The sequence below is a fragment of the Alosa pseudoharengus genome, unplaced genomic scaffold (assembly GCF_046254945.1).
Source record: "Alosa pseudoharengus isolate Yale_2024_CS ecotype anadromous, Long Island Sound unplaced genomic scaffold, YU_APseudo_1.1 YU_APseudo_1.1_scf_9, whole genome shotgun sequence".
In the NCBI taxonomy this organism is placed as follows: domain Eukaryota; kingdom Metazoa; phylum Chordata; class Actinopteri; order Clupeiformes; family Clupeidae; genus Alosa; species Alosa pseudoharengus.
Window position 1 is genome coordinate 11,218,446 of NW_027468881.1, and position 71,189 is coordinate 11,289,634.

At 45.9% G+C, this 71,189-nt stretch overlaps 3 protein-coding genes across 3 annotated transcripts; 2 read left to right on the forward strand and 1 right to left on the reverse strand.

Annotated features, from left to right (window-relative positions):
• Nucleotides 1-1,283: 1,283 nt before the first annotated feature.
• On the reverse strand, nt 1,284-33,147 carry bmp7b (bone morphogenetic protein 7b). Its single transcript, XM_076276384.1, has 7 exons — nt 32,423-33,147; nt 12,354-12,546; nt 8,059-8,207; nt 6,300-6,494; nt 3,627-3,703; nt 2,349-2,459; nt 1,284-2,255 (listed from the first exon to the last, which is right to left on the reverse strand). Exons 1-7 carry the CDS (start codon nt 32,820-32,822, stop codon nt 2,106-2,108), a joined length of 1,275 nt encoding a protein of 424 aa, XP_076132499.1. The 5' UTR covers nt 32,823-33,147; the 3' UTR covers nt 1,284-2,105.
• A 6,248-nt stretch (nt 33,148-39,395) lies between these two features.
• On the forward strand, nt 39,396-46,440 carry spo11 (SPO11 initiator of meiotic double stranded breaks). Its single transcript, XM_076275983.1, has 13 exons — nt 39,396-39,517; nt 39,665-39,778; nt 41,127-41,215; nt 41,615-41,681; nt 41,918-42,026; nt 42,610-42,696; nt 43,014-43,050; nt 43,164-43,273; nt 43,516-43,615; nt 44,165-44,202; nt 44,637-44,713; nt 45,545-45,656; nt 46,321-46,440. The coding sequence occupies exons 1-13, from the start codon at nt 39,396-39,398 to the stop codon at nt 46,438-46,440; spliced, it is 1,182 nt and encodes a 393-aa protein (XP_076132098.1).
• A 6,054-nt stretch (nt 46,441-52,494) lies between these two features.
• On the forward strand, nt 52,495-68,174 carry rbm38 (RNA binding motif protein 38). Its single transcript, XM_076277454.1, has 4 exons — nt 52,495-53,234; nt 55,913-56,036; nt 58,046-58,100; nt 65,057-68,174. Exons 1-4 carry the CDS (start codon nt 53,025-53,027, stop codon nt 65,379-65,381), a joined length of 714 nt encoding a protein of 237 aa, XP_076133569.1. The 5' UTR covers nt 52,495-53,024; the 3' UTR covers nt 65,382-68,174.
• Nucleotides 68,175-71,189: the final 3,015 nt, after the last annotated feature.

A 71,189-nucleotide genomic window follows, 5' to 3' on the forward strand; every position in this document is an offset into this window, starting at 1 on the left:
TGTTCCCCTCTCTGTGTCCCTGGCTGAAAACATGATGAGTGTTAGAACTGTGGTCAAATAATGAGTCATGAGATCAGAAACAGTTGCACTGCGCTGCAGAACCACAACTAGGCCCGCTGGCACCCGCCACTGCCCCAGTCAGAACCGTGGCCCAGAAAACATGATGTACAGGCTGTGACTCTCTCTGTGTGTGTGTGTGTGTGTGAAGAGAAAGGATGAGAGAGCAGGGCAGAGAGAAATGTTTGGGTATGTTCTGCTCAAGCATGTGCTTGTGAAGGTGCCTATATGCCTACACGTCCTCTGAAGTGAGAAAGGAGTGTGGAATGTGTGTTTGCCATACCTGGCCCAATCCATGATCTCAAGAGAGGACAACAAGGAGATATTTAGACTGATGTTCTGTAGCAATCTCTTCCCAGATCACATTCTCCCACAAGGTCTCATAAACAACTCCTGCATCCCATCATGAACCATCCATCACGCCATCTCCACTTAGGCCTAATGGTACCTTTCACAACACCAAGACCACTTGCCTCCCATATCTAATGCACAAAGGGATTTCCCATAATGGTCTCAGTGCCTGCAGATGGACTGCGCTGCAAACCAACAACAACAAAAAAAAAAACGTTTTCTTCCAAATGTCTCCCCGGTGCATTGTTATAGCGCATGTGATTTGTGAACAAGTGAATCCTGTTTTGGAGAACTTCAAGTGGCTCCCTCCAAACTTGGCAGCGCTGTGCAGTATTTCAACCTAATGGCGTTGGACAGATAATAATGTAATAAAGAATAAATGCTGTCCAGAATAACAACGGGTTCTTCATGCAGCACATAAAGAAATGTTTTCATTTTGTGTCTCCCCTCAAGCCAGCAGCACTATCAGCAGTGGGCATCCAACTCATCCATAGTCAGAACCAAGGTTTGCTAATCAGTGTTTTTCCACATTCATTCCTATAAAACTGATTTAGGAACCCAATATTGGCTGTAAAGTACACCAGAGTCTTACTGAAACCAAACTCTGAATTTTTACTACAGAATGAGGTGCCGTGGTCATTGCTATGGCATGTGCTTTAATCGGTCTGGCTTGATGACGGGGTTTGGGACGATGGACACAGATAAGGAGGACAAGGGGCTACAGTTTATGCCAGGATGATGGTTTAACGACTGGTATGTGTGTGCAAGCTCGGTCCTGTTTTATTTTTGTTAGTGGGTTCGATAACGGAGGGAGCACCTGATTAAAGACATATAGACACAGAGGCACGGATGAGATAAGACACACAGGGAAAGCATTCAGTCTCTTCATTCAAAGAGCAGGAAATAAATACACTTTTTATTTTTAACTTTCTGTGAAAAAAGAAAACTATTTACACAATTTTGTACAAAAACAGTTCATAAGTTGTTCTCTCACTCGTGTAGCCCAGCCTTTTTAATCATCGAGACAAGCAAAATCATTTTTGGGAATAGGAAACATTTTGATGTAAAAAAAATCATAAAAAGACTGTCTTCTGTGTATTTCAATACAATCACTTCTTAAAATGTCTCCTCATAATACACAGTAGAAAGCACAGGGACCGGACAAGTGTGTGTGGACACATGGTTGCACCCATCTGTGAGTGTATGTGTGAGAGAGAAATGGTTTGTGAAAGATGAAGATGCTGTGTGTGTGTGTGTGTGTGTGTGTGTGTGTGTGTGTGTGTGTGTGTGTGTGTGTGTGTGTGTGTGTGTGTGTGTGTGTGTGTGTGTGTGAGTAAGACAGAGAGAGAGAGGTCCATTGTTTTTTTGCAAAATGTTTCACTCTTCTGAAGCCTCTACATTGTGTTTGTGTGTGTATGTGCCTATGTAGTGAGAACAGCCATTGATTAGGCTGGCGGACTGATAGTGCCTGCCACACCTGCACTTCTCTCATGTCCAGATCCAGCAGTCCCATCTCTATGGTCCGACAATACCAGCAGTCCTTCTGACCACAACACACTCACTGCCATGAAGACGTGTATGTGTGGGAGTCTGTATTTCAGTGTGTGTTTGTGTGTGTGTGTGTGTATGTGTGTGTAAGCGACTGTGTGTGTGTGTGTGTGTGCTCCGAGCTGATCTCTGAGGCATTGGGAGAGGGTCTAGTGACATCCACAGGCTCTCACCACCATGTTGCGATACTTCTTGAGGATGACATTGGAGCTGTCGTCAAAGTAGAGGACGGAGATGGCATTGAGTTGCGTGGGCGCACAGCACGGCTTGGGCACCATATCTGGGTTGATGAAATGGACCTTGGGAGAGAGAGTGGTGAAAGTTCAGAGGTCAAGAGGTCATAAATTAACATACATGGGGGAGTGGTGAAATGGCCCATGGCCGTCACCTACCAGTGTCTGCACGATGGCGTGGTTGGTGGCATTCATGTAGGAGTTGAGAGGAAAGGCGCACTCTCCCTCACAGTAGTATGCAGCGTAGCCCTCAGGAGCGATGATCCAGTCCTGACCACCGGGGGGAGGGAGGGAGGGAGATTTTGGAAAGAGAAGAGGAATTAGAGAGGGACGTGCCATAAAGAGCAAAAATCTGCTAAACAGCCCATGCTTTTGTGGATATCAATTATGGAACAGTGGAATGGGTGCCTGTAGACCAGGGGCAAAAGGTCACTCTTGTGTGGTGTCACTGTAGGTTATGGTGAGATAATAAGAATGTCAATTCTGTCAATGTGTGAGAGTGTAAAAGGAATTCTAAGATCTAAGCTCCTATGTTCCTGAGGAAAATAGGGTAAGCTCCTAAGGGAAAAAATGTAAGACAAAGAGGAGAGAGAGAGAGACAGAGACAGACAGAGGAGAGTCCAAAGAGGAAGAGGAAGAGTAAAGGAGTGGGAGTGAGAGCCAGAGAGACAGAGTGACATCTGGCATGTGACTGCCGTGTGACTTGTGGCCACCAGGCTGATTAGGTAATAAGAGGCCTGTCCACTCTGGTGTGATATCCACTTCTATCCATTCTTTGAGTTAAGATGGCAACACCTCATGACACATTTAAGACTTATTGGTGTTGAGACATGTCTCTAGGAACTAGGACTAGGAAATGGTTCAGATTGCACAATGTCTTTCAGATGATTCTAATCACAAGATGTGTGCATAATGTGGGATGTAATGTGGACGAGATATAAAGAGACTGGGAATGAGACGGAGAGAGACTAGGAATGAGACGGAGAGAGACTAGGAATGAGACAGAAAGAGACTGGGAATGAGATATAAAGAGACTGGGAATGAGACAGAAAGAGACTGGGAATGAGACAGTACAGTATGTGGGGCTGAGACAGAGGAGTGAGAGAAGAGAGAAATACAGACAGAGAAAGGTTAGATGGCCCAGAAAGAAATATGTGTGTGTGTGTGTGTGTGTGTGTGTGTGTGTGTGTGTGTGTGTGTGTGTGTGTGTGTGTGTGTGTGTGTGTGTGTGTGTGTGTGTGTGTTGTACAGAAGAGAGAGATAGAAGAGGATGAAGACAGAGGTAATGTATATAATTTGGTTTGAATGTGTGTGTGTGTGTGTGTGTGTGTGTGTGTGTGTGTGTGTGTGTGTGTGTGTGTGTGTGTGTGTGTGTGTGTGGTACAGAGAGGAAGAGGAGGATGAAGAGAGAGGTAATGTACAGGCACAGTGCCCTACCTGCCACCCCAGGTCCCTGAAGCTCACATAGAGCTCATGCTTCTTACAAGCCTGCTTCTGATCCGCACTGCTGTTCTCTGTGAGGCCAGTGTCAAACAAAACACACACACATACATAGACACACACACATACACACACATACACACACACACACACACACACATACACACACACACACACACACATACATACATACATACACACACATACACACACACACACACACACACACACACATACATACACACACACACACATACACACACAAACACACACATACACACACACACACACACATACATACACACACACACATACATACACACACACACACACCATGGAGAAAGACAGGGTGTTAGAGACACTAAAAACCTGATGGAGAGAGGGAAGTCTCTCACACACTCAACAGAGCAGATATGTATAGAATGAGAGAACGAGGGAGTGAGAGAGAGAGAGAGAGAGAGAGAGGAAAGAGAGAGGGTGATTGTTTACTGTGCAGCTACATGAAAAGAGCAGCAGATAGTGATGTTAAGACAGGCCACTGTGTTTAACACATGATACATCACCCAGCCCAAAGGAATACAACGTCAAGAATAACCACATCCCAGGAGCCCAGTATAGTGGGGAAGGCATAAGGGGCCCTCCCTTCACAGTCTAAAGGAGACTAAATATCACACTAGCACAAAAAGATGGCCTGTAGGGTTTAGCGCTGCAGCACTGGGGTCACTTTTAAAGGGGGTCTCTTATTAGTAAGTCATAACTGAGCGCCCAAAAAGTTAAGGCGACAGCGATATATTTTATCAGTCTCCTCACACAAAGGTCCACCTGCAGACAGTCATTTGATCTGGTTGGCTTGGTCATGCTGACTGAATGTCCTCAGAGTTTCTGGTTGTTTTCTCTGGAGCTCTCGGGGTCCTTTAATGACTTGCTCTGGTCACCACTCTGAAGTGAGAATCCTTAAACTCCTCTATACAGCTATACAGCCTCTACAGCTTTTCTCTGCTCTTTCTCTCCAGTGTTTCCCTCTCTTTCTCGGTCTGATGTCTCATCTTCTCGTCTTCTCGTCTGTCCTTCCTGGTCTAGTGCCAGTGCCGGAGCTCTTCCCATCTGGGAGATGTTATGCCCCAGAACAGCCGTAGTCAGAGGCCCGCTCAAATGGCAGTCCTACCAAACAAGCACAAAAAGTAGTTCCAAACTCACTTACTCACTCACTCGATCACGCCAACCCCTATTGTATGCCAACAGGGTATGCAGAGTATGCCAACCCCTGGTGGCTTAACGTATTTTAATGAGCCGGGCCCATGTGCCCACAAAGGGCAGAAGGGAAAAAATGGCTCATGGCTCAGGAGTTTGAGGCTGACCTTAACCACTGCTTCCTCCTCACACACTACAGCTAGTCATATTAGTCATATACGAACCCATGATATTAGTGTGTGCGTGTGTGTGTGTGTGTGTGCATTTGACGTTGCACAGACAGAAGTGGTTCTGGTTTAAGAGGGTCTCTCTACCTAAGTGTGAAGAGAAACAAGAAGAGATTCAAACGAGACAGATTGTAATCTGCAGCAAAAATAAAATAATAAAGCGACGTTCGCAGATGTTTTGGAACGCGGGGGAAAAAATCCAGGGCCCCTTACCCCCCTCCAACCCCCCTGTCCTCATCTGTCTTTGATTTCTCCCGAGACCCACATTACCCCGCGTGGCGCGAGGCAAGCTCTCCAGGCTCAGACCGACGCGCCTGCCACGCTGCTCAGACACAGCCGCACACCTCGGGCTCAGGAATTTCACCTCTGGACAACCTCCGCCGCTCTACTAAACTGCTGTTGACAGCCACATGTATTATGCTCAGACACGATGAAAAGGATCATTCTTCATTGAAAAACACGCCGGATCAGATGTTGCCGTGCTCCCCTCCGACGCTCTGCTCACCAGTTAAAGACTGACCCCCCCCCCCCCCCCCGCGCTGACCTCCCCTCCCCCAAAACCCACGTCCATCTTCCATGCTATGTCAGCATGATCAGCATTTTGAAGATGTTTTTTTATTCTCATGTCATGTGTTGTCTAAGCTTGTGTAAGCCTATGGCCTTAGCGCCAGCATCTCGCTCTTCCAACTGAGCTCCAGCCAAGCAGACATTACTCCCACAAACCCATTGTCATAGCTTCTGTAGTATTCAATGTATACAGTAATCTTAAAGTATTTTTCTTGTAGTATATTCTTGTCATCTAGTGGTAAAAGTGGCAAAACCAAGGTCAAACAAAGTCTAGCTGCATCATCTTAAATGGAAGAAGTGTGATATGTCAAAACAATATATTTTGCATTAAAAGTAAAAGTGGCACATATAAAAAGAGGAACTGAAACTGAAAAAGGAGGAAGGAAACTGAGCTGCTATGCTCCCCACATTCTGTGCCCCCTGTGGAAAGGAGCCCCCCCCCCCCCCCCCATAGCCAACACATGTATGCACTTCCATAAACTGCACACGTCCACATTTATATCCCTGCTTGAGTTTGAGGTCTATATGTGCAGACCACACTCATGTCTGCATCTCTGGCCCTACATCTCCCAGCCTGCTGTCCTGAGTTAGCGCCACCAGACTGACTCTCTCTCTCTCTCTTTCTCTCTCTCTCTCTCTCTCTCTCCACTGCCCCCAACCCCCCCCGGCCGGTCGGGCTGCTTACCTGCGATGTTGGCCACTCGTAGTGCCTCCTGGCCCTTGGGCCCCTTGGCCTTGCGCGACTTGGAGCTGCCCTGGGTGGAGCGCACACTACGGATGTGCACCTCCGTGGCCTTGAAGAAAGCCACCATGAAGGGCTGCTTGCTCTGGGGCCCGTTGCGCCCGATCAGGCCCGCCGTCCGTGGGTTCACGCTCTGGCCTGCAGGGGGAGACAGAGAGCACCGGCTCACTCATATGCACACAGATCTACACACACACACACACACACTCACTAAGGCTCAGACTGGAAGGGGACAGTGGAAGGTGTATTTGTGGATTTGGCCGGAGGAAATTATATTGTCATTTCTGTCCTCCTCTCAACAGTAGTTTACAGATGGAATGGATTTAATTATATAACGGAGGGAAGAACTTGATGAGCGCATATGAATAGTATGAATTGTGTTTATGATGTGTGTTTAAATCTTTTAGCTTTGTGACCATTTTGGAGTTTTGAATTTGTGCATGTTTTTGCTTTTCGTGGAGGCATATTTATGTAATGTGTGTATGTGTGCCAACTCGTGAATGTGTGTGTGTGTGTGTGTGTGTGTGTGTGTGTGTGTGTGTGTGTGTGTGTGTGTGTGTGTGTGGTCCGCACTGTTTCTTTTCTTTTGTCTGAGTAATTCTCAGAGCTGGGGTTTGTGAACGTGTCTGTTTTCTCTCCAAATTCCTTGGATGTTGTTTTGCTGCTTTTTGAAATTCATGACTTCTGTCAAGCACACACATGCTGCCTGACGTTAAAGAGACAGCCTTAAAAAGCCTGTGTCTGAATTTGCATGTGTGTGTTCTTTTTTCACACACACACACACACACACACACACACACACACACACACATACACACACACACACACACAAACAGTATGTGTAAGTGCCAGTGATAACATATCCTGCATGCATGTGCACCTCCATGCATTCTCCCACACGTAAATACACACATAAACACACACACACACACACACACACACACACACACACACACACACACACAAGCTGGAATGTATCTCAGTCTCTGTTCTGACGTGAGGCTGAAGCCAGGCTTGCTGGTTGTCAGCAGCGATGGGACGACCTGGCGAGCCTGCACAGACATGCCCCCTCACCTCTTCCACCGCCACCCCCCCACCCCCCGCCCCACACACACACACACACATACAAACACACACACACACACACATACAAACACACACACACACGCACACACACAACCCTTCACATGAAAGCAGAATCCATCTGTTTTCCTACACTGTTACACTCCTGACGTGTAGCATCCTGCCCCCCAGAGCTGTGGGCTGGGAGTCCGCTCCTCTCTGATGCTCAGGGACTCAGGGACGAGCCTCTTACTACCACTGCTGAAGATGACAGGCACTGATCTCAGATCAGACTACTGTAGTGCACACTATAGGAATAGTGGTGTGTGTCTACGCATCTGTGTGTGTCTGTGTGCATATGTGTGTGAGCATCTGTGTGTGTGCGCGTGCATGCGTGTGTGTGTGTGTTTGCGTGTGTGTGTGTGTGTGAGCGTGTGTGTGCATGTGTCGGTGAGTGCATGTCCATTATGTGCGTTGGATAATTAGGTGAGGACAGTTGAGCTTGTCAATGTTGGACTTGTGAAGCTTGACTGACACTGATTGAGTTGGTCCCTGTAAATGGCCCCGGTCAATCTGCGCTAGCGAGTAAGTGACCGAGGAGATGGGACTGGAGGGGTTACTGCTGGAGTGGGTCACTCACCGTCCACTCCCTCCAAGGACAGCTGCAGACCCAGGTTGCGGCCGGGGTTCAGGACCCAGTGGTTGCTGGTGGCGGTGATGTCAAACACCAGCCAGCCCTCTTCGGCTGCCCAGATGACCCGCGAGTCCAGCAGGAAGAGGTCCGACTCCCTGTGACAGAAATAGAGAAAGAGAGAGAGACAGAGAGATAGAGAGAGAGAGAGTGGGAGAGGAATGGAAAGATACAAGTTAAAGCCAAGAGATACAACCTGTGGGTTCACGAAGGTGAGACTGGAGGGGAAAGAAGAAAGGAGACAGAAATAGAAAGAAGGAAAGGGAGGATGAAAGGAAGGGAGGGAGAGACAGCGAGGAGAGGAAAGAAGCGAGTGAAAAAGGGAGTGACAGGCAAAGATGAAAGCAGGGGAGTCTCCGTGATCTGCGTATGCATTCAGGCACTCGTAACATTTGAAGGACTTTTATTCTTCCGTCATGCAAATGTGCAGATGAGTGTGTTTGTGTGTGTGAGTATGTGTGTGTGTGTGTGTGTTTGTGTGTGCATGCATGCATGTGTTATGTGAGGGCATATGTGTGTGTGTGTGTGTGTTTGTGTGGTTTTTCTGTGAGTGCATGTGTGTGTGTATGAGTATGTGCATAATTACTAGTGTGAGTGTGTGTGTGTGTGTGTGTGTGTGTGTGTACGTTTGTGTGTATATGTGTGTGTGTGTGTGTGTGTGTATGTGTGTGTGTGTGTGTGTGTGTGTGTACGTTTGTGTGTATATGTGTGTGTGTGTGTGTGTGTGTGTGTGTGTGTGTGTGTGTGTGTGTGTGTGTGTGTGTGTGTGTGTGTCTGTGCGTGCGTACGTGCATGCGTGTGTGTAAGAGATTGTTTGGATGCAGCGGAGGCCTGCCTGGGCAGGGCCACGCTGGGCTGAGCATCCGGAGTGCCCGCTGCCAGCCTGCCCGTCCGCCTGCCAACACCCAGAAGGGAAGAGGCTGCAGAGCAAGTGGCGGAACAGCGGGATTAACCACAAGAGCGTCCCGACCACAAGAGGCCTGCAAAGCCAAAATGTTTGATTACTCCAAAGGCAAACAATGGAGCGCGAGTCACGGATAGAGAGAAGCCGGGGAGGGAGAGAGGGAGAGAGAGAGAGAGTGAAAGAGAGAGGGAGAGGGGGGGGGAGAGAGGAAGAGAGAGAGAGGGAGAGATGGAGAGGGAGAGAGAGAGAGGGAGAGAGAGAGGGAGAGATGGAGTGGGAGAGAGAGAGAGACAGAGACAGAGAGAGAGAGAGAGAGAGAGAGAGAGAGAGAGAGAGAGAGAGAGAGAGAGAGAGAGGGATATTTTGGATTGTGGTCGGCCTGAGGCCACTGGGACACTGTCAAGGGGGGAAGCAAAACAACGAGGACAACTGCATGGGAAAAACCCCACAGTGTTGTGCACTGACCTACATCAGGGGGGGCCGAGGCTGGACACTTAGATACAATTACAGCAAGGAATCATGCAAACAAAACACAAACACACCGAGGAGCGGAGAGAGAGAGAGGGAAAGAAGGATAGAGTAAAAAGGAGAAGGAGGACAAGGAGAAGCAGGATGGCAGAAAAAAGGAAGTGGACATCAAAGAAAAGAGGAAGTGGGGAAAATCAGCCAACAGATTGGAAAAAGAGAGAGAGACAGACAGACAGAGAGACAGTGAGAGAGAGAGAGAGAGAGAGAGAGAGAGAAAGAGACAGAGAGAGAGTGAGAGTGAAAGAGAGTAGAGGTGGCAGGAGGAGAGAGGACTCCAGATGGTGAGGCCCAGGGGAGCACTTCATTTCCTTAATTGATCATAATGGCTTTATAAACGGCTGCTGCTCTCCCAGAGAACAAGCGGCCCCGCCGTAAATCACCAGCCGGAATTTAGCACCAGAGAGGAAGGGGTGGGGGGGGGGGGGGGAGAGTGAATATGCGATGGAGAGGGGAAAATAGAATTATAATGTGGGTGAGTTAATCAACTGACAGTGGCCATGAGAGAGGGAAGAATGGGGGAAAAACCCAGGAAGAGAGTGAGACCACTTCAGCCAGAAAAAAAGAAAAGAAGAGAAGAGATGCTAGGAAGAGGGGATGAAAAGAAAAGACAGATGAGAGAAAGAGAGCATAAGAAAGAGTCTGAGGAAGCCCTTGAGGGATGAGAGGGAGAGTCTTTCCATCAGTGCAATCCATCCTGGAGCTTCCCCAAAGCCCTGAGCATCAGTAGACTGGCCAGGCTCACTCTGGACCACAGCCCCCAACCCCCACACCAAACCCCCCCCCCCACACACACACACACACACACACACACACACATCCTCAGCACACACCAGAAGCTGCTGCCCAGAAACCCAAGGCCTCCCTGGGTCACCTTTACTGAAGCTACCCCACACACACCTGGGACACAGGAAAGGACTCGAGAAGGAGGCTGTGTTTTCTCTTTTTGCCTTGTATTACACTCAATCCCTTTCGTTAGATTATGTATTCATTTAACTAAGCTCTCTCTCTCTCTCTCTGGCTCGAGAAGGAGACTCTGTTTTCTCCTTTTGCCTTGTATTACACTAAATCCCTTTCGTTAGTTTATGTATTCATTTAACTAAGCTCTCTCTCTCCCTCCCTCTCTCTCTCTCCCTTTCTCTGGGGAGAGGACAAAAGCATGTGTTGTTCCTCTGCTCCTCCAGGGGCAACAGTAGCCTCCATGAGGGGTCTGGCGGAACAGAGGCAGGGAGGAAAAAGGGGGTATTGGCGGGGAGGGGTGGACAGTCTCCCCTGGTGTGAGTTACACACGCCCCCTCTGGAAGGTTCCGACAGGGCAGCTGGGGGAGTTAGACGTCTGCGGCACACAAGCAGCTCTTTGAGAGCCGGACCGACATCGCCTGGAAAAAGGAAAACACAGGGCGGCTGAAAGAGCCGGGGTCTGGAGTGAGTCCCCTAAGCTTCCGACATGCTGACCAACACTTCGCCACAACCTGTCTGATGAGTTTACCCTGACAGAACAAACTGAATTTGAGATACTCATCCCACACCGCCCCGACCACCCTTCCCATAACCCTACCCCTACTCCCAAGTTCCACTGGAAGCCTGCACAGGGAAGAAGTGGTATTCTCTACAGGGGAACAGTGGTATACTCAATAAAAAGTGCTTAAACAGTGCCATTTAGGTACCGGACGGCTTGGGGGAAGAAACTCTTCCTGAGTCTATTAGTCCTTGCAGCCAGTGTACAATATCTGCTTCCTGAGCGAAGCAGAGAGAACCGACCATAGACTGGGTGGCTGGAGTCTTTAAGTATTTTGGTGGTCTTGGTTTTGGTGGTACCGTTGTAGACCTAAAAAGCGTTGCATATTGACACCAAGGGGCATAGATATCAATCCTTCCATGGTGTTGCTTTAAGCCTGAAGCAGTTCCAAAGGGAAAGGTACGCACATCCAAGGTAGATTACAACAGGTGCCATGTCTAAAGTGTCAGCAGTAAAAAGAAGGATAGAGACATGCACACTGTTGCAGAAGCTCACAGGCAACTTTTTATTATCGCTTTTTATTATATTATATCTTATTATATTATTTTTTGCTGCTTCAAGCCTGCACATACCACCACAAGGCCCTGAGTGGTGCCAGTGGCTGGACAGTGGCTGGGAGTCTCTCTGCAGACGGGTCCCTTCCCTTCCGTCTCCCTGTGCCCTGTGCTCTAGAGCGACAGTGGGGGTGGACAGGGTTACACCAATGGACCTGAACATGAGAAGATGGCGGCATGGAAATATGGAGTAGGAGGGCTGCTGAGGTTATGGCCTTCCCAGCCTAGCCATGTGCTGTGGGGTTCTCAGCTCTGTTCAATTCACATTCTTACATACGAGCACAGATGGCCCATTCATGGGGGAGGCAGCAGAAACATACAGTTTTTTTTATCAAAATCAACAGTCCAACAAGGCAATTAAGGACATTAAGGAGAAACAGGTGTACGTTTTCACAGGCAATACAGGCCTGATGAATCCATCCCCTGAGTTCCAACTCTCTGGAAGCCCAAATCATCCCACTGCCAAAGTTGTCCATCTTTACATTATCTGATATGTCGTAACATTTGAAGGACATTTATTCTTCCAGGCAAATGTGCAAATGAGTGTGCTTGCGTGTGTGTGAGTATGTGTGTGCATGCATGTATGGGTGTGTATGCATATGAATGTGTGTGTGTGTGTGTGTGTGAGTACCTCCACTTGTTTGTGTGTGTGTGTGTGTGTGTGTGTGTGTGTGTGTGTGTGTGTGTGTGTGTGCGTGTGTGTGTGTGTGCATGAGTGTGTGTGCCTCTGTGTGAATCTCACCTGTCTGAGTGTTCCTCCAGCACCTGGTAGACGCTGATGCGAAAGGTCTCGTTGTCAAATCGCTCCTGGACGAAGTCCTTGTAGATGCGGAACTCGGCAGCAGTGACCGCCTCCCCCTCTGGAATCCTGGACAAGTCGAAGCGGAATTCCCGGTGGTGCCGTCGCACGGGCAGGAACTCTTTATCATGTTCCACTGAGGGGGAGGCAAGACAGACACGCTTTCACTACAGGGATGACCACAAACAAACTGCTATGTTCATCTGCTGGACACTGCATGAGAAAACATCAACAGATTCCTTAGGTTGGACTCTGTTAAGTTCTCTTGTGATTCTGACAAAGCAAGAACACACACACACACACACACACACACACACACACACACACACACACACAAACTAAAAGACAGTCAGACTTGTTCCAAAGGATAAAGAAGTTTGCCGTGATAAATTGAGAACACCCCCCAAGAGAGACCGTATGAAAAATGAAAAATGGAAAAATGTAAATTGATTTAGACATGGATACACAGACAGCTTTATGGCTTGCTCTCACACTCGAGCTGCTTTATGCTCGTTCTCGGAGAACCGGAGAGAATTGACGTCTCAGTCTCTCATCTGGACCACATGAGGTGAAGCCTGCACCCTAGGCCCAGCGCAACTTCCCCTGTGTCCATCACATACACAAACACACACACACACACACACACACACACACACAGAACAACCTAATCCTGTTATATTTCTCAAAAAAACGTGAACCTACACAATACAACGCTTGCTTAATCCATACAAACCCACACACACACACACACACACACACACACACACACACACACACACACACACACACAGGCTCACAGATCCATACTACACACAGCACAGTTCACACATTCCTCCCTGCCTCCCCAGCACACAGCAGGGATTGCTGTCTCATCTCACATCGTCCTTTCAGACCGGATCTGTTTTTGCCTTTCGTTCGGTAGCCGTCATGCCCGTCACCACTAATACCCTCCGTTGACCCCTGACCCCCAGTTTGGTTAACTTAACCCCCGGTGTTTGTCATATCCTGCCCCGAGCCCTCTATTCCGCAGGACGCCTCGGCCTCCTGTGGTGCTTCAGGGCCGTGAGCTCACTGGCCCTCAAGAGCAAAAGCCTTCACCTTCCCACAAACATGCAGTCGTGCAGGAGGTCCTAGCTGGGAGAGTTATTCCCTGACTATGACACAGAGGCCACAGGAAGTACCAGGAGAATTACTAAAGCCATTTTCGATGAAAGGCTTCGACAGATTAAATTGAGTTGACCACGTCAAAAACATATTTTTGGTCTTCCCGAAGCTGCCGTAGCTCTGAAACTGAATTCAGCATGACAGATTCCTACCAGCATCTTGTGATCCTGTGGGTGCCATGGAAACACGGCCCCATTCCGTGCTGCGGGTCAGTTCTGGAGTGCTGACCTCTGCAGCCGAGCCCATCGCTGCGGTCCAGAGGCCAGCAGCACATCCTGCAGCCACACCCAAGTCCTCCGCTCACTGCCCGGCTACTCTATCTCATGCTGAGGTCCTCCCCTGTCTCTCTCTCTGGCCTATCCTTCCGTCCACTTCTAAGGGCTATTATTGGCCCAGCTGGCCATATGAAGGGCTGCTTTCTCCCTGATGTCTCTTTCCCTGGACCTCTCTGGATGCTTTCCCTGTGGTTTTATGGGCGTGGTGGTGCAGCGGACAATCGGTCGGCCCGGGTTCGATTTCTGAACCTGCCGTTGTGAGTTTATGTCGATTTGGATAAGTGTCTGCTAAATACGAGTCAACTTTTAACTTTTTTTTTTCCGCCTTTTTTCAGTGTGCTGTGCCATTTTAGGAAAATCTCTGTGTTGTTTCTCATCAGACACTCATGCCTCATTCATCCCTCACTCTCTCTCTCTCTCTCTCTCTCTCTCTCTCCTGTCTTTCGATGGTGAGCTGATTGGCCAGTGAGCGCCTGCACCGGAGGCCTCGTCATCATCATCACGTGGCCGGTGAACTCTGCGCAGCTTTGGCTCGTCTGCCAGCTCTTTATCACGGCCAAGGCCTCGCAGTCGGACACAGACACAGAGACAAAGAGCGCCTTGTTGACACTTCCACTCCTGCGCTGCACAGTCAGAGCACCGAGTGGCCAGCTGTCCCCCCAGTCCACCACGCCGCTGAATGACTGACCATGATTGAGTGGCGGAAGATTGTAAATAGAAAGTAGATGGACATTAACTGCTTAACTCAGACCCATGGCTCTCTGCCGTGCTGTAACTTGTCTCATCGTCAACTCCCTCTCTCCCCTTTGCTCATTTTCCTAATGACTTTCTTCCCCTCCTCTGCTCATTCACTCTTTCCTTTTCCCTGTCCATCTGTGATGCTGTAGATCTCTTTTTTTTTCTCTCACTCACTTCTTTTATCCACCCTTTCCCCTTCATTCGCTCATGTCCCTCTCTCTCCACCACACACACACACACACACAAACACACACACACACACACACACACTGTGGCTGTGTGCAGCACACACAATGGCCTCACTGTCCGTGCAAGTGTGTGTGCACTCAGGGAAAGAGCATGGATCTAATTACTCTTCAGTGCAGGCCGGGTTTCTGTTGGTGATTACAGGAGGCCCATTCCAGTGCTCATTGTCCGGAGCTTCCCAGACCGTTTGCATTGTTTACATACCGCTTTCACTGAGGAGCACCCTCACAGTAGAGCTCTGCGACTCATCCTAACCTCAACCCCCCCCCCCCCCCCCCCCCAAACCACCACCACCACCATCACCCTCCCCAGCATCTCAAGCCCAGAGCACCTGTGCCTGTGCTCCCCCCTTCTTCTCCCCTCTCCTCTGTAGAATGGGACCTTTCAGAACACCAGCCTCTGGCCTCTGCACTGGGACACTGCCTCTACTTTATCTCCCTGACAAGCTCTTCTCTCTCTCCCTCTCTCTCTCTCTCTCTCTCTGTCTCTGCGGTCAGGGGCCCCCAGGGGAGTGATTGTTTGCCTGTCTCGGAACAACACCTGCGGACCTCATAGCCCCTCTAAGCACTGGATACAGGTGAGACGGTAATTCTGGAGCCCATTCATCTGTGCCCTTGCTTCCTGACCGGAACAACTGCAGTCTTTGATGGCTGGCTGTGCTGGATAGCAGCTGATGGTACCTGTTAAGAGTTTATTAAGGTGGGGAGTGGGGAGTGGGGGGGGGGGGGGGTGAATATGGGATCTGCTTAAGAGGTTTGCTTAGCAGTGGTTGAATTTCATAGTGGTATGTTGCGTGTTAGCTCTTTCCTTCTCATACCATATCGTACTATATGCCTCCTCTTATCTCTCTGTCGCCCGCCCCCTGCCTTTTCTCCCCTCACTCCCGGAACCATCACTCCATCCTGGAACATGCATTTCCCCACAGCATCAAAGGAGACACAGCTGACTTTTACTAGACTCCCTCTTTCCCTCCTCTCTCTCTCTCCTCCCTTCCTCCCTCTCTCTCCCTCTCTCTCTCTCTCTCTCTCTTTGTCTGTCGGGAGGGAAGATCAAACGCGGCGTTCCGGGGTGGTGTAAGTGCTTTTCCATTTCTCCACGGTGGTGTTTAATGGCCGCCGGGGCACCACGTGGTCAGAGCCTTCGCCGCTGCTCTCGCCGCTCAGACATGTGCCCCTGGAACGGCTTTAAAAGCTCTCCTGACAGACGGCCCTCCACGCCTCCCACTCCGAGGAGATCCCATCCAAGGTCCGAGTCCAGGCTTTTATGGCGGCTCTGGTATGTTGTTCCGGACCGGCTGCTCGAGCCTGCTCTTGTGGCTGTATTTCAGGAAGGTTATCTGAAGCGTTAAATCCAAAATTTCCCACCTGTTCTTGGAAAGACCTGGTACACAGCTCCAGAACTGATTTGGAGCCAAACAAATTGTGGAATAGGGCCTGTTTTGTGTGTATCTGAATATGTGTGAGTTTGTCTCTGTGTGTGTGTGTGTGTGTGTGTGTGTGTGTATAAATGCATCTGTGTGTTCGCGACCTTGTGTGTGCATGTTTGTGTGTGCACTGTGTGAGCAAATGTGCACATCTGTGTGTGTGAGTGTGTGTGTTTGTTAGTGCACAGCTGAGCTGGCAGACTTGCAACTGGCTTGGAGTCCTCCTGGCCTTGTACTTTAAGTGCACGCGTGAGGTCACCACACGACTATGTGCATATTGAGTAGATGACATAAAAAGTCAGCCAGCTACACTAATACACACATGAACACACAAACATAAACACACACTTACACATACACACACAGACACACACACACACACACACACACACAACGAAAAGCAAAAAATACAACCACGCACAGTAAGGCAAAATTGCTTCTACTAGGGGACACATTAGATGATAAAACAGAAACACAACTACACACACACATACACACTCATTGTGCAAACTCTATGGGTATGAGTGAACACCAAGATGTACAACTGCATAACATGTCTAAACACACACACACGTACACACACACACACACACACACACACACACACACACACACACACACACACACACACATACACACACACACACACACACACATGCACCTCCACACTGAAAGCTGGTAAGCAGATTGCTGGAGCAGGACTTCCCTCTCCTCCCCTCGCCGCGCCGTTGGCTCATAAATAAAGCGGCGGAATCAGAGTGCAGAGGCGTCGATGACATGGGGAAGCCTGCACCACCTCCCCACACATCAGCCTGCAGACCCTCCCCTGGGCCCCCTAACACCCCCCCCCCCCCCCTCCCTCCATCTCCCCCTCGCACCTCGGGCCCTCGCGCCCCCCCCCCCCCCCACACCAGGCCCAGCACAGGTGCACACTGCACAGGCCCCGGCGATGGCCATCTCCCACCCCATGCCGCTAAGAGAACCACCAGGCCCTTAATCTTGCCGTCCGCCCCTCTGCACTCCAAGGCCTTTATCTAGTGGACTGTGAACAGCTGGCTGCACACTGCACACATCTCCAGCTAACCCTTTCCAGTCTCTTTTTTTCCTCTGCTTTGTTCTTTTTTTCCATGTTCTGCACTTCTCCCCCTCTTTCCTCATGGACATTTGCTTCTGACCGTGGATGTAACAGCATATTTCAAAGGAACCGTACAGTCCATTAGACACAGGGGCAGGGTAAAAGAAAATAGAGTTGACTGAAGTAAATGGAATAGCTTTCTTTGAATGGGATGAGAACCCAAGGCCCACAACAATAATAGGATTCTGAAACAGAGTGTCTGTTAGTGACTCTCTCTTGCAATCAAGGAAGCCAGAGAAACTGAACGTTCTAATCCGAAGCTGCATGTGAGGAGGTGACGACAGATGAAACTGACAAACATTGGGCCTACTTCCAGCAAATAAGTATATAAATCTCGACGTTTTAAAAGGCTTAACAATAAACATTCCTTGCCTCAATCATGAAATAGGCTAAGGATGCAGTGCACGATTTTGAGTTGGGTTTCGCAAAAGGTTGTTGATATTTTGCCGTCAACAACCAATTAAAAAACACCCCCACCTTCCAAGTTTGTGAAGCACATGGTTGGGTGATGGGTTTATGATTCAGTCTGACTCACTATCTTTGGTTCCCATTTCCAGAGTCAGGATTGTGCGCAAACACTCAAAGAACAGTTAGACAACCATGTGGAGCAATTCTCTGAACTTGACCAAAGGTTTAGGAATGGGATGGGATTAGAATCAGAGACTTTGTACAAAGCTGAGGGTTCTTATTTTCTGAGTGACCACGAGTTGAAACAAGAGGAGCGTTAGTTTATCACGTCACCACAGCAAATGAGTGAACCAAGCGAGTAAATGCATTGTCTTTCTCTCTTTCACTATTCCTTATGTTTCTGTCTCTCTCTCTCTCTCTCACAGCCTCCTTCTCTTTCCCTCTTTTACTCATTCAACTTTTCCCCTCTCTCTCTCTCTCTCTGGCAGTAATTAGAAGTGGGCTAGGGTGCAGTTAAATGAAAGCGGGCACATTTATGACTTCCTCTGGGAGGAAGCGAGTGGCCGGCGGAGTGGTGGCCCTACCTGTGTTAAACAAACAGAGGACACGCCGGGAGGGGAGCAGCAGTGGGCATTAAAAGGGGCAGCCGGGGAAACTCTATCCACAGGCATCTGAAACGCTGCCCGTTTCCAACCCTGCTTGCTTTTTCCTCTCTGTTGCTGGCCCAGCCCCGGATACAAACACACACACACACACACACACACACACACACACACACACACACACACACACACAGATCTTGATGCAAATATACACATGTGTATGCGCGCACACTAAAATAGACACAAAATGCAATACACACATGCAAACATTGAAATTCAAAACAAAACCACTGACTCGCTTTCTCTCTCTTAGACACTGACACACACACACACACACACACACACACACACACACACACACACACACACATACACATACACACACACAAACATACAAACACACAGGCTCTTACACACTGGCATTTCTACACACCAGAAGTGGTGTATTTCAGAAACTCTCTGTATGCTCCAGTCTCACATGGCAGCGCCCACAAGGTCAGTAAAGGTTACAGCTTTACACACACACACACACACACACACACACACACACACACACACACACACACACCTGATGTGGCTTTGGTCCTTTTTTCATGTAGCGGATATACACATATTCGCATCAGACTTCAAAAAATACAAAAATTAAAAAGACATCAATGTACATAAGGAATCAGTTCCTTTCAGATGTGTGTTATAACTATAAAGGGAAGAGGAAATGGAGGCCCAATCAAAAAGACACCTGCTCCTATGATGTGCAGGATGGTTCCCCCGTGGGGATTTTTCAATTAACAGTCAGAATAAGATAAAACATCTGCTAGCACATGTGCATGCAAGCGTTTTACGTTTGACTGTGTGTGTATGTGTCTGTCTGTCCACAGGCATATGTATGACGGAATTTTATAATGTCCTGTGTCGCTGGGTGTGTGTTTATGTGTGTGTGTTTATTCGTGTGAGTGAGTGTTCAGAAATCAAATGTGCTCCTTGCTGAAAACATTTCAATGTCAACATGACCAAAGCCATATTCTCGGACGCGGACAACAGAGACTGATTGAAAACGTCCCAGCCACACAACTACTGTATCACAAATATCCGGCAGCCTAATCAATCTTCAAAGCCCGCGACCTCGTGGGAGGGCGCATACCCAAACCGCTCAATCTGGCTCCAGATTTATCATGCACACGTGCATCGGCCACAATAAAGGTACTCTCCGGCTCCAAAGCAGCACGCCATCTGGGCTTCCTCCCCACAAGTGCACAGCGAGGCTGGGATCGAGACCGCTCCCTGACCACTCGTGTCCCCAGTCCAAAACCTCGTTGGCCAATCCCAGACAGAGCCCAGGGCCTGGGAGGGGATGACGTAGTGCCGCACCGGGCGCTGACCGACAGCTGCATGCCGGCCGGGGCCTGTCGGCGTTTCAAGACGACCTCAGAGCCTCAGAGCCACAGGCAGACATCAGTGACACCTCTCTCTCTCTCTCTCTCTCTCTCTCCTTCACCCTTTTTTCCTCTCTCCCCCTCTCTCTCTTTCTTTCTCTCCCTTTCTTTCTTTCCCTCTCTCCATGTTGGGTCCGTCTGTGTAGCAGGCCAGGGTTGAATAGAGGGCAGCCGCGGGGTTTACGCCCGGCAGGATGGAGTGACAGAAAATGAGAGAGGGAGGGGGAGAGAGAGAGAGAGAGAGAGAGTAGCAGAGGCAGGGAGAGCTGAAGAGGCGGGATCTCAGGCACCTCCCCAACACCTCCGTCAGCGCGGGTCGAGAAACAGGCCGGGGTGACACGGCAGATTAGTGCATGTGTCTGTCCTGTGCGTTTGCACCGCGCGGGCCCCCGCCTCGGCCCACCTGCCGGCTTCCGCCCACCCGCAGGGGGGCACGTCACCCCTGCCCCCACCCCGACTCCGAGAGGCCCACCTTCCCCTCGCTCCTGAGAACCAGGAGGCTTTCTGGCCACCCTCACCAGGTGAAAAAGCACACGACAGAAGCAAATGCATTATTGCATGTGTTAACACGCGTGCACATGTGCCGCCCCTAAACACTCTCCAATCCAGACTATTCTCATTTGCTGTTCCCCGTTGATGGAACCAGAGCAGAGGCGTCCCTCTCTGTCTTCAAGAAGCTCTTGAAAACCCAGCTGTTCCGAGAGTACCTCCTTTCCAAACACATGTAACAACCCGACACACCTAACATGCACTTCTACCACCACCTCCACCAACTACATGCTAAAACGTAAACGTCTGTGCTTTCATCTTCTGGTAGAAGTATTTATGGTTGCATTTATTGTTATCTAAGGTCTCCTTAACCATGAAGCTTGAATGTTATTCTTCATTTTGTAAGTCACTTTGGACAAAAGCGTCTGCTAAATGAATACACACTAATGTGCTGTAAATGTATGAGTCTCCTTGCTTTCTGTTGGAGTGAATCTATGCACATGGCAAAACATTTGAGTAAGAGAGAAAGAATGGTGGTGAGTAAGAATGAGAGGGAGGAGAGGAGGAGAAGAGGAGAAAGAAAGAGAAGAAGAGGAGAAAGAATGGTGGTGAGTAAGAATGAGAGGGAGGAGAGGAGGAGAGGAGAAAGAATGGTGGTGGTGAGTAAGAATGAGAGGGAGGAGAGGAGGAGAAGAGGAGAAAGAAAGAGAAGAAGAGGAGAAAGAATGGTGGTGATGAGTAAGAATGAGAAGGAGGAGAGGAGAAGAGAAGAAAGAATGGTGGTGAGTAAGAATGAAAAGGAGGAGAGGAGGAGAAGAGGAGAAAGAAAGAGAAGAAGAGGAGAAAGAATGGTGGTGGTGAGTAAGAATGAGAGGGAGGAGAGGAGGAGAAGAGGAGAAAGAAAGAGAAGAAGAGGAGAAAGAATGGTGGTGGTGAGTAAGAATGAGAGGGAGGAGAGGAGGAGAAGAGGAGAAAGAAAGAGAAGAAGAGGAGAAAGAATGGTGGTGGTGAGTAAGAATGAGAGGGAGGAGAGGAGGAGAAGAGGAGAAAGAAAGAGAAGAAGAGGAGAAAGAATGGTGGTGAGTAAGAATGAGAGGGAGGAGAGGAGGAGAGGAGAAAGAATGGTGGTGAGTAAGAATGAGAGGGAGGAGAGGAGGAGAAAGACGGACGCGGGAGGAGGCCCATCTGGAGCTGCACAACACTGTTTGCTGCACTGACTCTCATGACATGTGACAGTTGTCCGATTACCAAGGCGACAGTTTCAAACAGCGAATCCTCCAAACAGCCCTCTCCTGCGCCGTGTGGCCAGCAGATCCCCCACCAGCAGGACGCACGCAACAAAGCTCACCAAAATAACAACACGCCTCACTCTTTCCCCACTCCTGCTCCCTCACCAGACAACAGAAAAAGAAGAAGGCTGAGCAGAACGAGTATGATGTTTGTGCACGTGTGCATGAAAGAGTGAGAGAGAAAGAGAGAATGTAGTATGTGTGTGTGTGTATGCATGCATGTGCATGTGTGTGTGTATGTATGTGTGTGTGTGTGTGTATGTGTGTGTGTGTGTGTGTGTGTGCCTGCAGTTTTGTAAGTGGGAGTATGGTTGAACAAGACAGATAAAGAAACTAAAAAAAAGATTCTTCTAATTCCTTCATGGGATTTAAACATCATACATAGTCCAGCCTTACATCAAATCATCATCCAAAAATGTATAAGCAAATAAGATGGTTGAAAGAGCCGCAGAGAAAGACAGAAAAAGAGAAAGAAAATGAGACGGACAGAAAAAGAAGAGACGGGCCTGATTGCTCAATGTTTGTCTATGGTCTGTGCTAAGGAACGGCTAACTGCCCGCTGCAGAGTGATAACCACGTTAGAACACTTCCTGCCCAGTGGCGACATGATGATGACATCAGCGCTAAGTGATGTATTTGTATTGTTTGAACGCCTCACAGTTCTCATTGGCTCTGGAGGCATAGAGGAGGCAGCACAGAAATGGCAGGGCAATTAAGTTCTGGAAAACAACCGCTAAATATGTCTCTCTCTCTCTGTGTGTGTGTGTGTGTATGTGTGGTGTGCGTGCGTGTGTGTGTTGGTGTTTGTGTGAGTGCTTATTCATTTATGTCTTTCTGTGTGTGTGTGTGTGTGTGTGTGTGCGTGTGTGTGTGTGTGTGTGTGTGTGTGTGTGTGTGTGTGTGTGTGTGCTGTGCGCATACAAAAATGGTAATTGCTGGTAAGGGCATTGAGTGTTTGCACTTGAGGCTGTTAATCTTGGAGATTCAGTGCGTGTCTGGCCCTTCCGACACCCTCTTTCACTCCTACCTCCTCCACCATTGGGGCGGCTTCCGGCCGTAAAGAGGCTTGGGCTTCGGGCTGCGCTCCACCACACGCCTGAGCGACTCTTATGAAAGTCAAATTGACATGGCGCTGAATGGTGGAGATGATTGAATGTGGGATACAATCTGAGCAAACACTCAGACCTCTAGTGAGTTAATGTACGCCCCCCCCCCCACCCCCTCGCTCTCTGTGGACAGTGCTGGACGTGTAACTCAAGCCACGATGCTGATCTGAAATCAGTCTGGGGCTTTTTTGATGAGCCTAACGAGTGAGTCTGGAGGCCGGAGCGAAGCCCAACCGGGGTCAGTATTTCTGTGCTGAGAGGCTTTATGACCACGGGCAGATGTCTGTTAGTCTCGTCTGGCTGCCTGGCTCTGCTCTCTCTCTCGTCCCCTTTTCTGATTCTGCCATCTCTAATTTAGCAGTCGGGCCGGCCGCCCTGGCCCCGCCTACTGCACCCAGCCAAGCCAGCTCTTATTATAGGCCTCAGGAGACTTCACGCAGTCTACGCAAATGTTTTCATAATTTATCCCCCTCTCCCAACACACACACACACACACACACACACACACACACACACACACACACACAGTGAACTCACACATCCACATGCACAAGCATAACTTTTAAGTATACATCATTACACAAACAGAAATACTCACAAACTCACACAAACACCTGTGTGACTACCCACTCTCTCACACATACTCAGACGCACACACACACACACACACACATGCACACACACACATAAACATGTGTGCCAACACTGATGGTAACACATTAAGTGTGCCCTCTGTTTTAAGAGCTTGTTGTTTATTTAGTTTAATTAGATCCAGCCCCTTTAAAAATAAATGAAATTTCAGCGTGGAATTCCGATGCCACTCCAAGCCTGCGGCTGGAGTCTTTCCCAAATAAACTGAAAATAAAAATTGCCACATCAAATCCATATTTCACACTAAATTGGCGTCATTTTTCAGCTCTTGTCATAAAAACCTGTACGCGTACAGTTGTGGCTGAACTTTAACAAGCTTTGATTTGGCTCTCCCTGACCCTCCTGAAATCTGTTAGACATTACAGCACTGCCTCATTGCCACTTCATGTTGGTCTGACCAGAGCTACTGAGGTGATAGCTGTCATATAACTGAAGCCCATAGGTTACATTAAATATGTTGATATTGATTATATAAACGAACACATATGTTATTGTAGATGTCTGGCAATGTTTATCTATTCATATCCATCCATTTGAGATGAGAGGTCACAGAGAGTGTTGAAGGAAAGCAGGGGTACTACAGAGATCTACTTAGGAACACTGTGTGTGTGTGTGTGTGTGTGTGTGTGTGTGTGTGTGTGTGTGTGTGTGTGTGTGTGTGTGTGTGTGTGTGTGTGTGTGTGTGTGTGTGTGTGTATGGGGATGGGGATCTGGTTTCTCTCCATCTCCATTTCTCCAATCCTTCTCCATTTGGTTCTGAAGCCCCCACAACCACCACCACCCCCCCCCAGGCCCAACCTGGTGTCCTCCGCAGGTCTGTCAGCACTCAGTGCCAGCCTGTAGCTGATGGGCCGGCTGGCCAGCAGCTGGGTGGTGCGCTGGGTCTCTGGTCCCCCTCACTCAGCAGCCCAGCGGCCCGAGAGAGAGCCCAGGGGGTTCGGCTCTAAATGGGGGATGTTGTGTTTATTTTAACAATGCGCCGGCGGGTCACTGGGTTGCTGCCTTTGCTCTGGCCCGCATCTGGGCTGTCTCATAATGGAGAGTTCACGCTACGCCACCTCAGAGGAGAGATGTGTGACTGTGGATGTGTGGATGTGTATGATGGTGTATCAGTACGTGTGTGTGTAAACATTAAATACATATAGAATGCATGCACACACAAAATAAATCTGACTTGACTTGACTTGACTCTACAAACACCTAAGTACAAACACAGGAACTTGCATTGAGGCTCCTTTGTGTATACTGTTGCCATGGCAACAATTACTATCACCATGGCAGCAGAGTGATACAACATTCCCTATGGTTCTGGGCTCTTACCTGCCTCTTGCCGCAGCAGCCCACCTGCACAGAGACCCACAGCGCAGAGCCAATGGGAGTCCAGCCATCCCTTAGGCAATGCATGTGTACGAGACTCCCTGTCTAGACAAAACTCTCTTCTGCTCTTCTCTCGTGTTTTCTCTTCCTCAGCTTTTTTTTCCAAAGACCTTCATCCATGTCATCTCATGTCATTGTTTGATCTGTTGTTTGTATGAAGTTTATTACATTTGGCTGGCACTTTCTTCATACATTTTTCAAAGCGCTTTAGATATATTTTTGAATAAAACTCTGAAAATTGGCAAAGGGTTACATCAATATTGACTCTACAAAATTCTTCTCTTTTGTGCCTGGGGGAAAAGAAACTCTCCTGTTTCCCCTCAGACTTCTCACTCTCCCAGAAAGACTGTGTTGGTAAACCTGAGTTAGGTGCCTGCCAAACTGCGACTTCTTCCCATTCCTCACACAAGTGGGTTACAATGTATGTCCCAGTACACTGTACAAAACTTCACAGGGGCACGGGGGCCAGAGGATGACTTTTTTAGCAACACTTCTAAGTTCACTTCCTCCACATAAATGAGAGGAGGCAGGTTCAAATGCCTCTCTGGCACACAGGACCTGCAGAATGTTATTTTCTCCTTTAGAAAAGCGAGGGAGTTGACTCCAGGGAGCCCATTTTAGCACGTGAAGTACTGATCGTGCAATTCCAGAGCATGAAAAACAAAAACCCAAAAGGAGAGGGGAAAGATATCGCTTTGAAAGTGTCAAGGCCAGGGGAAACAATCAGACTCAACAAAGGGAAACAAATGCCGTCAAACACTTCCTCTCCGCTCAACTGCCCTTGTAGTTACATGCAAACAGAGCTGCTTCTCTCCAATGCTGATAACTAAATGACACAAGGCTCCTTTTATCTCTGCACACATTTATGTCTCCTGAATTTGCTTTCATCGCTTGGAGTTTACTCCGTGACGTTGGACTTAAAGACCTTTGGCACTCTGCCTTGGCTGCTGGTAGGAGAATGAAGCATGCAAACTGGAATACCACAATGACTGGGAAAACCTCACTACTGGCCCAGAGCAGAGCAGTGCAACTTCAGAGGGCAATTACGCAAAGCATATGAGGGAAAGATGATGGAAGTGGAACAGATTGCTTTGGAATGGCTCTCGAATCTCATTACAAGGGGATCAGAGGAGCACACTGCAGGAAGAGTGCAGAGAGCATGGAGGGAGAATGGGAGAAGAGTGCGGTTGTTCTGGGCTGGATTGTAGAGGGGGGATTGTTGAGGACACTGGATTCTAATGAGATGGGGGGGGGGGCAAAATGCTGGGGATGTGGGCGAGCAGGGGGTCGATGTAAGCATAGTAGGGTGAGAACAGGAGGGACAGGGAGCGGGGAGACCTCCGAGAGCAGGGCAGGGTGGGGGTGGGGGGCACAGGGTGGAGGGCTGATGTGAACAGGGCAGAGAGAGAGGGTGAGAGGGAAGGAGGAGAGAGAGAGGGGGGGTTGCTGAGATCTGTGGACTTTGAGGAGATAAAGTTTCCCCACACAGCTGCTTTGGCCCGCAGATGTAGAGAAACATCTGTATTAACCTCTGGCTGTGTCCCAGGGGCGGCCTGCTGAGGGCTGGAATGTAAGGAAGGCCCTTCGACAGGGCTAGGAACGAGAGGAAAAAGACAGAGGGAGAGACAGACAGAGGAGGGGGGGCAAACAGAGAGAAATTAAATAAAACAGGAGGAGAGCTCTTCAGAAACAAGAAGCAATTTGCTTGAGGGCATGTAAGAGGAAAGTGGAATGGATTATGGACAATTAATGTGTTACAAACCAGTGATGCAAACATGATGATGATGCCTGCGTCAACAGACGTCAACGTGACATGACATAGTGCTTTACTTGTCTCCAAACTTCCCACTATCACTGTCAACTGTTCCATGACCAGCCTGATACTTACTCACTAAAACAAAACAAAAAGTTAACACATTTACAACTGGCATCATCACCACTCTTCAAATCACCACCATGACCAACACTAGCTGTGCAATCGGCCCAAATCATAGCCACCCATGATGCCCCTTTCCTGTAGGCGCATGAGTAAGGACACCGTGGCACAGCTCTCGACCGCAGCCGAAGATTAACATCTCCGAGCGCCATGACTGAGCCATGATGTAAACACTCTGGAGCGCCAATGTGTGTGTGACACAATGCTGCCTCGATGCCAACCCCTCCCCCCCCCCCCCCTCATAAAAATCCAAACAAATTTTGCAATTACACTGTTTTCCTTCCTCTCAACCATTCCCCCCCCCCCCATACACACACACACACACACACACACACACACACACCACCACCTCCACCCGCCTTAACCTGCCACTTAACACACAGGACCACAAAACACACAAAGCTACAAACAGTCTCACTACAGTGGCTGCCACTGGTGGTATCTCCGCAAGTTTCTCTGTGGAGATGTTTTGGGGTTCAGGGGAAAGAGGAAAGGGGGCAGACAATGCCTCGCAGCGCCACAATAGCTGCACAACATCCACCGCAATTAGCAACGTGACTCACTCAGTGTGTACTCAGCCCTGTGGTGCAGTGGTTCAGGTGCATGAGGAGTGGAGGATAACCTCAAACCTCTTTCTCCCTTTCCTTTTTCTTCATGTCTTGTTTCATTTCTTGCTCCCTCCGTAAATAATACAATGTACAGTGGGAAAGAGCCACAGGAGAGGCAAAGGAGCAATGGTTGGCAGAGTAAACAGGAGGGGGGCTGACTGCTTCAATTGTTTCATTTTGTTTTCCAATTATGTTTATTACAGTCTCTCCCACATCTGGCTGAAATCATTAGGGAACACAACTGCAACCAACATGAAGATTTTTTTTTTTTTTTAATCGTTTAAATTTAAAAAAGTTAAAACATTTTTGTTCATAATGCATGTGCACAGCTGTGCCAAAAGCAGCGCTTTATTTTACAATGGCTTCCCCCTGAGACTGCAGTGGAAGGCAGCTGATTCAAATCAGCAGTATTACCGACCCCGGGACCCATTAGGTTTTCTTTAATAACTCAAATGCCTTGAAGCAAGAGCTGTTGTTCCATCTCCCCCTCTTGCTCCCTCCCTCTCTCTCTCTCTCTCTCTCTCTCTCTCTCTCTCTCTCTGTCTCTCTCACTCACTCACTCTCTCTCATTCCCTTGCTCTCTATCTCTCTTTCCCTTCATCCTATCCGTCTCTGTTGCCTATATATACACAATGGACACGGGCATCCCCCATTAAACATTGCATGAGACCAGGGCACAGGATGAAACTGTGACTAACACTCTTGATAACACAGAGGAGGAAGGGAGACAACAGACAGCAAACAGCCTCATAAATGTCTGCATTGCGATGTGCTGACTGATGCCATGAAAGGTGAGGGCACGACAGGAGAGGCAGGGCATGCCAACCGACAAGCGCCATCCATTCACTCCCAGATCCTCCCACTGCGTGACCTGCTGGCAGTGGGCTGGGAAGTGTGTGTGTGTGTGTGTGTGTGTGTGTGTGGAGGGGGGAGAGGGGGTATGGGAAATACAAGTGACCTCACCGCTACTGAGTCAGTGGCTTGGACCGGGTAAGCTAAGACCGTGAGCCAAATCAGCCAGCTCTGAAACGGTGAGCGCTAGGCTAAGTGGCTACTGTAGGATGTAGTAGTAGCATTGCTGGATAGCAGGTATGTATGCTAAATCCTGGGGGGGGGGGGGGGGGGGGGTTCATGCCCCCCCACACAACAGTAGCTAACATGGAGGCCTAGCTAATTGAGCAGCTATGATTCTCTTGTTCTGACCCACTTTCCCTCTTCACTGGTGACTGTCTTCTGTCTCTCTCTCTCTCTCTCTCTTTCCCCCTCTGGATTTCAATTTCCCTCCTTGTTACTCTGTCTTCCCTGTAATTCATCTTTCCTGACGGCCTTCTTATCAATTTGACCTTATTTAACAGAAGCATACTATGTCACACATCACACAAGCAGGGCCTGGCGGCCACATTGCAGATAAAAGCTAGTGACTTAATGTCCTTAAATGTTACTCTGGGCAGAGTAAATAACTTTGCTATGCCCACCACCCTCATCCTATAATTCCTGTACCACCCCCTTTCCGACCTCTCCCCTTCCCAGACCCGTCCCGACACGCTCGGCTGAAGAGCGGGTGTGAGTGAGTGTGAGTTAGTGTGTGCGTGCGTGCGTGGGGGAGCAAATATCACAAAAGCTAAACAATAACTAATACTGCAGTGGACTCTAATGACCTAAGGTGTCATAAAACATAACAGACACGACTAATTCATGTGTATGGGTAGCTGAATTATTTGTTTGACAAAAAACAGCAGTTTTTTTGTTAGCTAGAAATAGAAAAAAATTCAATGTAAAACCGGCTCGCTCGTTGAGAACACATCCCATCAGCTGCTGTCAACCACAAATCAATATTTTTCAGAGTGCCAGCTAAACCAGATATGGCGAGAGAGAGAGAGAGAGATTTGCTACTCAGCATGTTCTTTGTCTTTGTAGGTCTGCTGTAGATCTTTCCAAAAAGTCTAGAAGTTGTCCAAGAGAGGCTGTTCTTGCACCCTGGAGCGCTGGGTGCACGCCCTCAGTGGCAGCGCGTGTTAGCGTGCTGCATGTGCCGTTTACATTCTAAATGTATGCCGTAAGCCATTTGCACAGCTGGGCTTTTTACTGAGGTGACTCAGAGACAGAGCGTCCCTTGCCCAAGGGTCCCAAAAACAGAGACCCACCCCTCAGCACACAAAAAAAACACCACCAAAACCCGCTCCGAGAGGAACTCTTAACACCACACTAAGCACAGTCTCAACCCTCGTCTGCACAGTAAAACTGACACGGAGACACACAAGGCTCATTGCTCAATACACAAAGTGCACAGTTGCTGTGTGACACTAAAAAAAGACCAATAAAATGACAATTCACAGGCCTGCAAATTCACAGCCCAGCAAAAGCCCAGATAACATTAATCATAAACTGGGCTGCGTAAACTGACTTTGTTTTTTTCTTTTGTCAGGTCAGGGAAGATCTTTTGATAATACCCAACCATCTCGTGGTAAAACCTGGATTCTGGGAGCTCAAAACCCTTCACCTCTTCGTCTTTTTCGCTTGCGAAACACTTGTCGAAAATTCCTGTCTTGCAAAACAAAGCCTCTTTAAGGCCCGTCTCTCACCCTCTTTCTGCAGCTTTTTAACAGGAGTATCTGTGAAATCAGATACTGAGCTGTTGTCATAATATTTAAAAGAGGGAATGCCACCCAGATTCATTCAGAAAAAAAGAGGCAGCTGTGGAGCATAACAGACACACACACACACACACACACACACACACACACACACACACACACACACACACACACTTTCCACATACCATTCATAAAGCTGCTGAGAGAGAGAAAAAAATCCACTCTATAATTGTGTGATTAAAATAAATGACAAACGTCCCAGCCTGTAATTTCAGAACAGAGATCTCAAATTAGACCCCAAAAAACCAATGAATAAGATAATCGGAGGAATAAACATTGCCGTCTGGGATTAGGAGTTTTTGCTGTCTTGACCATAGCGTTTTATAAATCAGCGCGTCTTCTGCCAGATTCAATGAGACCTCAGATCAGATCGCATCACGAGTTTCGGACAGGAGCGCCACAAAGCTTCCATTCTCTTTGGGGGAACACGCTACAGCTGGCTGTGACATCACAAAGACAAACGTCCATTTAAGTCTGGCGTGTGACATGGATAATTTGATATGTTGGGAATATGAGGGAGCATGGGGCCTGTTGGAGTGGACCTTTACTGAGAGAACCATGGTGTTAGAAGCAAGCTTGGCTTAGGCTTATCAAACATAGAAAAGTGACCAAATTACATAAATATTATTATGGAGTTAAGAAGCTAAAAGGGGCCTTGAAAGCACTTGATGGTCTCCCTGAGTCTCTGTTCTGAGTGTTCTTCAGTCTGTTTTAAATTTTTGTCTCTAACTGATATGAAACATCTTTGTTATGATTGACTGTCAGGCTTATGGGTCACAGATTTGAGAGGAACGAAAACATTGGTATCATATGCCTTATTTCACCGACCTCAGAATCTTTCTCTCTTTCTCTGCACAAAGTGCACTGGCCTGGGAGAGAAGAGAGGCCCTTGACTTTGTGAGCCGTTGTGGTCAAATCCATCTGTGTCAGTGAATGTTCAAAATAGGCACAATGCAGCAGTTGCCTCAGTAATTACACATTTCAGAATAGGAAACGCTGTCACCTCCCTTTCAGTTGCCAAAACACACCAACAATCATCTTTCCAGGATTAATCAGCTGCAGCTCTGAAGTCATCTTTTGGTCTGCCCTATCATTCAGATGTCTTGTGTTCAAACTTTTTTGGCTTAACTTCCCACATCAATGTTACCTCTTACAGGTCAAATAAACCTTATTCTCTTGTCAGTTGTGCTACAGACAACCTTTATACCACATATTTGTCACGCTGAGATATCACACACTGCAGAGCAATGTTTTCATTTAAAGTTGTTAAAGTATATGATATGACAGGTGAGGATGGTGTTTATTTAGTCTAAGACATCCAAAAAGAGCAGTGGATAAGATAAGACAGATGGTTAAGAAACGCTCACTTGCCAACTACAAGTGATTTAAAACAACTGTGGACTTCAGACTCACTAAGATAGGGTAATTTTATCTGCCCTTTAACGGAGGTTTCTTACGGAGATAAGAAAGAGTTCGGGGAGACTGCAAGTGTCATTCTTACAAAGACCGAACACCTGAAAACTGGCGACTGACACAGCTGTCGAAGAGACAAGAGACGGCACGGAATGTGACTCTGCTGGAATGGACTAAATTGCTACACTGGGCAAATATAAGTGTTTACCAAAGCAGGAGACTGAGAATCACGCCAAGGTTACTGCGTTAGGGTACTCAGATAAGTGGCCTAATAAAATCACTCATCAAATAGGCCAACGGAAAAAGTATTTCGGAGATGAAATATGCGAGCTATTTGGCACAAGACCACACAGAAATGAGAAAGAATCTCAAGCTCCTAGTAACCTGTGATGTTTCAATAACCTTTTCTAATTCGGGAAAAGTGTCAACCATTTCTGGCTTAGTAAAACAATTATCTTTGCCACTAAAATCAACAAAAACAGAGCACAAAATTGCTTTGCCTGTGACCACAGATGTATGGAAACACAATAGACTGTTATAGCGATTGTTATTGTGCTTTTTTTACTCTGCGTAAAAGTCACTTCTCTTTCCATTTTAAGAGGCATTATGCAACGATTTCCCACTACTTGAAGCAGGTTTATATGTAACTACTGGTATAATATTCGAATTAATTCGCAGGATATATGGCCATGTGAAGGACAGATAAACACACCTGTCGTTCCAAATAACCGCCAATACACTATTCATTTCTGTGGTCCGGGCCGCCATATAATGTAAAATCGCTTTCCCAATACTAGCCTACATTGCCAAAATACATGCGTTAGCGTTATAGCAAGACTATTATCATTTCCCAATTTTAATGTTGTTGTTTGTAAGGTTTTTGCATGGATTTTCAGTGGGATGTTTAAATTGCTACAATTCTATCCAAACTCCTCACTGCTGCTTCAAGACACAATACTTACGCACGCCAAAAATACACTTTTTTGTATTTTTGTCAGTTCAGTCAAAAGTAACGGCGTTCATTAGTTATTTAAAACAGGATCGCTAGACATGCAGGTGACCTACCTAAATTAACAAAGCTCATAACCATATCGGCGTCGTTAAGAAAGTTGTTGTCTTGCAGAGTCGCAATTGGCGGCCCTTGCGTCGTGAAGACAGGCTTGAATGGATACGGGTGTCCATCCTCATCTCCCTCCGTGGACATGGCATTGTAAAGGTCCAGCATGAACATCGGTGCGGCGTTGTGCTTCCCGTGGAGGTGCGGCCGTGGTCGATGCGGCAACCCAAGTATAGACAGAATCTCCCGCTGCATCTCTCGCCGCTCCTGACTCTTCAGTCGCCGGTGGATGAAACTCGAATGGACTTCATTGTCCAGGGTAAAGTTCGTGAATACTGTATCAGCCAATACACAGTATGCCCATACAAGTAAAAGTGCTGGAGTACTTTTATCCAGCAATACAGCCATGTTTTATCTAATCTAATAGGCTACTTAGCTGCAATGATAATGAGTTTAAAATATTTACCTTTGTATGTGCTTAACTACCCGAATCAACTCCTCATCCTCATTTTCATTTCATACTGAGGGACGAGTTCCCTCGCTGAAAAAAAGCCACAATACTCTCCACTCCACCACGTTATTGGTTAATCCCTGAACATCAAACACCGCGGTCACCTATAGACTGTTCGGGTTGTATATTGGATGATAGCATCCACTCTCGCCCTCAAGAGTATCTTCGCGTAGTCTAGTCGGTGCTGTCTCTCCTCTAGCTCACGCGTACCTCGGGAGTTTAGATGAGTTGCAGGGAGTATGATGCCTGTTCGGGGTTCACAGAAACTCCGAGGAGGCGCTATCTGCTGGGAGGGGCAGATGAGAAAAGCGATTAGCGTTCGTCTAAAGCGCGCTACCGAAGAACTGCGTGAACGAGCATGATAAGGGTGAAGTCAAAGGCGACACTTAAGGTTATCTTCATAGACGTTTATGTTTCACTCATGTCAAAAATCTATCGCATATCTTACAGTCAGCTGGTTTCTCACCCACACCTGTGCATTTTATTGATGTGTGATTAGGTGAATACCTTTTCTTCTCTGGCCTCTAATACGGTTTAACCATAAACAATCTGGATAGCTCGCATATCTTCGTGAGTGATAAAGGCTACAACTTCATAAAACAAAGACAATATTAATTTCGGTGAAGCACTAGGCTACTATATTTTCACAGAACACCATTCAAAACTGTTACAAATTACCAGAACAACGTTAACAGATTATTTTTCCTGGTAGGACAAGCATTTAGCCACAGCAACCTTCCCTCACATGCAGATAAACAAATAAACAACAATATGAAGAAATTACTCCACATGCACTAAACATATGCTATGAGCATCAAGGTCACAGCTGAACCCACAATGGTGTGGGCAATAATGACAGCAGTGGAGGGACAAGTCTCCTGGCAGGGGTATAGGGGGGGGGGGGGTGCAGATGTTTGGCAGCTGCCTGGTCCGCCCTCCTCAGTGACCCTTTGGCCTCAGCACCTCTTAAACACTCCATTTTAATGTAATGCTTTTGACCTTCTCCAGTGCTCCTCAATCACCCCAACTGGGCACACTGGTTCTGGGGGCCAGTCCTGACAGTTAATGGCCATATTTGGTTCAAACAGCTCTTTTTTTTCCTCTTCCTCCTCTTCCTTGCAATGGGATTCTTTTTATGACCTTGCCGCAGACATTTTTTGGGAGATACGACTAAATGGGTTTTTTTATGAGACCCATATTAAACACAGGCTCTAGTACAGGAACCGGACAGCCCCATATCACTGCAGCAGTCAGACCGCCCGAGCTGGAGAAGAAGATGGGGAGTGATGAATGGCTTGGGAATTATTTGTGTGTGTGTGTGTGTGTGTGTGTGGGGGGGGGGGGGGTCCCCCGATCTTCACTTCCCACTTGTGGTTGGTCTCCATTTCCAAATGGTTTATCTTGAGGCAAGCTCTGCCGTTACTCATTCACGTATATCCGTTTGTTACTCCATCACTTTCAGTGGTAGCCTGTACCATGTAAACACTGCTTTCCGGGTCCTCAGATAGAATCAGTGCAGGGCCGCAGGTGTTTACATGGAGGCGGTTTCTGATTGAGGACATGAAAGGGAAGGACATGGTTTCAGTTAAAGCTGTCCTCTCTGCTGGATGTGGAACCTCAAGCCCCCAACCCACCCCCACACCCCTGACTACCCCCGACCCTCCTCCTCTCCTCCCCCTCTGTTCTCCCATGTGCTCTAGTGAGTGCCCAGTGTAGAGCTGTCATTCTGGGGAAGGACAATAGGAACAGACCCCCCTTTGTTTGGATTCTGGGGGCCCTGGTGACCGGCACAGTAAACAGTGGGCACAGGCGAAATCTGGGCCTGGACGGCCACACTGAGAGCCTTTGACCAAGGGAAGTAAAGCAGAACAGGAGCCCAGTGGACAAACACCGGCTCACACCCCCTCTCACTTTCCCACCTCTCTTTTTGGTACACACACACACAGTACATAAACCAGAACACCTGCCATCCACAGACTTACAGTCAATGCACAGATGTCTTTACACACACAGACACACACACACACACACACACACATACATACATACATACACACACACACACACACACACACACACACACACACACACACACGTGTAAATGCGTGCACGCGCGCGCGTGCACACACACGCACACACACACACACACACACACACACATACACACACACACACACACACACAACCACACACACACACACACACACACACACACACACACACACACACACACACAGAAGAATCAATGAACGTTCACAAACATATACCTACTTGTTTTTTCGAAGTGTCCATTACACCTAAAATGGTTCAAGAGCTGGCAAACAGACAAACCTACATTTCATAATCCTCCATGAAGAGGCCCGTGCTTGTCTAAGCATCACTCCGGCGCGAGACTTCACACTGGCACTCGCTCATCCCATACCAGCAGAGACACCTCCGTCAGAGGGGCCCCGTCCTGACCGTCCTGACCGCGAGGGCAGCCAGCAGACAGCGGAAATGAGTAGTGTGACCCTATTGCCATTAACACTGAGGTTGGACTGAGCAGTTTTCGTGCCCTCAGGAGCAATGTGTTTGTCCCTATGTGTTAATCTGTCCACACAAATTCAAACCACACAAATTTGATTATCATGACAAGGTACATGCTCAGAGGTCCTCTTGACTATGTGGTTGCTTAATGGCAGCCATCCACTGCAGCTGTCCGTCCAGCGTGGCTTTCTTAAAAGAATTACTCTAATCCGTCCCTCCAGGACCTTGCAAGGGTTTGCTGTAATTGTTGTGGAGGAGAATTTGCAGTTAGAATTTTGCAGTTAGAATTGTGAATAGTGAATTCAGTTCAGTTTTTTTTAAATTATTATTATTTCCTGCAAATGGAAAAAATGTTCCTTCGATTTGGGGTTTGTTGGGATTATTGCGGCTATATGTAACTGGATTTTCGGAGGGAATTCTTAGAAAATGTGGTTAAAATTGTGATGATTTTTAATGGAAAATAAAGCAAATTGTCAATGACTTTGTGTATTAATATTGCCATAATAATACAGCATAATAACAATTCCTGGAAATCTTGAATGTGAGTTCCAGGCACTCTTCTCAACCCCACCCCAGCACAGCACTCTGATCTCGCCTGTGTATGTGTCTGAACACACACACACACACACACACACACACACACACACACAAGACTCCTGCAGGTTTGAGCATGACTCAGGATTTAAAAAGGTGCAGTTCTGGCAGAAGACGACTCGCGTGCCTCACCTCCCTCTCTCACAAGCTGTGAACCAACCTCTCCCCTTCTCTTTTCCGGTCTCCCATTGCATCCCCTTTCCACTCTGTCCACACTTGCTTTCTTCCCAACTCTTCCCCCTTTTTAGTTTTATAGCTCTGTGTTTTCGAATCTCGTTGGATTACGATGGCCACATGAAGGTCAGATTAATATTTATTTCACGAGATTGCCTCATGAGTCTCTGCAGGCAGCTCTCTTTGAAGGCCACAGGGTGCAGAGCAGTGGGATAGCACCGTGGAGGATACAGTTAAACTCCTCAAGGTAAACTGACCCCCCAAATGAAGCAGTGTGGGGTCAAGGGGTCAGAAGAAAGAGTGGAGATGGGGGGAGGGGATGGGGGTGGGGTCACAATAACCAACACCCCCACCCCTGTTCGGTTCAACCCGTCCGTACCATCCAGTCTGCATACTCGAGATGGGCCTCACTGTGCACTCCCCACGACATGGCGGCTTGTTCAAACAGGGCCGGCCAGGTGGGGCTGAGCAAAAGCAAATGTTGCCCTGCTCGTGTCTGACACTTTCGCAGCCTGCCGCGGGAACATATGAAACACAGCTGTGAGCCTGGGCAACGGGGAGGATAGAAATATGGCTTAGAACCTGTGTCTTTTATCATTTTGTGTGTGTGTGCAATGTGTTCTCAGACTTCCCTTTCCTTCTGTTTTCTTTTTCAGTGTGTTTTCAGCAGGTTTTTCCATGTGACAAACATAGCGTGTGTGGGACTTAATAATAAGACTGTATTTGTAACCTGCATGTTGTCTGTCTTAGCTATTTACAAATACATGCTTGTTTCAGGAAGGAAATATCTGGCTGAGGCATGGTGTCCATTAGCACAATAATTCTCCTTTCAAAGGCATGCTCTCTGACAACAGCCTGGTCTGCAGGTTTTCTCAATGGGCAGGCAGCCCGCTTAACGGGGCTCCTTAATGGGACTCTGGAGGTTAATTGGTCCAGCACCCATTGAGGGAGGGGTGGGGTGGGTGTTTGGGGGGGGGTGTCACAGTTTAGCTCTGTCTCTTAATACCACTCCCCTCTGAGCCCTTGATCTCATCACTCGATGAGGCTGTACGGATCTGTCAATCACAGCCCTCTGCAATCAGTCACTGCCTCCTTAGGGATGCTTCTTTGGGCCCCATTAGCGTCCGAGCGAGAGCTGCGTTTGGCAGAGGGCAGATGGAAAACAGCAAGGAGGGGCTGGGCGCAGGGGCCACAGAGCGGAGGGAGGGAGCTGGGGCAAAGTGGCTCTGTTTTCTATTTGTGGGGATTAAGTTGACAGATCTGTATTTGGTTTCTTAGGGGCCCCTTGGCCGAGGCTAATCCCCCTCACCTGCAGCGGTCGCCCACTAGCCCCCACCCCAAACCTTTCCCTTCCTTCCAGTGACCCCACAACCCTTCTCTCTCACCCAGCACAAACACTCATCTCGAGACAAGCGCATGACTGGCTGCACTCTGTCTCCACAGGTTAAAGCCTTACACTCCACACGGGTCGGTCGCTGTCCAAGAGCACAGGAGGAGTCCTTGGCTTACTCATAAGCAAACTCAAAGAGAGAGAGAGAGAGAGAGAGAGAGAGAGAGAGAGAGAGGAAGTTATGGCAGGAGAAGGAGAAGACGAACAGCTCTCACCCAGTGCAACCTTTCACGGACCACAGGGTAAGGTTGGGGTCTCTTAAAGATAGCAATTATCTAGTGATTAAGCTCAAGTGCCACGGAAGCAGCTTGTCACTGTCACTCAGTCAGCAGCCACAGAGAAAACTGCACTGCAAGTCTGAATGAGAGGCACCTTCAGGTCAAGCTGGACACAAAGCCCTGCCCTTTACAGACCACAGTGCTGTTCAGACACACACTCACACCCAGTAACACAAAAACTACACATGCAAGCACAGTCTGTCTGCTGGTTTTACAGTCCCAAAAGATCTATCTAAAATACCTCATATTTACCGACCGCAGATGCCCTCTGTTGCGCAACACCAATGCAATGTTAAACAAAGTAATGCAGCGACATCTCAAGGATCTTCAAAGCTTCTAATTGTCAGATCAGTGAGAGAACGGCCTGAGGGAGTCTTTAACTCACACATCTTGCCTTTTCGCTCCCTCTTTTCTCTTTCTGTCTCAGCGCTTTGGGCTGTCTGTGTCTGCGAGAGTGAGAGCGCGAGGCTGGTGTTTTTTTGGCGGGATGAAAGCCTTTGCTTGCGCTGCCCCGTGGTGTTGTCAGGCAGGCTGGAATTCGAGGGGCTCAGGGGTGGTTTAGCTGCAGGGGTCACAGAGGAGATGGAAAATGTTTGAAGGGTCTCGGGTCGAGAGCACACTGCAGCTGGCTCGGTGAGGTGTATTGGCCACACCCCTAATTAGAGCCAGTTATGACATATTTCAGAAAATTACAACCATTTCCTCATGTGTGGGACAACATCCATGTCAGTTTTTCGTTTACGCTAAGAAAGTATGTTTGTTCATAGGAAAAGAATGGCAGCAGATGTTGGAACAAGTGGAATGTGGCAGAGTGTGCGTGCGTCTATTCGTGTGAGAGAGCCTGTGTGTAAGAGACCTTTACCCAGGAGGGAAGGCCAGATGAAACAGAGCCCCCCAAAATAGATTGCACAACTGATAACCGCAGAGTTTATACAGACTAAGGATATTATGCTCTCAAGAATGTGTGTGTTCTCTTTTAGAGCATTTAAAAGATATTGAGGTTGCCTTTTGGATAATTAATATCTAAGTTGTCGTATAAATAATGTCTGGGAATCCAGACACTTGTCTCATGAAATGATAATAGTGCTCAAGGAGCGTTTGAATTCTTTGCCTGTATGATTAGAATAATAACCCAAACAGAACGCTGGAGGGCGCGCGCCGGAATAGAGAACCAGAGGACATTCAAGCAATAATTCTGTTTTCAGCCATATCAGTAGTTGAGACACGGTAGTTCGGATAAAATATAACTTTATAAAGGGTTTCAGTACATCCCCTGCTGTTAAGTGACATGAGTTCTGATGGTAGATGGTAGTTTTGCAGTTTATCTGACTGACTTACACCTTCAGGAGACCAAAGAACTTCCTAGCCTAAACCATCAACGTTAGCTAGCTAATGTCCATGCTTGATGTCGACTAGCTAAACACCTGACTAGCTTTGAATGTTGTAGCCAGAGAGAAGTTTGCAGCCAGTAAATTAAATTATCCAGTGATATTGCTTTACCTACCTGTATGTCGAATTTGAACATGTCTGAGCAGTTCCTTGAGGTAGATAGGTTACGCTCTGAACTGTTACAAAACATTGAAGAAGTTGACAGTGCATCCACAACTGTCAATGAAGAATCCTTTTCTAGGTAGGCCAATGTTAGCTAACGTTACTAGTTTGATGATTTGAACCATGTCAGGATTGCGGGAGCTGTCATTCTCTGCATGTTGTCGAACCTCAGCTTTGTACCAGTATGCTACAAAGTAACATAATGTATTTGTATCTCATTTCCAAGCCAGGATATTTTGACGCGAATCGAGGGTGTAATCCTTGACATTATAAAAAGTTTATCCAAAGGGGAAGCACCAGTGCTGGTCCTGCAAAATCGTAATACTTGGTCTAATGTAAGGTAAGACATTTCTGTCGTTTTTCCGGATCTTACAACATCTTACGTTTTCATCAGATGGTTATTTATAATCACTATTATTGATAGATATATTAGATATAGGTTTATGTGGTTAACTGCAGCAGCTTTGTCAAAGCCATAAGCGAATAAGCTAATGTTACAGGTTGTAAAATGTGATTTACTAGTCTTAATGGATAGGACCATACTGTCCAAAGAGCTTTACAATCTTACCTGTCTTACATGGTATCAGTCAGCACCTTACATTTGGGTGTTAGGAAAGACACAAAAGAAATAGAAAAAAACACATTTATGGAGCCACCTTCAGTCCTGAACCTTGATCCCTGAAGCTTAATAACTTCCTGAGTCTAAATAGGTGTCATTTCTACAAAGGATTAGCAACACACACTGCACATGCTCTAACTTTCCCTCTCTCTCTCTTGTCTCTACACACTCAGGCACACACACACACATAAACACACACTCACAAATCTGGTGTTCTGCAGAGGCTTTTAATGTGCACAGTGCGGAGACCTCATGCATAGAACAAAGCAACTTGTCAAGTTGAATTTGCATCAAACCCCGTAAAGGCTTAGAGCACATTTCAGCCAGGCCCTTTCAAAGTCCCAAATCTGACAGCCTGGAAAGCAAAAGTTTCTCAAAGGAAATGCCAGGATGTTTAAGCCCAGTAACACCCAACCGCAACCCCACTGCCACCCCTTCACTCTCACACAGGTTACATTACATTCCATTTCTATTTAGCAGGTTTGTTTATTCAAAGTGACTTATAGGACACATGACAGCATATATTTTTACGTGTTTCCTGGAAATGAATCCCATGACCTTTCTATTGCTACTGGTTAGCAAACTAGCACTAAACTAGCCACAGATAGGAAAGCGTATTATTATTTAAACTAAACATACTTGAAGTTATGGGAGTAAATTCATCTGCTGCTTTGGCTGTATGTTTTTCCTTTCTGTTTTATACAGCTTTGCACAAATTTGAACGATTTGTGTTTTAAGTATGCTGCAGAAATAAACAGGATTGTGCTCAATTTATTATCTCAGTAACAAGAATAATAGTTTTGTAGATTTAAATTGCCTGGCACATAGGCAGCCTACTGAATAAAACTGTTCCCATCTGATAGCTAAATGGATCTAGATAACACCTCAGTATCACTTAAGAGCTCCACTTAAAACACTTCCGAGTAAAAGCATGTTGTAAAGAAAAAGTTATCCCTCTGGAACGAGAAAGACCTTTTTGAGAAAGAGTTTAGTCAGGTCATTTCAGCAGATTGATGATTATTTGTTCTTGTCTTGTTATTGTTTGCCTTCTGAACACTCCCGGTTGAAGCTTTGACAGTGCCGTGGGCCTTCACATGAGCTCAGAAGCCTCCGTCAGCACCATCCGCAGTGACTGCGCCTCCTCCGTCAACAGGTTTGGTGAGAAAACCCTGAAATGAGCCAATTATGCCAACAATTCTCCAAGCGAAGCAAAAGCTCTCTAGCTGCTGTCTGCCGTTTTCCAGCACTGGATTCGATTAATAGGTCCATTTTACCACTCTAATCCATTTCCTCAGTGGTAAGTGATTTGAGATTAATGAAGACACATTACGATGAGGCGGTTACAAAATAGTGTATTCAGGCATGCGTTCCTGGGGTGTGCCGCAAATCAAGCTAATTCATTCCTTATTGTTATCATGGCAAAAAAAGTCACGCTGAAATGTATTAAGACATCACATCAAAATCCTGTGAGAGATTGTGAGGATGTGAAGTTTGAGTACTTACAGCATGCATTGGTTAAAATGAGTCTAATTTATTGCATATCGTCTGTGTTTGCAGCATTAATTCTGAAAGTCCTCTCAGCTATTTACAAACTCGTCCAGAGTAACTCCTACGCGACGAAAAGGTTGGTTGAACCAGACATTTCAGTAGTAGCCTATTTTTGTTCCGTTTGTGCTGCGTTGATGGAGTGTTTTCAGTTTAAAGAAGACTCCTCGCTGTATTGATAGATCACCTTTAGAGATCAAACGCAAAAAGCGATGCCAAAAGTAGCAGATAAAACCTGAGGTTGAAACATTGGATGTCTCTGCAGTGATTTATCGCCCTCTCCTACATGAAAGAGGTGTTCTTTGCGCTTTACAGGGACATTTATTATAACGACACACAGCTGTTCCGCTCCCAGAAGACGGTGGACGCCATTGTGGATGACATCTCATGTATGCTCAAGGTCCCGCGCAGAAACCTCCATGTGGTGTGTGTGTGTGAATACTTGATATGTTTTATAGAGTGTGTTTGTGTTAGGAAGGAGAGATGGGATATGGCAGAAAGTATGTTTACTGCGAGTGTACATTGATACATACATCACATTTTTTAATTATTGCTGTATTGTTTATGTTCTCTCTCACACATGCACACAGATCCACATGTTCTCTGTCAGAATCCTCTGGCACACAGAATCACATACGTTCAGCCTGTTTCAGTTTCACATCTCTCGCGTGCGCACACACACACACACACACAAAAAGGGGAGAGAACACATTTATGTTTCCTTATATTAAGTAGAACCATTCTTGTCCGGGGTAAAGTGTGGTTTGATCTTTCTTGTTATGATTATTTCAGCTTTTCGACGGTTTAGTTTTGGCATTCATGAAGAAACACCTGTGTGCTGGGGTTCTTTTGTTTTATTGACACCATGGAGTTTTGATGATCAAGTTCCAAAGAATGTTAACCTTTGTGAGAAAGTATGTGTTTGAGACTGTTTGTGAAATTCTTTATCTGTGTCCATGTGAATGTAATTGTGTGTGTGTGTCTGTGTGTGTGTGTGTGTGAAACAGCTTTCCACATCAAAAGGGTTCATCTCTGGTGATCTGTGCTATTTGGAAGAAGATGGTACCAAAGTTGACTGCAGCTCCAGTTCCACTGTACGTTGAAGACTTATCTATGAGTTTTTACTGAAGAAGTAATTCAGTATTCAATTGCCTTGCTCTCTCTCCTCTCGCTGCTCAATGAAAGGAAAGCCATGCTCTTAGCCAAAAAGTATGACATCACTTGCTCATACTCTCTGGCCACAATCCCCAAGTTCAACCCACATACAAATCACTAGCTTAAACAGCTCAGTCATCCACAGGGAGAGATTACATTGTTGTCTAGGTGACATGGTTCAGAGATTGATTAATGAGGATATTTTGATTTGGAGGAACGTTTAGACTAATTTAACCAATTTCACTCTCATTTGCAGGCCATTCCTGTTTCATCTAACGTCTGTGGAATAAGGAGTATCCTTTGTCACATTATCCATTGGTATTGATCCCTGGTTGAATATTCACAAGGGAAAGCCACCATTGCACACCTGTGAAAACAAGCCATTTGTCTCCTCAACCCGTGTCAGATATTGCATCATCTGCTAAGTTTGTTCTGATTGTGGAGAAGGACGCAACATTCCAGAGGCTGCTGGATGACGACTTCTGCACTAAGCTGTCTCCATGCATCATGATAACCGTAAGAGCAGAGGCACTTCCATATCTGAGCTATGAGCTGTGGAAGTCTTCACCACCTGTTGTTCCTGCACCGTCCCTGTTGTTAGTCAGGTTCCTCCCTGATGTGATTGAAAAATGTTTTGTAATTAATGGGTTGCCTCTTCTCGATGTTTTTCTCTTCCTCTTTCCTCGCTCTCTTGTAATCTGTCTCTCTGTCTATCTTTTCGTCTCTCTTCTGTCGCTCTGTGCCCCCGGGGTCATCAGGGAAAGGGTGTCCCTGATGTGAACAGCAGGCTGATGGTGCGCAAGCTGTGGGACACTCTGCACGTCCCCATCTTTGCACTGGTGGACGCAGACCCACATGGTAAGCAAATGCACTCACTCGTTACATAGACTTGTTTCACATATGCCATGAGCATGTTTCCTTGTTAACACTCAAGTCCATATACATGCACAAACACATACGCACAAACACATACACACATACATACACTCACACACACAAACAAAGAGTGAAGAAGGCAATGCTTATGATAAAACCTCAGAAGACATTCACGTTTTTTTCACGTGCATGTTTTTAAGCAGGCACACACACACACACACACACATACACACACACACACACACAAGGGCCTTTGCGTGTCCACTGGGCTGACACACCAGACCCTTGAGAGCTCTCTGTACTCATCATCGGCTGATCTGGGGATAGTTAGAGGTTCGGCGTGATCTAACACCGCCAAATGCCTGAGGCCCCAGGACTCCCTCTGACGCTGCCACTCTCAGTGACACCCACTTCCTGACCCCTGCGTGTAGAAGGGCCCTGCCGCATGTTCACTACCAATTAGGCGCTCCCGTGGGAACACAGCCTGAGCATGGCACTGATTGCTCAGAGTCTGCCTTTCTCTGTTCCCAGGAATCGAAATAATGTGCATCTACAAGTATGGATCAGTGGTGAGTGCTCCGCCTGCTCTTTAAGTGCATTATCCAGTGAACCCTGTGCAATGTCTGTTTAAGAGGGATATGTAATTACTCTCCCCTCTTTGTGGAAAAAATACAGAAATTGCCTGTGTGTGTGTGTGTGTATGTGTGTGTGTGTGTGTGTGTGTGTATGTGTGTGTTTTCAAAAACATATGAAGTTACCATGTGGAAAAGTAAAGTATTTCTGCATGTGTGTGCACATACAGGCAAACTCCCAGGACATGTTGGGGTGTGTGTCTGCATGCACATTGGTACATGGATGTACATGTATTCTCATCTGTGTGTATGCCTGTGTGCATGTGAGTGTATGTCCATATTCAAGTCATTGCATGAATGTGTGTGTGTGTGTGTGTGTGTGTGTGTGTGTGTGTGTGTGTGTGTGTGAGTGTGTGTGTTTCTCTCCTCAGTCTATGTCGTTTGAGGCGCACAACCTGACCGTTCCCAGTGTGCTGTGGTTGGGGCTCCTGCCGTCCGACATTGAGAGGTTGGGAAAGAGGGCTCATTACTCCGCTCTGTGGCTTCCACTAGACTAGGCCTCTTAGCTCTTTGTTTTGGTTTGTTTTTTTTCGTCGCTGTTGCCTACTGCTCTTTCCTTTTAACCGGCTATTTTTAAGCATGTATGCCAATGTTCATACGCTTAAAATGGGCTTTGGGGGAAAGAGGGGGATCTGTGCATAAAATGAAGCAGTGGAACCACTTCCTATGTTGTGGTCATGGTAGTTTGAGCCATGCACTGCAGGTGCACAGAGCAAGGAGCTACCCAAGTTGGTGTGGTCAGAGAATATTTTTTATCAAAGAGCACAGATTTCAGCACACTTTCAGTCAAAAAGGAGAAAGTGTGTCATGTCGAAATAGGCATCACAATATGAGCAAGTAATAGTGATTAGTCATTCATGTGCATCACAAACTCATTTAATAGTATTTTACCATCCCATGTAAAGTTAAGCAAAATGTTATGTCCGCCCTATACATATTTTTTTAAGAACTTAAGGGCCGTTCACACCAAGAACAATAACTGTAACGATAAAGGCAAATGAATATGAAAAACGATATCGTTGGGGATCACTTTCAGACCAATTTTGAGATCAATAAAAAGCTGACAGACAATCAAAATCAATCAAGTTTCAGACATCACATTCATCAACATGAAGAGAAACTTTTCTTATGGCTGGTCAGTGTGGACACATATCGCCATAGTTACAGTCTTATCTTTATAGTTATTGTTCCTGGTGTAAACGGCTCCTTTACCATTGAAGTGTGTATGTATGATGTCTGAGGGGCTCAAAGTGACTGTGAGGATGTTGCTGGTCCCCAGACTCCGGGTGCCACAGGAAGCTCTGATCCCGCTGAGTCGAAGCGATGAGAGCAAGCTGCGGAGCCTAAGGAGGAGGCCGTACCTCAGCTGCCAGCCCCAATGGGACAAAGAGGTGAGGGGGACAAGAGGGAGGGGGGCATATGGGGTAAAATATGAGGGGATGACACCCCCCCCCCCCCCCCCCCCCCCAATAATCAAAACTGTCCAATGCAACCCTTCCGCCACCACCACCACCAATAATCTTATCATCATAATGAATGAAACTGTTAAAGAGCATGATGAAGTGTGGAGCTCAAGCCACCCCCAGTGGGGAATGGAGAGATTGAACCAAAAGAGAGAGAGGAAGAGGGTAAATACCCACTTACTGTACACTGTAAACAACCTGGTGTAAATACCCAGTTACAGCAGACTGTAAACAACCTCATGAGAGCATGGTGTTTACCTGTAACCCATGCATTATCCTCTACCAGCATATAGAGTTTGGAGTGAAAAAGCAACAGTAGTTTTGTTTTAGCGGAAGGAGGTGGGTCACGGCACATATTTTCCCTCTCCAAATATGTGTGGGGACATCTCAGGTGTTACACATCACAGAAAAATGTTGGACTAATACTAGAGTGTGCCTTGGTATGCTCAAGGAATAGTCTGCTTTCCTACGTAGCTAAAGAACGTACAGTAAACAAAACATATGTACACAAGTCATATGTGATCCAAAGTCATTAATGCAGCTGTGGGTTGTTTTCTGTGTGTGTGTGTGTGTGTGTGTGTGTTTGTTTCAGATGCAGATCATGGAGAGACTCAAGCATAAAGCTGAGATCCAGTCTCTGGCCTCCATAGCCTCTGATTACCTGACACGCGTCTACCTGCCAAACAAGCTGCGATATGGGGGTTGGGTGTAAGCTTACCACCTCCTGCTGGAGAAACTACATAACTAACCTCTAACAATACCAATCAGTCGTTTTTCTGCATGTTGCATTGCTATTGGGACTAATATGTAATAACCTTCATTTGTGTGACAGTATTGAAGTATAGTATGTTACTGGAATTGTTCTTTTCCTGATCGAATACATTTGAATTTAGTAAATAAGACCAAAACTGGTCAAAACCAATGCCTTTCTCTATTGACAAGTATTTCACCATTTGTTTGTTACTGGAATTGTTCTTTTCCTGATCAAATACATTTAAATTTGGTAAATAAGACCAAAACTGGTCAAAACCAATGCCTTTCTTTATTGACAAGTATTTCACCATTTGTTTGTTACTGGAATTGTTCTTTTCCTGATTAAATAAATTTGAATTTAGTAAATAAGACCAAAACTGGTGCTTTTCTTTATTGACAATAAAATATCATACACTCAAACAAATGAGTCATTATTAGACCAACATATAAATTAAAACAACATCAGATCCAGGGTTCAGGAGTAAAATGTAATGTGGAAACAGTGGAAATATAACCTTGTTATCATTTTGTTGGGCAATGGGGGGCATTGAAAATGCCGCTGCCTTAAATACATGTGTAGCATGCAGTCTGCACCAAGCAGGTAATAAAGTACTGTAACATGCTGTAAGCGGGGCAACAACTGTCCAGCTAAGATGGGAAAACCCTAAAACATTGGCTGTTACTTGATATCCAGGTGCTGGGCAAATGTTGTCTATTTGACACATCCTTGGTCTCTTACTTTTACAGCACGGTAATCACTTTGTTATAAATCCTGTTTTACCTGATTAAGAAAACAAGTACATGAACAGAACAGTTAATACATTTCTAATTTGACAAAGCTGTAAACCAGTTTCAAGATTTGCTGGTTAAGATCAACGTTGCTATTTCAGTGCATGTTACAATTGATCGGATCAACAAATGTGTACTTATGTGATCAATATCCCTTTAACACTAGAAACGCCATCATTTCATAATTACTAACTGCCATATAAGCAGTCATTTTGACCCTTCGGTTTTAAACTCTATATTCAACCAGCTGGACTGTATTCTTTTTTCTTAAACAGTAATTTTACATGCAACTTTTCAAACAGTCAAAATGACCATGTAATGTGGAAACCATCAATTCCAAACAGTCAAAATGACCATCACGGCAGTTGTAGTGTTAAGGTAGTGCTAGGTTAGACCATGAATAATCCTTATGAAAGTGTTTTTCAGAGATAAACCAGAGCGCAAAAAATGCTGTGGATGTTAAAATCAAGTCCCAATATCTGTTTTAAGAGAGATGTCATCCTGCATCCTCCACCATGTCTCTCTGAAGTGCTCTAATACTGTAGGCTCTCCAGTGCTCCTACAAATGGATCTGTGCAGAGAGAGAGCTTTTTCCTATTTTACAGTAAATGTTTCAGTGTCAGATTTGTTTGTTTATATATACATCTCAATGATATAGGATGGCCCCGCCAGGCTATCTCTCAGTAGTATAATATGTATACAGGCAAAACATACATTTGCATACTTTCCATAATGTCTACATTCTGATTACCTTCATTCATTTGTAAATGATTGTTCCTGATTGTTTGCTTGTGGGTTGGTTTGCCATAGCCTACAGTATCATGCCACCATCAGAGCATAATTAAGGTCACTATTTCACCCTTTAAATGAATTCATTCATCATATATGAATATAATGAATTATAATAAATGGCCACTCAAAAAGCACAAATGTTTAGAAACTAACCTTTGCTTTTCTGTCATAGGCATGAAATGAATATCAAGGAAGCTGTTTGGTCTACACTATACTGAGGTTCATTTTTTTTTCTCATTCAAGTCCATAAACATTGCACCTTATATTGAATGGAACATTGTACATTTTTAACATATATCCAAATATTCATTCTTCAGTCGGGTGTACTGTATATCACCTTAGAAAGGATCACCTCTTAAATAACACTTACTTTCATTTGCCTCTTCATCAACAGGGGAATGATGAAGCCATTATTGCAATAAAGCTCTGCTCTATATAATATTGCAGTAAAGCTGTTTTAGGGGAGTGTTTTTCGATAATCTTATTGTGCCCCCTTGTGTATGATTGTTGTAACACAAGTACCGTAACCATAGCAACAATTACATTTTTCTTCAGAATTGCAGAGAAGAAGAGAAGAAAAGGTCATAAAGTGATGACATTGACTATGGACCTTTGTGTCTTGAATAAAGTTGAAATAAATAAATATGGACATTTAGTGTGTAAAGTATCAATATTGTACCAAGTCCCATTCACAGAATAAATGCATGTAGTTACAGGTGTTTTGGGAACACCAAAAGAAACATTTACAATAAACAATAGGTTCAAAAGTCAAAGTCAAAGTCTGCTTTATTGTCAATTTCTTCACATGCCCAGACACAAAGAGATTGAAATTACGTTTCTCACTATCCCACGGTGAAGACAAGACATATTTTACCAATTAAGTCCACAGACAAACATAACATTCAAGTAAACAATAAATGAGTTAATAAGAAGGCACATACAATGAAGAAATAAGAGCAGCAAAATTGGGTTGAAATTGTGCATAGACAGTCAATAAATGGCTGAGGTAGTTCTGTTTGACCTAAGTAAGCAAGTGGCATAGTGGTGCAAGTTATGTAAGAGCAGCAGAAGTGTTGTGTTTTCAGGACAACAGGACAACAACAACAAGTTGAAAAGTGCAAGTGTACAAGTGGAGTAGTGCAAGGCAGCCATTGTGGGTCCAAAGTCCAGGATGTTATGTAGCTGAGGGTGGAGGGGGGAGAGGGGGGAGAGAGTTCAGCATCCTAACAGCCTGGTGTATGAAGCTGTTGGTGAGTCTGGTGGTGCGGGAGCGCAGGCTTCTGTACCTCTTCCCAGGTTTTACTGCTCCTCAGGTTAAACACAGCATAGCATTTTGCTCCTTTTATAACAGTGTTATATTCCCAAAACACATTACCGGTAAATATCCATATACTTAGCTATTTCCACATAAATGTTTATGGTCCTACTAGCTACCCCACATGCCATTGAAGAATCAGGAACAGAGTTTATTTACAATGATGCGCATCAAGGGAAAGACAGCATGACTTTACCTAAAGATCCATAAGCTGCTCTAACTAGACAAGGAACTAGTTAGAGTTTAAGTATCCTTCCAGGCTGACTGGAGATGGCGTTGGTCATCCCATCTCACGTGGACTACACTGAATCAGGCTCTGATTAGTGGTAACCTGGCAATCCGGAGCAGATAGCTACTGACGCAGCCATGTAGAACAGTGAAACACTGCAAAGTCATAATATTCCCACTTATCTCTAAATACAGTCACACACAGATATACACAGGGACAGTACAGATATCATACAGTCATTACATAGAATCATACTTTTAGTTTCAAAGTGACCCACTAATGAGAAAAGCAGAACATTAAACCACATATTGGAATATTGGACATAATGTTCTATTCCACTTTCTCTCAAGACCCATTGATGATATAGACAAGGTTTGAACAAAATCTGAGACAGTGCAGCAACAACCTTGTCTGATTTGACATGGAATGATCCATTTAGCTGCTCAACTGCTCAACCATCCTGAGCAGAGGTGTCCTGAGGTATCATTTGAGAGAGAAGGGGGTAAAAGTGCAGTGTGTCTAAGTACAGTATGCAAGTCCATGATATGTATTTTAATGTGTTCAGGATGTGGATGGCTTGTCTTTCTGTTTTAGCCAGTGGTTTGAACAGTCTGTGGGTGTGAAATGCCCTATTTTGTGTTGTCCTTGTTTGTGCTCTTTTTAAGACATACAATCTAAGTCAGAACATTTTAGGAGGCTAAAAGGCCCGTTTCATTTATTCTTATTCACATTCTAGCAGTTGATATTCACCAAAAAAAAAAAAATTTTAACTGTTCAATTTGAAACATGCTATGAAATAAATAGGCTGTTTTAGACCTTGTGTTGGGCTTACTGTGACAGATGGAGAAATGGGTGTATCCTGAGTGAATCCTTGCCATGACAAGCAAACTGCACAGCAGGGTTGTGCAAAATTCGAATTGCAATTCTGCTTCCTGCTTGGTACCTCAATTGAAATGCAAGAATTAGATTGGAATTTAAGAGCCAGTTTCAATTCAATTCTGGAATTTTGCACAACCCTGCTGCACAGGGCTATCAGTGGTTGAGAAGACCAGTCACTGATTGACCTCAGAACACAATTCCAATTCAGCTGTTGCATGTTATAATTCAGAATAATTGACCACGGTTTACTTGTTTGTTTGTTTTGATATGATTTTATGAGGCAATGTTTTCATCATTTAGCGGTCACTTGGATTGAGTATATTGGTTGAGCAAGGAAAGACAGAATCCTCAATGAACTGAATGAGGATGCATTGACTCTACCTATCCACCAGGGGGAGTGTTGTCTTTTTTATATAGCCATGTCACAAATGAGTGAAATTGGCCAGAAATGGGTGAAATGTTTCAGATCATAGACCTATTTACTACTGAGAAAATGCATACATTTTGACTGTGGATAGTGGTTTTATGCAAGAGGAGTTTAGAAGTTCATATATGAAGTCAGATGGGATTTTTCAGGTGAGAGATATGGGGCAGGCACTTGACACTGGGGTATGAGTGAAGCCCTGAAAAAATGAGTCTGTCATCAGAGAAGACCACCAAGAGAGGAGCATAGGGCATTTAGTCTGGTTGGAACTACTTTCCCAACCTATTTATAGTGTCTATGGTCCAGGCACAATCCCATTTGTCTCTAATGGCTACAGTAGTCCAACACTAGATCATTTAAGGTCAAGTTACCAGTTTTCAATCTGTTTGAGGTGTTCTCGCTTATAAACCTGGCTGGCTTGACACCGCAGAGGACTAAGTGAAAAGAATCAGCCACCACAATTACACGAAAGTTGTTGACAATGAATGATGTGGCTCAGGTAAGAATCAAAAGCCTTGGTCAGCTACTTTAGTTTGGCATGACATATGATATGGCTACACTCTAAGACCTGTGCTTTGCTTGCCCTGCTAGTTCATGTCAAGTAGCCTACAGTAATATGACACATTAACTTTTTGAAAATGTAGAAATGCTGCCAGACCTGTAATGATTAATAAATCTGGAGGACTGACATATGCATTAGAAACATGAGAAAGCAGAAAGGTTAGAGTGTGAAAGAGAGTGTGTACGTGTGGACACTGCACATACAGTACGCTACAACACACACACACATAGCCTATAGGCTACTCTATACACTCACTATCACTGTAGCACAAACACATAGTATTATTATGTATTGCTGCAGCGTTGAGCCACAACCCAATAATTGTACTATCTTGTATCAGTATGATTAGGCCTACTGATAATAATATCATTACGGAATATTTCATTTAGATGCAAAGCCTTCTTAATTAGGCTTGGGGAGGCCTATAGCTGTCACATAAACTCCGCCAAAACGACGCCAGCTAAAGTTTGGCTTTGTCACATCATTCATTATTTTCCTCCGCCTCCTCCTCGATTTCTCTTTCATCCCCCTCATTTCCCCTCACTCCTACCGGGACAGTGTCTTTCATGTGCCTCATTGTCTTTTATATCAGTCGTGTGCCACCAGTTGCTTGTTATTTCCTGTTTTCACACATTTAACCAGTGCTGTATGATCAGCAAAAAATACACTCTAAACATCTTCCTCACTCATACAAATACAAACGGAAAGTCTAATTCTAAGTCTTATTCTCAAAAAGGTTAAGACACTTTCGCGTCCCTCACTAACCCAGCTCCACTAACCGTATAGGCGAAGCGCCTTATTATTACGCCAGGCACAACACACGTTTAGTAGGCTAGGATATCACATCTGTCTTGTAATAGGCTATATTAGTTGTTAACAAAAATGTGTCATCAACTTCACTGGTTTCACGCGTAAACGGTATTATGCTGTTCTTTACAGCAAACTAGGCAATATTTCACTGATTCTCGTAGCCAATAGAGATACACAACACTATGACCGCCAACGTTGTCTGTTAACATTAGCCTACTCAGTTCAATTCGATTCGGAATTTTCAGTCAAAGTCACGATTTATATCATGTTTCCAGAATTTCCAGACAAAGACAGGTGCAGACGGATTAAGTGGGGTGGGGCAGGGCCGGAGAAGGGAGGCCCTTGAACGTCAGATGGAGGGACTTGTAGGAGTAACCAAATGTGAGACGCTCCAACTACATATTGGTCAAGAAAGCGAAGAGGCGTTCTCTTCTCACTTCGCCTATAAGAATCTTTCTGGTACTTCATGTGGTGACTCCTTAAGCCACCTGTCAGTTGGGACAGGCTGTCTCCAAAAGTGGTGCGTAATGCGTATGCCCAAGAAAATGGAATAGGAAAAAGAATACCGGAGGACGGGAGCGGCAAATACTGCCAGATTTTGTAAGATACAGGGAAAAAAACAGAGACTACCTCCTTTTTAATCGAAAACTGGGAATATTTTGTTTCTGAAGTTATTTATGCAAATTGGACTACTTGTTTGGCTGTAGCCTAGATTCTGTACATCCTGCGCGCTGGCAAATCAAATGCTTTTGCACCAGTTCGTTAAAGGGACATTGGAGACAATGCATCCTACAATCAAAAAAGACACTACTTTCACAAAGATATTTGTGGGTGGCTTACCTTACCATACCACGGATGCATCTCTTCGAAAATATTTCGAAACTTTCGGGGATATCGACGAGGCGGTTGTTATAACTGACAGACAGACCGGAAAATCGAGAGGATATGGATTTGTAAGTACTACACTGGAAACAAGCAAACCGAGCTGACATTTGTTATAGCCTAGCTATATGTTACTGTATGATGCCTACCGGTTAAAATAAGAAAACCAACGATTCGGCTACTAGGCTAAGCAGTGACACACTGGTAACGGAGTGATTGCAGCAAGTGTCCTGATTCACTGGAAAGACTTCTTGATTGGTTTCATATGCATATTGCCGTCTGTTGACGATCTAACGTAAGGCAACTATGTATCAAGTCCTTGCAACAATAGCCGTATGGATACGAATGTTAATTAGCCCAGCTTTTACTATTGTCGGTTAAATGGTCCACTGCTGAGAGTAAGTCTTTATTTTCTCTCTCTCTCTCCCTCTCTCTCAGACAGACAGACAGAGAGGGAAGGGGAGTGATAAACACGTGTCTCTTGCCTACTTCAAGGTTAAAATGTGCTCGTCTATTTCCCTCCGGAAGCGATGTTTCATTGTTCTACAGTCGCTCGTTATTGTTCCAGGTGTGGGCTCATGCCAATGACCCTGGTCACGGCATAAATATCTAACGGAAAATCAGTTACAGCTCTCTTCCTATTTTATTATATGAGCCACGGGTTTTATGTGCACAAAACATGCATGACTGGGTGATTACTGCCAGTTGTGGACAGTAATTGGCCATTTGAACGGATTGTATGGATTTTGTGCTTAAGACTCAAGTCTTAAAGATGCTATCTTTACAGTTAGTTTGCGATATAGGCCTTCATAATTCTGTGCGTCCATAGGTCAGCTTTAAAAAGTGTGTGAGGGGGAGCGCTTGAGTTGTAGGCCTACTTACTGTAAATGTAGTGCCTAATCCTTGTGGTTATTGAGCGAACTGTAGGACATGGCCAGTTTTGCTGTTAGATGTGTGTGAGAGAGGGAGGGCGACGTTTTGAATGTCACATAACACCATACATAGATTCATTTCTTTGAAATGTGCCAGTTATCATTTGATCTCAAGAAACACATTAACCAGTGTTGGGGAGGGAGTCCGGCTGTAACCATGCAACCAGAGTTAAAACACAGGTAACACAGTCAGAGAGAGGATTGCTGATATTCCTGTAGAATGACTGTCTTTGTTTACCTAACATGAAGGTACAAAGTAACTAGACAAAAAGCAGATCTACCCTGTTGCTTGAAAACCATGTTATATTAGTTTGATATATTAATGAGTCTCTCTCCTATACACACACACAGACACACACTTGACCCTCCCATGGCTACTTAGAAGCAGCCACAGAAGTGTGACACAGTCAGCTCCCCTCTGGCAGTTGGTGCTTTGAGATAAGGCCCTAGTTTCGATTTTACTTCCCCTTTCCACATGCTCCTAAGGTGCCGTGCAGTCTTATATGTCACAACAGGAGTGAAAAAAAGGAGGAGGCAGAGAAACGATTCATGCTCCACATACTTTCTGCACCCTTAAATATCCTGTCCCTGACTCCAGTGCACAAGTTTCACTAAAATGTTTGAGGATAATAGAATTTCAGCCCACAGAAGAGAGGTTAGACTAAACTGCAGAGGGAATTCTCACCAGGGCTCCATAGCCTTGATGTTTTTCCTATGTTCGTTCACTGCTCTGCAGACTAGTCACTGAGACTAGTGACTACCGAGATAATTAATGTGGCCACAGCTGTGGGCCTGCATGTATATACTGTTGTTGATAGCAAGTGAGACAGTTTGACATTAGTACTACTCACTCTGAATGCTTGAATGTTTTTGTAACACTTAGCGTCTCCTTTGAAGAAGGCCAAATCATTACTCTTGCTGATCGTGCGATGGAAAGCAGAGGAGAGACACTGTCCTACAGCTCATTCTCTTCTGTTGTAGCCTACAAGCTCCTAGTGGAGACTACATCAGATGGGACTGTGACCCCAACCCTACCCTGTGTATAACTCTGCTTATGTGTATATCGCTCTGGCACTGCGTTCAACCAAGCCCACATGATTTTATCTTCATTTCCATTTTTAGTAAACCAAAAAAGCTCATAAACTCAAAGGTCACACACTCGTGCGTGCATACACACACACACACACACACACACACACACAGTGTTTACTCCTTCACATGGATCTTAATGACATTCTTGGAATATCTGGTCTTGAGTTTGTACCTCTCTTTCATACTTAGCTCAGTCCTACTTTCCTAAACTACTTTGCTCCCCTGACAAAGCCACTCACTCAGTTGTGAAGTGCTCTGCTGTGATCTGTGCCAAACAAGTCTGCTATACTAGTGTGCTGTGCTCTGCCATGTTCCATTGTACTTTACTATAGTCAAAACTATCCTACTCCCATATCCATCTGTGCTCCACTCTCTCGTGATCACACACTGTTTCATAGGCTAGGCTAGCTCATGGGACATGCCTGCCAATCTACCCTACACCCCCTCGACTCGCTAAAGCGCTCTAACAACTACAAAGATTTCAGAGCACAAATTGGAAAGCATTTCTCCCAAGACTCCAAATGGAGTTTAAATGGGTTAGTTAGATTATGGTGGCAACAGCAGGGGGGGGGGCAGGGTTTTCCCCATAGATCTTGCCGCCACATGATGGGAAAGAGAGATTTTTTTAAACAGCTCTGATCTCTATCCTACTCTGGCACTAGCAATGTATAGCAATGGTGTGTGTACTGTATGTCCTGTTGACATGGCTTTCTTTTCTGTGTCAGGTGACCATGATAGACAGGGGGGCAGCTGAGCGAGCATGTAAGGACCCCAACCCCATCATCGACGGCCGCAAAGCCAACGTCAACCTGGCTTACCTGGGAGCCAAGCCTCGCAGCCCACAAACAGGTGAGTTGTGATTCCTGCCGCAGCAGCCATTTTGAATAAGAAAATAACTTCCATCATCTCTGGGGTAAAGTATAGATAGTCCTAGTTCTCTAAATGGGCCAGACCCTGTTCCAGCCAATCAACAACAATCGCTTCAGGAGCGTTGAGGTGTATTTCATTGGCTGTTGAGCTCAAAGACTGCACCTTTAAGACGTTAGACGAAAATGTCAGCGCTGACAGGGTTGTTTGCGTCTACTGTCCGTGTCCCTTCGTAACATGCCTAGAGCTTAACGGCAAGGAGGTCACTGAGACGCGAGACCCGACACGTTGTACCATGACTGTAGTCTGTGCCTGTCTCGTCAGTGAACTTTAGGCATGTGGTTATGTGTTGCCGCACAGCTCTGTCTGTGTTGTGTCATGTAATCACAGCCCTTGCTAATACTCAGCCTGTCTCCTTCGCTGCCTCACAGCGGCGTCTCTCCCCTCCCACACCCCACATGCATACAGCACCTACCAGTCAGGAGGAACACACACACACACACACTGACTCACTGCAAATTGACATTTCAACACAGCCTCGCTCCCAAAACATCTGCTTTTGCTGTTGTTGTGCAGCGCTCCTCCTGAAGCCCCTCAAGCATGTTAGGAACCAGTTAACGCCAGCCTGAAAGTCCTGAAGATCCACTATCCGTGCTGCATTTTATGTCTCACTGTGTGTGTGTGTGTGCGCGTGCTTGTGTGTGTGTGTATGTGTGTGTGTGTGGTGAGTGCGAGTATGTGAGTGCGTGTGCGAGAATGTGTATGGGGCGGGGGAGTCGTCTCCATGTTGCTGTCATTGCGTGACTCAGTCATAGTGTCAGCTGTGGGTTCTCGTCCTTGAGGTGACATGACTGCAGAGGATTTCTCAGAAGGGCGTCTTTTACACTCGCCGGTTTGGGGGAATGGGTGTAGTCAGACACCGTGTAGGAGTGCAGCGTTCCGTGCTCCATTGGGGATACTGATAAGTGGAGAACAGCGCACTTCTGAACAACAACAAGGGCAACAACAAATGGGAAGAAGTGGGGGCAAGAAAGAGAGAGAGGGGGGGGGGGGGGACAGGAGCGAGAGACAGAAAATTGAGATGTCCCAGGAAGAGCAAACGTGAATGCAGAGAGAAACCGAGATAAAGATGGGGCAAAAGAACATGTCTTCACTGTAGGCCTATTCAACCTTTGCAGTGATTCATCCCAAATAACATAGAGGTGGAAGGGTGGGGGGGGGGAGGGTTGTGAGAGTTCAGAGAGGAGAAGAGGCGATTGCTGAGAATAAAGAGAGGGAGAGAGGGACAGAGAGCAGTGTGTCTGACCTGTATGACTCAGCCTCAGCTGATGCATGTTGAGAGCTGGCTAGTCACCAATGTGTTCTCATCGTCTCTGTGTTTGTGTGTGAGAGAGGGAGAGAAACAAAGAGACATGTAGAGAGAGAGAAAGAGAGAGAGAGAGAAAAAGAGAGAGGGAGAGAGAGGGAAGAGAGCTGGGCAGGGCTGCAGGAGGGGTTAGTCAAGCGAGAGATGTTTCTCATCAGTGTCTCTCCAGATTGGCTGTTGCGCTTTCAAATAAACAGGCTGGACGTTTTTCAGTTCAGTGAGTGAACAGGGGAGGGCACAGAGGCATGAGCGATGAGAACACTGGAGGGCCGAGGAGTGGGGTGAGGAGGGGAGGGGTGGGGAGGGGAGGGGTGAGGAGGGGCTGGGGTGGAGTGTGTGGATGCTTTGGGGGAAAAGGGTGGGGGAGGGAGAGAAAAGAATCTGAGCAAAAAAAGAGCGAAATCGGGAAAGACAAGGATCAAGGAGAAGTGATATAAATGGTCAAACATCAAAACAACAACAACCCCAAACAACAACAGCTGCCTTTAAATGTGTGTATGATGTGATCATTCCTCTGTCCCGTCCTCTCTGTCTCTCCATCTCTGTCTCTCACTTTTCTATCTTTGTTTACAGAAATGTGATTTGTTTCTTCCTAATGTCTTGTGTTGTTTTGTGTCCCCTGTAGGTCTCTCTATTGGAGTGCAGCAGATCCACCCCACGCTCTTACAGAGGCAGTATGGGTAAGCCAGAGGAGTGCACTGCACTTTACTCATCCGCACAACAATCTGTCCATATCGTTCTCTTCACAATAATTTCATCTTAGTGGAAAAAGAGTGTAGTTTGTCCAAACAGAGATTCACCTCTGTCTCCTGGACCTATCCCTCCCTCTTACTTCTTACTCTCTCTCTCTCTCTCTCACACACACACACACACACACACACACACACACACACACACACACACACACACACACACACACACACACACACACACACTCAATCACATGCACAGGCTTTCTCTCACTCTCACACACACATACACAATCTCTCTCTCACTCACACACAAACACAATCTCTCTATATATATATATCTCACACAAACACACACGCGCACACACACACATAAACACAATCTCTCTCTCTCTATCTTACACTCACACACACACACACACACAACCTCTCTTTCACACACACACACACACATACACTCCCCCTCTCTCTCTCTGTCTCTGTCTGGGGCTGTGTGTTTACTATCCTGGCACTGTTGATCGTGGGTTTATTTTGGGCGCAGGCCTGTTTTTCTTGCTGCTCTCCGCTCCGCTCCTTTCACAGGCCATTAGTGCGCTAAGGAGTCCAGCTCCCCTCTCCTCCTCGTCAGCCCTGACCCGCTTGTCAGCAGGGTCAGCAAGTCTCACATATTCACAAACACACACACGCACACACACGCACACACACGCACGCACACACACACACACACACACACACACACACACACACACACACACACACACACACACACACACACACACACACACACATACAAACACACAAACTTTGGGATAACACACACTCAAACAAAACACACATCATAGGAGCAAACTCACAAGTACACCGCTGAATGTATTGATTTTCCACCACATGTTTCTCAGTCCCTCATTTACAGGATGCACTGTACTCCTCTAACATTCAAACCCACATACATGTATAAACATGCAGTATAGGAGCTCCCACAGGCAATACAAGTATGCACTCTCAAACAGTTCTCCCTTTTTCTGTCACACATGCACACACACTGACTTGCACACATCCCTGCACCTACACTCACTCACACATACTTGTGACTGGTGCCGAGACGTTGTTGTATAAACAGCTTATGTAGGGTTTCGAGTGGAGATGAAGCATGAAGAAGGGAGAGAGCTTGGGGTGCTTTTGACTTGCCTCTGTCTGCTGTCAGGGCCGTGGAAGACATGATGGAGGTCTCTCCTTCCACTCTGTGTTCTGATTGGATGTCCTCCTTACTCTCCCTCCTCTCATTGGACGACCCTTGTCAGTCTCAGAGGAGAAGACTCTCCAATCCTCTATAATGGCTTCCAAAATATTCCACTGTGACTAAGGAACTGGTTCTGTCTCTGTGAAACTGTTGTGACGAGTCTGAATAAAAACACCAAAGGGAAAAAATGGATGATGAACACTGTTATTATTAGCCACACAAAGTTGAGATGAGTTTGTTATTTGTCTTCGTGTTTACGAAGTGCAGGGACAGTTTGGTCCCCTCCATTCGTGGTCACCATGGAAACGATGACATTTGTTATGCTGAGAGGCCGGTCCAGAAGGGGCTCTGGTTTTCTCTGAGAGGGACAGGAGGTCCTTTCAGAAGACCCAGTTTAAACTTCACGGCTCAATGATTATTAAAATTTCAGCTGCCACTCTTGAATTATTGAGGAGGATTGGTTCTGGGGGATTTGGGAGTGGCCCTCGGGGCTTATGAATTAGTGAATGTGGGTTGATTGCATTGACTATGAGACGACGTCCGTACCCCACGCACTGGAGGGGTCTGGGCGTCTCTGCACACACCTCTCCGCTCATCCTCTTAACGAGATAATGACCATTATTAACACACTCATCAGAAACTCCATACAGACATGAACGTGTCTGGAACATGCTATTGTGTGGAAGTTAAGATATAATATGGATTTTTTGAAAATCTGCTTTTCTTCAGAGGGTTGAGTGTGTTGCATTGTTCATGAAGGAAACCAAACTTTGTAAAAAAAAAAGAGAGACCTGTTCATTGTTTGTTCATTGATGACTTTGCTCTGACCTTGTAAAGGAGGTAAACTGTTACCACATCAAATGGCTGTGGGCACGGAAGCAACACCAGTACATCCAGATTTTAATCCTTTTTGTGTTTGCCTAAGGTAGGGCTCCATGATTAAGCTAGCTAGCTCACATGGCCATTGTATGCTGCTGTGCTGACTGTGTAAGATGTCTCTTTTGGGACAGGTGTTCTGAGTCCATTATGGGAGGCTTATGGTGTTTAAACTAAGGGCCACAGCTCTTAGGCAGTTTACTCAAGAGAGACACCTCATTTGAATGCTAAAGAGAGACTGGGCAAAGCCTGAGACATGACCTCATGTCCTAAGATTTACCAAGAGGCTACTGAAGTCAATGTTAACATTAACTCTATCCAAAGTAGCTTTTGGACCTCCTTGTTTTCCTCGTTCTTTTTGGGGTTTTTTTGTTTGTTTGTTCCCGTTGCTAAATTGATTCTTTCCTCCCTCTGTGGCCGGTCGGTCTGCATGTCCTTGTTTGGTAAAGGGGGAGCCTGGGGGGGTTCTGGGGGAAAAGCCCTGTGCCCCGTGGCCACGGCTCTGCGTTGGCACGCCGGCCCAAACACCCATCTGCTCACTGGCAGGGCACACATCACACTCCTCTCTTGAGACGGGCACACAGAGGCTGGCACCATTTTCTCACTATCTCTGTCACTCTTTCTCACTCTTGCTTTTCCTCCTAACTCTTTTTTTTAACTGTGAAGAGGAAGAGCATTGTGGTGGAGAGCTATTTCACATTTCCTGTGCAAACAGACACAGGGGAGGCCTGGCTAGGCTAAGCTAGGCTAGGCTAGGCTAGGCGCTAAAGAGGAGGATTAGGGTATGGGAGACTATAAAGGGAGAACCTTAAGCCCTGTGTGGGGAGTGGCAGAGCAGAGGTGGGGGAGGGCAGGGAGTGGGAGTGGAGGATTGGGAAACCGAAGCAGGGGATGAATGGAGGGGGGGTGGCTGGCTGCAGAACAATCTAAAGACCCTAATTTTGCTGAACTGGCAGTGTGCGGATCATTCATCCACGGCATCTGTGCCACCTTCCAAACCCTCTCCCATCCCTCTCTCTGACACCTCCCCCTCAGTTTTTAATCTTCAGTCGATCTCTCTCAAGTAGCCTGTATGTCCTCTGTGATTCTTTTCCATCTTTGTTTTCCTGTCTTTTCCTCCCCCCTCACTTCCTCTCTCTCCTTTCTTTCTTTCTTTCTTTCTTTCTTTCTTTTTTTCTCTGGTTCTTCCCAAAGGTGGGAGAAGCTTTTATTCTGTTGCCACCCCCCCTCTCTCTCTGCTGTCACCCATGGGGGCCAATTAGAAAGCTCTCGCTCAGCAAGCCCACACGTTTGAGAGCCTAGGCGAAACCCACCACCTATGAGCTCACAACCAGTGCCTGTAGGGCCATGAGCTCTCTTCTCCCTCTTGACTCCATCCGTCTGTATGAGCCCATACCGGGGAGGGCAGTGCAGTGGGTGTCCTTGGTCAGAGGATTTCTCATTAAGCGCTAAGAATGTCACTCCAGGTTCAGAAAAAAGGGAGAGATCCTCCTCTGCAGTGTTTCAGGGCAGCCGCGTGGACTGCCTAATTAGCTTTACCCAGAGGTGTAAGAATAATGAATGAAATCAGCCGTCTGCGTGAGTGAGTATGAAGCTGATACGACAGGATTCTCGGCCGGTCTGAGGATTCTGGAGAGGCTAGCCCACCTCATCTGTAGCTTTCTCCCCAATTGCATAGTGCTACAGTCATCATACCCAATAGAGAAGGAAATAAATAATACTCATTTATTTCATTTCAATTCATTTCATGATGAGTGCTTGAAGCTTTCAGGAACAAACAGAGCCCCTGGTGAAGAGTGTGCTGGGTAGATTCCCTGTCCGCTGCGGCGCTCTATACCTGCCCTCAGCCCTCACCTGGGCCCCAGCTGGACTGGCTCTCAGGCGCAGATGAAGGATGGAAGATGAGGGAATCACAGCTGTCTGGCGTCCTGTCTATCTTCCGCTTCCTCTGGCCGTGGCACTGGATTGCCTCATTTTAGTGCATCTCCACTGACTCGGGCTATCGCTACTTTCTTTCTTTTTTCTTCCTTTTCCTTTTTTCCTTTCTTCTCTCTGTCCTCTTTCTCCCTCCCTGCCTCCCTCCCTCCTTCTCCATCTCAATCCTCCTGTGAGTCTGAAGTGCTGCAGAGGCCTTGGGGCTGCACAGGGCCACAGCGCTCTCTCCCGACCCCCCCGGCAGGAGGAACGACCCCGAGTGACCTCGGCGGGGAGGGCAATGAGCGGCGGGCAGAATTTCACACTTGCGTGCTCGGGCGGCATGTTTTTTTCCGCAGCGCAGCTCTGCGAGTTCCATTTGTCATTGCTCGGCCCGCTGCCCTGCGCACATCTCTTCATTAGCCACAATCTGCTCTCTCTCTCTATCTCTCTCTCTCTCTCTCTCTCTCTCTCTCTCTCTCTCTCTCTCTCTCTCTATCTCTCTCTCTCTGCCTATCTGTCCCTCCTTCTCTGGCCTCTCCCCATCTTCATCCTCTATCACTCTCTATCTGTCTTCTTTCTCTGTCTTTGGCTCTCTCACCATCCATGCATTTGTCTTTTTCCCCTGTCCTTCTGTATCTCCATCTACCCTTTATTCTACCCTTCTTTCTCTCTCTCTATCTCTCTCTTCCATCACGTATGATAGCGTAGCAAGAAGGCACAGCCAGGACACAGGGCTCCTCTTCTGCCTCTCCTACAAAGCTACTGTCACTCTCAATACATCAGCCCACAGCAGAGGACAAAACATGGCTACAGTAGGAGAATGACACTGCAGTCTGTGTGTGTGTGTGTGTGTGTGTGTGTGTGTGACAGGATGTTGGAGTAAGAGGTCAGATACGTTTCAGGCTATGTGTTTGTTTCCTATTTTGAGATTTTCAGTATCCCCTTGTTTCTGCATGCATGGGTTGGGGGTGGAGGACAGATAAGAAGCTGTGTGTGTGTGTGTGTGTTGGGAGGCATGGGTGTTTGGTGTAAGCACACACAGGCCTGGATCTCTGTGTTTAGGGGTAAGCAACCCAGAAGTTCAGTGTGTGCTCAGTGGTGTGTTTGTCCATCACACCCGCGTGTGTTTGTGTGCGTGTAAATGTGTTTAGTTCGGAGAGAGAGAGAGAAAGAAAAGTAAATTGCAGGCCCAGTGAAGAGGTTTTGTGTCAATATGTTTTTATATGGTTACTTCTGGCCATTACAAAACAGATACCAAACACTAACACAGGAAATGACATCAACCTCACCCAGAGCATGATCTCTCTAAGATTAGTTTAATGGTTGTGTCTGTGCGTCCATGTTTGTTTATATGTGTGAATGCTCATTGAGTGTTGCCTCAGTGGGGTTGTGGGCGTACATAGTGAGTGGGAATTTTTTGTGTTTCAGTATGTGTGTGTGTGTGTGTGTGTGTGTGTGTGTGTGTGTGTGTTGTGTGTGTTTTTTGTGTGTGTATGCATGTGCACATATCATATGTGTGCGTATGCGTTTGCGTACGTGCGTGTGTGTGGGTGTGTGTGAGGAGGAAGGAGAGCTTGCGTAGTTCCCAAATGGCTGTGATAATGAATCTTCCTCTGGAGAGCTCTTGTCCTCTATATATAGCGCTCCTCTGGTTTGCTGTGCTGGTGATAATTGCATCCAGAGGTGAGTGAAACACCAGGGGTGTGGTGCTGTGGATGGCAGGCGCTCGTGGGCCGGGGGCCATTGTTCTAATGAGATCAGTACATTCTGCCCTCTGCACATGCCCATACTGTAGCCATGAGCTGGCTGGCAGTGTCCATGTGTGGGTGTGAGTGTAGTTGTACATCATTGTGTGTGTGTGTGTGTGTGTGTGTGTGTGTGTGTGTGTGTGTGTGTGTGTGTGTGTGTGTGTGTGTGTGTGTGTGTGTGTGTGTGTGTGTGTGTGTGTGTGTGTGTGTGTGTGTGTGTGTGTGTGTGTGTGTGTGTGTGTGTGTGTGTGTGTGTGTGTGTGTGTGTGTGTGTGTGTGTGTGTGTGAGGAGGGTGTAAGTCCCTATGAGTGCACACATCCCTGTGTGTGTAAGTGCACACTGTGTGCGTGTATATAAGCGTGAGGCGTGTTTTCGTGCGAGTGTGTTTTCGTGCTCATTACTGCTTGCTCTTCTCCCTGGCAACCTCTTACCTCCCAGAGGCATGACCTCATCACGCAGGAGAGATGAGGACGTTCACCCCACCCCAACCCCACCCAACCCCTATCCAACCCCTCCAGCTGAGCACCCTCAATGAGCCTGCAGCTCCCCACACTCAAAACTCAATGGGCGGTGTCTCCCTCTGTCTCTTTCACTCTCTCTCATACTCTCTTTCTCTATCTCTCTCTTTCTCTCTCTCTCTCTCTTTCTCTCTCTCTCTCTCTTTCTCTCTCTCTCTCTCTTAGCAAATTGTGTGCCGCATGTGTGTTTGTTTTTTGAGCTGAACCGTTTGTGTCTGCAGTGTGCTTGTCAAAATTAGTGAGTGTAGAGTCCTTTTGTGTGCGTGCGTGTGTGTGTGTGTGTGTGTGTGTGTGTGTGTGTGTGTCTTTGTGTCTTTGTTTCTTTTTGAGTGTGGGAGGTAGTGTCCTGTGCTATTTTAGGGGGTTGAGACTTTAGTCCTAGGGCCCAGTGTCTGAGTTCAGTGGGGGTTTTTTATTTGTTTTTTGAAACGTGACTTCCTGAGCAGATGTGCTAACCTCAGTAAAAGTGACAGTATACAAAGGAATTGAATAATCTCTTTCTCTTTCCCTTTGCTCGCTCTCTCTGTCTCTCTCTGTCTCTCTCTGTCTCTCTCTCTCTCTCTCTCTCTCTCTCTCTCTCTCTCTCTCTCTCTCTCTCTCTCTCTCTCTCTCTCTCTCTCTCTCTCTCTCTCCCTCTCCTTCTCTAGGTTGGCTCAGCAGTATGTGTACCCCCAGGCCTTTGTCCAGCCCAGTCTGGTGTTACCAACTCAGGTCACATCTACCGTAGGCTCCCCCTATCTGGACTACAACACAGCCTACGCCCAGTACGCATCTGCCGCCTTTGAGCAGTACCCTTATGCAGCCTCGCCAGGCTTCCTCAGCTACACGTATCCCACCACGACCACCCTTGGACCCTCCGCTGCTGCCACCCCGAACCACCTCCCACCCCCCCTCTCAGCGGGCTCCAACCCTGCAGCGGCCGCCTTCCTCCAGTATCCCGCACAGCCATTGCATTCAGATCGCCTGCAGTGAGGAGGACTGGGCAAGCAGAGTAGATTATTGCACTATGACGCCATCAAGATGGGACGAAGGGCTGTGATGTCATCAAAGTGGGGCTTGTTATCATCAAGTGGAGCCCCCAGTTACACCCAAAGGGCTTCCTGTTTATGGACTGTGTTACAAACAAACAAGCAAAACAAACAAAAACAACCATTAGTTTAAACAAACATTAGTAGAACATTTTTTTTACAATGTATTAATATTATAATTAATGTTATTTTTCACTGTGTATCTTTGTTATCGTCCGTGCTGGTAGTGTAATTGTTATATGAACTCAGTGGACTCAGGGCCCTGGCTGTGTATTGGAGTGTGGATAAGGGGGTGGTTAGGGGCCCCAGGTACACTCTGAGAGAGGCCAGGGAGGAGGCCTTGAGCAGGGGGGGCCTTTGGGGCCTTGGCCAAGCTCCACTGCTCAGGACTAATGGAGGAGGTGGATGATCAACAAGCTAAGGGTTACTTTAAAACTAAATGTTGAAACCCTAACTCTTTTTATGGGCACCACAGCACAGGCAGACAGACAGACCGACACACACACAAACACAAACACACATACACACACACACACTGACAGTATATACACCAATGTCTAGAGATACTGAATACTATTAGTAAATGTATGGGTAGTTTCATGATCAGGTTTAGCGTTTGACATTATCCACGTACATGTCTTTGTACTTTGATTATGTTGGAGAACTAGGGCTGTCAATCGATTAAAAAATGTAATTGAATTAATTACATACTCTGTGATTAATTAATCTAAATTAATCGCATATATCATTTTTCTGTAAAAGTATTTCAAATATTTAAATTCAAATGAATAATTGAATAATCAGAATTAGTGACATTATAGTTCAAAAACTCTTTTATTATTATTTTCACTGTTCAAATAATGGCCATAATAATCTATGATATGACCTAATATGCTGAGGAAATAAATTCAAAAGTGCTTCGGGAAGATGTTGTTTTTTTCACATACAAGGCGTTTCAGGCCACAGATATAACCTAGGGGACACAATGAAAATAAATTAACACTCCCCTCAATGTCAACACTATTTCTTTGCATTGATGTGTGACTTTAGAGTCGGTGAACTCCGGTGATATACAAATTCCTTGCTGCAGACATGGCAGAGGACTTTATTTTAATCAACACTTTATTTTTATCAACACCATCAGGCCGTTTTTTAAAAGTAAATGTTCCAATCAATGATCTAGGCAGCACATTTTCTTCTCTCTCCTTTATTTTACATTCTAATGGTTACTGACTAGAACGGCTCGGGGTCAAAGGTCATACGGAATCGATTAATCTGCGCTATTTTTTTTAATCAGTTATTTTTTCTCAAATTAATTAATCGAAATTAATCAGTTATTTTGACATCCCTATGGAGAACTATATATTATTATTAATGACTAGGCTAAACAGCACAAAACATCTTTTGTCCATTTTCACCCTCAAATTGATGTTTCGTTTAAAAACTACACTACTTTAGCACATTCTATTAACAAAACTTTATTGTAGGCAGAACACTGTACTACCCCAGGACATTCTGTAATATGTTACAATTGGCATGTTAATGAAAGTGCTTGAACTTATTTAGTGGAGGAAATACTTCAGATACAGTATGTATCAAACTACGTCACAGCCTATCAACAAAGATTTAAACGCTAAAGTTTTACATCAAACAGTAACATTAGAAGTATACATAAGAATTGTCAATGACCAGTTGCATGAAACATTTTTTTTCATCCTTCAATGGATGTAGATAAAACAAAACAAAAGAAAGAAACAAATGATGATGTACGAAGGTTTAATAGGACTTGCAAAACAAAGTGCTTCCCCTGATTGTGAAACTACCCATGTAACACCACACCACTTCAAAACTGTCCTTGATGAGGCCTTTTGTATATTTCCTTAATTCTTCACTTTACAGCTGTTTATGAAACATGGACTCTTTATGTCTTAGAATTCTGAAGGGTTTAGAATATTAGCCTGAATTTAGCCATTTAGCTATTTTTCCTTCATGCCTAGTCTGATTTATGTCTGTAAAATCTCCCTGTCTCACTTTTCACCACCACCTCCCTCTCGTTCTCTCTCTGTCTCTTTCTTCATACAAAATGCGCAACACACAATCATTGTTCAATTGAATATGCAGTTTGGTAGTGGTGGGCAGATGAAAATGTCCAAGGTAGACAACACTGTAAGTTTAGATAATTACTTATCTAAAGCCAGGGTAATTAGTAAGGACATATTTATGTTGACAGCCATGGGAGAGGTGATGATACAGTATTTATGTTTAAGGTATTTATATTGCAGTAACAATATCCATGTTTCACCTGTGCTTCCATGTCACTCTCGAAGATAACCGATCAGACCTGTCTCTTTGGAGGCTTTCTCTGAGACGGTCACCCTCAGCTTACAAAGGCCTGGCATAGTCATCGTGCCTGAGGAGGTCTGCTATGTTGGGTTTTAGATTAGTTTATTTCAGGAGTGGAGCCCATTCCAATAAAAGACTTTTCAGAGCACGGGGGTGCAGTGTCATAATTTAATAACAGCTGTATGAAAGCCTGACACTTATCCATATAGGGATATACCTGACGTGGATGGAGATTTAGATGGTCTGGGAGAAGTGGATGGAGATTTGGGAGGGAGGAAGGGTGGTAATTTGGGGTACTGGCATTGCCATACTGTTGGCATTTCTCAGTGGCACAATATTTATGTATGACAGAAGCCATACAACAATGTTCACAATAAAGGACTTTGTAAATATATGTGTTGTAATTGCACATTTATCTTTGTATCCAGGCTCATGGGTTGAGAAGGAGTCTTGTAGGTATGACATTGCATACTGGTTGAAAAGGCAAAGCCAGACATCTTTCACCCAAAAGGAAATGATTTATGTATAGTTGGGTCTGTGCTAGCGCATAAATAAAAGGGAACCTTAAATTAACAGCCATTTTGAGCTCCACTGAACAGGAACTGAATTCTACCTCAGACTCAGAATATTTGTCAGGGGCCTCATGCAACACTATTCAATGAGCAATAACCCTAGAGTCTTAATGTTACTGAACCAGTGTTTGATGTAGTGTATCTTTCCATTCTGAATATTTTTGCAGTAAATTGCAAAAGTTGTATTCACCCAAAACCTTCAGTGTATTGCAAGTTTGCATACCATACGAGTAAATTATATTGTTGGTTTGCTTTAAGTAGCCATTTTAAAATTCACACAATCAAATCACACTTCACACAATTCACTCCAGCAGTCCACTGTAACTGTAACCCAAGTTATTGTAGCCTATACTGTGTATTGCATGCTGCAAAACTTATTTTTGCAACCATTATTTTCTCCACACATGACAACATTTAATTTGGTTCAAACGTACACAAATGTGTGTGGGCGGTGTGCAGCCTGCTGTATGCAGTTGCCATTGTGACTGATGTAGACACAGTTGAGGAGTACAGAATGAAAGTAGAGGGGCTTTCCTAACCGGGTTAGTCTGTTATCTCTCCACCGCAAATACAGCCCCGTGCCACCACCACCTACACACCCACCCACCCCTGCCTCAGCCTCACCCATCCTGCCCCCGTTACCCCCTGTGGGGGCCTCTATCTCTCCACAGAGATCTGCTCTACCAAACACCACACCAGCCACTGCAGTAGATCTGCTCGCTTATCCCCAGCCCCCACCCCACCTTCCAACACTAGCTCACGTCGACACTCACACAACCTCCATTTAAACTAACTAAGCTAACAAAGTCTGACACTCTGAGTCATCATAGATAGTTAAATGTTTCTGTTTTACTTGGTCAAAACCCAAATATGTGATGCTTACACACACACATACAAATGATACAAAAACATGCCATTATGGGAACCACAGCAACACTTCCTGGATAGGTAAATCACTTCCTCTGTGACCAACTTTTTAAATAGCTTTCCCCACATTACAGAGTAGTTAAAAAAAGAAAGCCATTTTGAGTGTACTACAACATGCAGCCTGAAGCAACAACATCAGAATGCATGCCTGTCCCTTCAGACAATATGTTAGTGACTCTTAATATCATCGTTGTATCTATTGTACAACAGTATTAAACTATACACTCTTAAAATACTCCCAATGAATCATTCCATTCACTGGGCTTATGCGTCACACACTTTTTTTGCCTCAAAGCCACTTACCTTGTTACTTCCTGCCATCTAGTGGTATTATGTGAAGCATGCATGTTGGTGTTGGTAACAAAATTTCATGTTATTTCCTTTTGCACTCTAACAATACTAAAATAGAATAATTAAGTGACACTCAAATCAGTTAATTGCAGTAGCCAGTGGCACTCACATTGGTACAGAGGACATATATGTGCAGATTTGAGGACCATTGGTTATTTATATATTCACCTTAGTTTCCTGTACAAAGTGTAATTCAAATTGTAGTGGCATTCATTTTCACTTTTTACATGCCTTTTCTATCACTCCATTATCATGTTGTTGTCCAATGACTACCAAATATCCTAACGCTACAACTAAAGCCATCATAATGTCTTAAATCCCTTAGTTATTCAACTGCTGTTTGACTCGCTCTCTTTCCCTCCTCTTTTGTGTGGGTGTTTGTGCGAGACTACTTCAGATGATAAATCAACTTTCAATCAAATCAATCAAATAACTCATCTATTCTGAAAGTGTTTATTTTAAATGTAGATATGAAATCTCTTCTAGGATTGCATCATTAATGTACAAACCAAAAGCCATACTGACATGCTTTACATTGTACAACTGCTCGAACAAAAAAAAAATGAATGAGTCTAAGTGATCTATGTCCTGTTATTGTGTTTATTTTTCATTCAAATATGAAGAATATTTTTTTTGAACCCCAGTCAGGGCCTGCACTACCGCAGAGAGTCAGACCTCACTGCCTTTTCTGACAGTGAAATGTCACGAAAAAGACCGGGAGGCAGTTTTGTTTTATGGGTCGTGTTTTTGTTTGTTTTTTTTTGTTACAGAAACGCAGATCGGATGATTTGTATACAAAGTGAAAGTCAACTTAATCATAGCAAATAATACAGTTTGGGGGAGGTGAAACAGGTGTCATAAAAATAAATAAGAAATTAACATCTGCATGATACAAACACATGCGTGCTGGTAATGATAAAAATCCAAAATAAAAAGCTGCAGTGAACATTCACACACGCGCGCAGACACGTGCACACGCCCACACCCACAAACACACACACACACACACACACACACACACACACACACACAAAACATACATACTGTACATACACACTCTCACCCTCCCAAACACACTCACACAAACACTCTTACACACCCACTCGTGCTTGCTTGCACCCTCTTGCACACACACACACACACACACAGTAACACTCACACCCACCCACCCACACACACACACACACACACACAAATAAAATGAAAAATGAATTGAAGAATAAAACCCTGGTAAACTCTAGTATCATACATCCACATCCCGTACTGTAGAAAACAAAAAAATGGAAAAAATGAGATCATAATCAGATGAAAAAATGAAAAAGCATGCCCAAGTTCACTGTTCTAGCTCACCCCTGTCATGAGTGTAGAATCTGAGTGCTGCCTCCTCCACAGACCCCCAAGTCCAGTCCCGCCCCTTCAACCACCCACATCCATGCTCTTGCCCTTCCCCTCCCTGCCCCACAAACTGCCCCTTCCCTTCGGATGGCCGACCCAGCACACACCAGCCTACCCTCAGACCCACCTCTGTAATGGAGGGGGTGTTGGAATCGGGTTTACTG

Bases quoted from the DNA above. Each gene is read 5' to 3' on its own strand.
- bmp7b (XM_076276384.1), bottom strand. From the start codon at position 32,822: ATGGCTGTATTGCTGGATAAAAGTACTCCAGCACTTTTACTTGTATGG. The intron at 8,208-12,353 runs GTGAGATTCACA...TTTCTGTCACAG, and splicing joins CTGGAGGAACACTCAGACAG to GGAGTCGGACCTCTTCCTGC. The intron at 2,460-3,626 runs GTAGGGCACTGT...CCCGGTGGTCAG, and splicing joins TCAGGGACCTGGGGTGGCAG to GACTGGATCATCGCTCCTGA.
- spo11 (XM_076275983.1), top strand. From the start codon at position 39,396: ATGTCGAATTTGAACATGTCTGAGCAGTTCCTTGAGGTAGATAGGTTA. The intron at 42,697-43,013 runs GTACGTTGAAGA...TCTCATTTGCAG, and splicing joins ACTGCAGCTCCAGTTCCACT to GCCATTCCTGTTTCATCTAA. The intron at 44,714-45,544 runs GTTGGGAAAGAG...GCTGGTCCCCAG, and splicing joins CTGCCGTCCGACATTGAGAG to ACTCCGGGTGCCACAGGAAG.
- rbm38 (XM_076277454.1), top strand. From the start codon at position 53,025: ATGCTTTTGCACCAGTTCGTTAAAGGGACATTGGAGACAATGCATCCT. The intron at 53,235-55,912 runs GTAAGTACTACA...TTTCTGTGTCAG, and splicing joins AATCGAGAGGATATGGATTT to GTGACCATGATAGACAGGGG. The intron at 56,037-58,045 runs GTGAGTTGTGAT...TGTCCCCTGTAG, and splicing joins GCCTCGCAGCCCACAAACAG to GTCTCTCTATTGGAGTGCAG.